General features: G+C 60.1%; 1 protein-coding gene across 3 annotated transcripts; it reads right to left on the reverse strand.

The window, feature by feature from the left end:
- Positions 1-40553: 40553 nt before the first annotated feature.
- Positions 40554-59184, reverse strand: FAM53A (family with sequence similarity 53 member A). 3 transcript variants are annotated; one of them, XM_036247733.1, is made up of 6 exons: positions 59106-59184; positions 50226-50465; positions 48444-48501; positions 45900-46546; positions 43178-43288; positions 40554-41192 (listed from the first exon to the last, which is right to left on the reverse strand). In XM_036247733.1, the coding sequence occupies exons 2-6, from the start codon at positions 50301-50303 to the stop codon at positions 40902-40904; spliced, it is 1185 nt and encodes a 394-aa protein (XP_036103626.1). In that variant the 5' UTR covers positions 50304-50465; positions 59106-59184; the 3' UTR covers positions 40554-40901. The 3 variants fall into 3 exon arrangements, with proteins under 3 accessions (XP_036103626.1, XP_036103629.1, XP_036103631.1); XM_036247736.1 differs by having other exon boundaries at positions 50226-50468; positions 59106-59183; XM_036247738.1 differs by lacking the exon at positions 43178-43288.
- Between the last annotated feature and the right edge of the window lie 1764 nt (positions 59185-60948).

Consider the following 60948-nt stretch of genomic DNA (forward strand, 5'->3'; position numbering starts at 1 on the left):
CTCAGACACTCCTAGAATCACATTTGACCAGATATCGGGTACTCGGTGGCCCAGTCAGATGGACACATAAAGTTAACCATCGTAAGAATCAAATCCTTTTTTTTTTTTTTTTTTGCATCTATTAAGACTATCATAGGATTGTTCCCCTTCTGTTCATTCCGGAAGTCAGTCCCACGGATCGATTTTCTGATGTTGAACCATCTTTGCATTCCTGGAATAAACGCATGTGCTAATGACTTTTTAAACTAGACACTCAGAGTGGTTATGTTTTATTTATGACTTTTTAACCAGAAAGACTTACAATGTCTTTTCTGATTTTGCCACAGGGTATTACTAACTCATAAAAGGAGTTAAAGACACTTTTTCTTGTTTTCTACCCTCTGAAAGAGTTTGCTTAAGAAATCATTTGCCACCCTGGATGGTTTGGCTCAGCGGTGAGAGCGTCGGCCTGCTGTCCAGAGAGACCCGGGTTCAGTTCCCACTAGGGGCACGTACCTCGGTTGCAGTTTGTCCCCAGCCCCGGTTGGGTCATGCAGGAGGCAGCTACTCGATGTGTCCCTTTCACATCGATGTTTCTCTCTCTCTCTCTCCCTCCCACTCTATCTGAACAAAAAATGAAAAAATGTCCTTGAGTGAGGATTTAAAAAAAAGAAGAAGAAGAAAGAATTTGCCTTTCGTGAGGGCTTTTAGTGAGAAATTATTTGTTTCCCATTTCAGGTTCTTTCATGGATTTGGGTCCATTTAAGTGTTTTATTTACTTGAATGTCAGTTGGGCATTTTGTATTCTTCCCACAATGTATCCATATTACCTAGGCTTTTCCAATGCATTGGTGTGTGGTGTTTCATAATTCTCTCTTATTACCTTTTCATTTATTCTCCACTTTTTGTTTGGGTTTACTTTATTTGCTTCTTCTCTGTTTCGTTATCGGTTTTGCCAGAGTCTGCCTGTTTTGTTACATGTAAAGGACCAGTTTTAGCTCTGTAAATATGTTCTGGCTTGTTAAAGATTTCTCTACTTCAGTGATTTCTGTTGTTATCTTTTTTCTTTCCATCTTGTTTTTGAGATATATTCTTTAGTTCCTTTTATAGCGTCTTGAGTTGGACACTTAGCTCATTACTTTTTAATATCTGTCTCCTGACAGATAATGTGTTTTAAACCATAACTTTTCTCTTTAGGTACAAGCGCCGTACTGTGCAAGTAATTCGATCCTGTGGTATCCTCGTGGGGTGTGTGTATTCGGTCTCAATATCTGAACCACATTTTGGGTGGGCTCTGCCTGCCTCCACAGGTGATCATAACAGAGACTACATCTGGCCTATTTTTATGAATAATAAATTGTGCACAAAATGAACCCATGTTCATTACATACACGGATGTGTGTATACCGATAAAGAGATAATAGAGATAAATTAATTTACTATGCCATTTGAATTTAAATATCTATACTTCCTTTGTATATTTAATCTATTGTTTTTATAAAAGGAGTTTGTTAAGTTTCAGCCACCATAATTTAGTCATATTTCTCCTGGTAACTTTCTCAATTGAAGTTTCCTATATCTTAAAACTGTATTACTTAATGCATCTATTTGTGACGGTTATATCTTCCTGATGTAGTGTTCCTTTGAACCAATGTCTAATATTCCTCTTTGTCCCTTATGATGTTCTTGTCTTCATTGATTTTAGAGAGAGAGGAAGGAAGAGGGAGAGAGAGAGAAACATTGATGAGAGAGAACATCGACTGGCCGCCTCCTGCATGCCCCCCCGGGGACTCGGCCCATAACCTGGGCCAGTGCCCTGACCGGGAATCGAACCTGCGACCTCTTGGTGCATGGGTGGACATCAACCACTGAGCCACACCGGCTGGGCACCCCTTATGATTTTTTACCATAATTCTATTTTTTCTGATATTAGAGTTACTGCCCCAGACTCCTCTCGGTCCGTGATGGGCTGGCGTATGTCGTCCCGTGCCTTGGTTTCACCCTGCCCGCGCCCCTCCCTTCCCAATGTTCTTCTGCAAGCGACGCAGGCTCTCGCTCTCGTCTGGTCCGTGGTCTTCTGCTCCCAGATCACCGAGTCTGACTCGTTTACGTTTATTGGACTCCCTGTTCGGTTAGAGTTATGCCATCTTGTGTGTTTTAACTTCTCTGCCCGGTTCATTTCTTTTTTCTTTTTTCCTTTTCTATATCTCCAGGGTTGCAAAGACCCTGCCCCTGTCCTTCCGTGTTGAGCAGCCTTTCAGGCACCCCGCCCCTCAGGACACGCCGTGGCCTCGGCACCCGGGATCTCCACCCACCTAGAAAGGCTACCGTCCCTGCGCTCGCCGGGAGTGGAGTCAAGAGAGTGTGTGCCCATGATGCCATTCCCACGGAGGGTGCCAACGTTGCTGCAAGGACAGGGTGGTGGTCTGTCTGCTCGCCCACCTGCACACACAGACCTCAGTCCCTATCAGGTGAGTGAGTGGGCAGGTGTGGCTCAGGGTCCACTCAGGGGCCTGGGAGCCCCTCCACATGTGGTCTGGGAGGGTCTCAGCAGCGGAAGGACCCAGAGTCCCTGGACGAGGACTTCAGCAGAGGGTGCACTGAGGCTGCCTGTGGGTCTCCCCCTTGTTCACAAGCAGGGATGCTCAGCCAAGAGCTCCTGGCCCCATGCCCACCCTGCCTGGCAGCCTGCACAGGTGCCCAGAGCCTCCTCCTGGGCACAGGGCAGAAAGCAGCGACTGACAACAGAGAGTTAATGGGGAGAGATATTTAAGCCCAGAGCTGTCAGTCGCCCCAGACCACAGGCGTGAGCCCAGCGCCATCGGCCGGATGACAAATGGGTGCTATTTTTAAAGAGAGACGCTGCCAAGATCATTTCTATTTGTTCTTATGGGGTTTCGTCTGGGCCGGGGAGCCAACGTGTTCACGCAGCTCTCTGAGGAAGACAAACGGGGACGCTGAGCCCTGGCCCCCCGATACCATCGAGCACCACAGCAAAAAAGTGCCACGTAATAATCTTGCGAAGGTTTTCTAAATTAAGACCAAACAGATGACCCGCGGTGTATCGCGGCATCAGCCCGTCGGACACAGTGCTCCCATCCATCTCCTGGACACGGGGCGAAGGCGCGGAGGCAGCTGGCAGCGAGGCCTGCCTGTCGGCCGCGTGGCCCAGGGCGCGTGCAGAGTGGGAGGGCGGCGTGCAGCACAGAGCCCCGAACTTGCTGGTAGGAGAGGGCCCGGCCGCAGGCCTCCCAGGCCAGGCAGAGCGGCCTGTCCACTCACTCAGGGCTCAGAAGTGGGTCCTTGAGGCCACGGAGGCCACTCGGGAACAGCCGGTGGTTGTGGCCCATCCCCACCGTAGCCCCTCCCCTGGGCCCCACAGGTGACCCCACTCCTCCTGCAGCCCAGCATCACCCATGGGGCCCAGCTCCCACTCCAGACCAGGCCTGGCTGCAGGACCCAGAGAGTCTGGAAGCCACAGGGTCAGGGAGCAGGGGGGCACAGCCACAAGGCATCAGAGGTACCCAGAGGGAGGAGAGACTGCCATAGAGGCACCTGAGGCTGGAGCCCCAGGACAGCGCCCCCTGCCCTCGCCAACTGAAGTCAGGGTGCTGCTCTCCAGGGGTGCTGGCCACACGGCTGTCGGGAGAGGCCCGGGAAGAGCGCCCCTGCCTGAGGGGGCAGAGTGAGGACGGAGGGCCGGTGCATCGGTGCGAGGCTGGCATCGGAGTTGGTCTCTGCCCCCAGGGGGCCCACATGTGCCCGGGAGGCAGCGGGCGTGTGCCCACTGACCCTCAGGCCTGCAGGCTGCCAAGTGGCCGGCCGCTCCCAGGACACCTGGTACCTCTCCCCTGGGGATCCCCTGGGCTCGCAGCACCCCAGGCAGCATCATGATGCGGGCGTCCGGAGCTGTGGGGCAGAAGCCAGGACAACAGCGATGATTCTTCCGCTTGCTGAGTCCCACACTGGCACCCGAACACTCCTGCTCGCTCCTTGCCGCCTGGGCCTGCCCCAGGCACCTGCCCCCCACCGGGCGGGATCCCCTCCCTGTCCTCTGAGCAGCCCCAGCACCCGGCCGTCACCTGGTTCATTCGTGTCCTCCCCAATGCAGTCCTGACGGTCTCTGGGTGCAGACTCCACAGGCTGTAGTGTACCCACGCCCCGGAGTAGGTGGCAGTGAACTGGGGAGCAGGTACCAGGTAGGGGGGCTGGTGGTGTTGGGTCTCTCACCTGGGTCAACCCCTCCCAGCCCTCACTAGGCCTCGTGGTGTCCTGGGAGCGGCCGGCCACTTGGCAGCCTGCAGGCCTGAGGGTCAGTGGGCACACCCACGCCACCCCCGGGCAGCGCCGCCTCTGTGCCCCCCTGAGTTCGCCAGGCCAGGCCCAGGGCGGGGGTGCCCACTGGCTCCCACCCGGCTCCCTGCAGGGCCCCTGAGCCCCGCCCACACCCCCGCTTGGTGCCCCTCAGGAGATCAATAGCTTTGGAAATCTGAAAAGAGCCCAAACAAAGAAGTAGGCTTGTAAGTACCCGGCTTGTATCAGCTGATAAATGGGCCCCTCTTTAAGGGACTTATCTCTTTAGGGCCCGTGGGATGAGGGATGGCATCGTTTGTCCTGCTGGCTGGTCTGGACCAGCGGAGCCGGATCTATTTAAAAGATAGTGTGATACTGTCGACAGCAATAGACAGGGTAATTGCGGAGCGACGGCCAGGGTATAAATTACACGGCTCTAAGTGGCGGAGTGGCCGCGGGAGAGGGGAGCACTCCTGACAATTTACTTGTCCCCGCGCCCCGCCGCCTGCTTATCACGGGCCAGCAGAAGAGCCGCGCTCCGGGTGAAAAAATTAAGTATTGATCAAATTAACAGTTTTTACTGATCTTTTTAAGGGAGAAAAGGAGAGGAACAATTAAATCTAGAACACAAAGGACGGGCAGGATAACTCCTGACCCCCGCGTGGCAAAGTCTGTGACTCCAACAAGCGGAGATACAGGCTCTGCCGTCCACCGAAATGTGCAGACCGGAGCGCACCCTGGAGACCGTGCTGCGTGGCGGCCCGGGGGCGGCGCCAGGGCAGAGCGCCTGGCTGCAGGGAGCGGTGCCCCGGAGGCCCCCACGCCCCCCCACAGACCAGCACCACGGGGAGCAGCCCCTCCAAGTGCCCCCAAGCCCCTTCCAGCCTGGGTTCCCTCAGGCCCTGGGTAAAAAGCTGGGCAGCTGGGGGCTCCGTGGTGGCCTGGCCCCCAGGGGCTCCCACTACAAGGCTCCAGAGGTGGGCAAACACAGGAGCTTACAACTCATGGCACAGCCTGGGGGGCTTCCTGGAGGCGGTGGTAAGGGCTGGCCTGGAGGGGCAGACGACAGACAGGGTGGGGATGAGAGAAGAAAGGGGAGACACCCAGCACATGCCCACTGAATGCAGCCCTCTGTGCCTGAGGGGCTCTGGGCACAGGGCTCACGGGGAGGACGGTGCCCATCGCAGTGCCCACCGGGCCTCATGGCACAGGGACTGGGTGGTGCTAGCTCCATCATAATTGTTGCTTTGGGTCCTTCATCTTTCTTCTTTGCAGACTTACAGGGGCGTGGATCCCTGACTTAGCCGTGAAAGGCATTTAAGATCTAGAAGTTTCTGTCTCCTTCACAAGCGAACCCGCCTTCTTCCCAGAGGCCGGGCCCCCCCTCCAGGGGCTGAAGCCAGAGGGCAGGATGGGACAGGCAGGGACCCTGGGCTCGTGGAGGGAGGGGAAGGTGCCAGCCACTGGGGGTGAGTGGGGCCTTTGCTTCCGGAGGCTGAGGAAGGGGCACACGGGCGGGGGGCACACGGGGGGCGAGCACACGGGGAGCGGGCACATGGGGGGCGGGCACACAGCCACCACGACTGTCCTGGGCCAGATGAGGGCACCGGCCAGTCACCCTGGAGTTCCCTCCACAGGACCGCTGCCCCTCCCCCAGGCCTGGTGGGTGTGTGGGCACCGTGGAACCCATGGACGTGTAGCTGGTTATCGGGATGGGGTCACAGTGGGCTCTGGGAACTGGCTGGTGCAAGTTAGAGGCGGTGGACAACAGATAATAAACGGCCCCTGAGCAGACCCCACCGGGTGCTGACCTTTCCTGACACCGCAGGCTGCCGGGGCCCTGCAGGGTCACCACACTGGGGCCAGGCCAGGCCCCGACCAAGCCAGCCAGTCGGAGTAGGAGCTGAGAGGCTTCCACGAACCCACCTGTGGTCCACCTGGGCCCTTTGTGTCCTCCTCTCCCTTGACCTGGCAAAGAAAAACCCTGTCCCAGATGCCAGGCTGCTCCTCTGGGCACCCAGATGCTGAGGGCCCCACAGGACAGGGTGTGGCTCCCATGTCAGGCCGGGTGAGCTCGATGGAGGAAGGGGAGGGGGGTGGGGAGGGGGCAGATCTTGCCTCCCCTGCACCTGTCCTACTGATATGGCCCGTGGGTCCCTGTTCCTGAGCCCGGCTAAGGGTGCACACCTTCAGGTGATGAGGGATGAGGGAGGGAGCTCACCAGTGACTCAGACACCCAGGGGCATCCTCTGGCCACACGCACGGAAGCCCCCAGAGCCACACCCCCGGGCCGAGGGCCACTTGGTGAGGGCTGGGCCTTGTGGGGCCCCTCCCGCTGGCTCATCCAGGCCACGGCCAGGCCCTGGGTGCCCCACACAGAAGGCACGGCCCTTCGCTCCCGCCGCGTGTCCCCTGGGGAGAGTGGCCGGGAAGCAGGCCAGGACGGCCGAGGGCCCACTCCGCTCGGAGGAGCTCGGGCACAGTGGTGTTGAGCCCAGTGGGTTGACCGCTGCTCGGCCTGCTCCCAGGCTTCCCGCTGTCTCTGGGAAAGGAGCCTGCGCCCCCACTCACGTGACGCTCTGGGCCCGAGGGGAGGCAGTGAGAGGGGCCCCGGAGTCGGCACCTGGGCTGCAGCGGGCCCTACCCCACAGGGGAACCAGCCCTCCCTGCGCCGGGCGAGGCGAGGGAGACCCCGCCAGGCGGCCCGCCTCACACAGCGTGGCAGGGAGGGGCCTTGGCATCACCCACATTCAAACCGGGACCCCTGTTGTCATGCCGCTTGTTGGCTTTTCTTTCACAAGAACTCGTTTTGAATTAAACTTAACCTTCAGAAAGTTATAGATTCAGATGAAGTGACAAGAAACTATACAAAGGAATCCATGTATCCTTGGCCCACTGTCCCCCCAAACTACCACATCACAACCAGGGTGCCGACGTGGTGGCCACACGGCCCCAACAGCCCCTCTCGCCACTGCTCTTCGCGCCAACAGACCTGCAGGGGCTCAGGAGGGAGGGGCCTCGGGGCCCGGTTCTGCGTGAGTCCCTGGGGAGCCACCGTGCTGCTGCCTCTTCCCTGGGGTGCGCTTCCCCACAGAGGACCTCCAGGGTGTCTCCAGCTGTCCCACCGAATTGTTCTGATGTGACACTTCTTTAAAAAGAGAGAAGGACCCGGCCGGTGTGGCTCAGTGGTTGAGCGTCGACCCTGCACCAAGAGGTCGCCGGTTCGATTCCTGGTCAGGACACGTGCCCAGGTTGTAGGTCCGATCCCCAGTGGGGGGCATGCAGGAGGCGGCCAGTCGATGTTCTCTCTCATCGATGTTTCTCTCTCTCTCTCCCTCTCCCTCTAAAATCAATAAAGAAAAAAAAATGTTAAGGAGAAACAGAGACCGGGAGAGACAGAGACAGGCTGGTGCTGGGACACACCTGGGCAGACTGGGCCCTGCCGGGGCTCCATGGAGTCCAGCAGCATGGCGGTCACCCACCCTGAGGAGGCCGACACTCCCCTGAGAGCACCCCCAGGCCGGGGGCAGAGCGGCGCCCCTGAGGCCGCAGCACCTGGACCGCCTCACCGGCCCCAGCACGGCCTGGCCACCTGGGTCCTACACGGTGGCACTGGGTCCACATCTCCCTCTGAAGGCGTCTCCCCATCACTGCCCGAGGGGGCCTCCCAACCCAAATCCAGACTCAGCCCTTTCAGCTGGGCTGACACAAGCCACCTCAGTGAGGCCAGTGTAAGCACCTGCAGGGTCCTCGGCCAGCCCCCCAGGGCCTCCCCGCCAACCTGTCTGCCTCGGACGCCAGCCCCACCACGCACCTGCCGATAGGACTGGTCTCTCCCAGGGGGACCGGCCACTGCTGACTCCAGGGCCACACACGGGCATCTGCCGCCTGGCAGGCCCCAGCCTCAGAGCTGGGCACAGGCGACGCCCTGCCTCCGCCCCTGGGCACCCTTGCAGGATGCTGCCAAGATGGCACAAACCTCTGCCGGGCCCTCTACCCTCCAGGGCCCGGGCTCCTGCACCCACCTCCCGCCGGCGGCCCTGCAGCCCCAAGCCTTCAGGACTGGGCACTGCACGGCCCGTTGTCCCCAACAAACGGTATCTCGCGAAAACGGCAGCCAAATGTTGTGGGGGCGGGTGAGGGAGCCGCAGAGCTGAACCCTCCGTCCTGAGACCGCCCCACAGAAAGATCAGAAGGTGCCCCTGAGGGTTCGGGCCACGGGACCGCAAGAGTGAAGGCAGACAGCTCCTACTTCAGCGCAGGGACAACGGGGGGCAGTGGCACCCCCAGGTCCGTGCCGGGACCATTGCTCTGCGCCCACAGGCCTCCGCAGGTTTGAGTGAGAAATCTGGAGTGGATCCCAAACCCTCCTGCCTTCCCCCACGCAGAGGGGTGCAGATGGGGGTGGGCAGCCTCTCTGGTTCCCGCCACCCGCATTTCATTTCCTCAGACCTGAGGCTGTGGGGGGGGTGATGTGACCCCCCCAAACCACGAGGGTGAAAAAGAAATCAGAAACACAGAGAAGCGCCGGCGCAGGCGACACGTCCCTGGGAGACGATTTTTAAGCGTGAAGAATTGCCGGTGCCGACCCTTCTGGAAGGCCCCCCCACGTTTGATGCCTTTTCTCTGCATAGTAATGTGTCTTTAAAAAAAAGAGAGAGAGAGAGAGCCGCTGATATATGTTACAAGAAGTGTATCTCTTTCACCGAGACAGAACATTTTAATTCCCCGACACCTTTTAGTGATTGCTTCAATTTCCGAAGATTTTGATAAAATCGCGTGGTTGAGGAGCCGCAGGCTGGAGCTCCCGGTGCGGGCAGAGCGTAATGAAATGGTCCTGTTCCAGTCTTCATGTGACACAGCCCAGCTCCAGGGCTAATAAACGCTGCGTGATAAATGTCGGAGCCACGATTGTAAAAATATACTTGTAATTGGGTTAATATGCCTTAAAATACTACCCATCAGTTATCTTTCTTTCTCCTCTCGCTGCATGCGCAGGGTGCCTGTGGGCGGGTGCCGCCGCTCCCCACCCCGTCCCGCTGCCTCCACCCCTTCCTCGCCTGGCAGGCCCTTCAGCACCCGGAGGAGGTGTTCTGCGGGGCCTAGGGGCAGAGGCAGCCTCTCCAAACCCCTCCTGGCACCCCGCCTGGCATTTGGCCAAGCAGACGCACGAAGAACCATGGAGGGGGGCTGGGCACTCTGATGACCCCAAGGACGGTTACAAGGGCCCCACTCCCTGGGGAATTGGCTGGCCCTGCGGGTGCCCTGTGGGGTCTCAGGAGAGGGCCTGGGGCAGCCTACGCCATGGGCATCTGTCCCTGAGGCGCCCCCAGGGGTGGAGAAATGAAAGCCACTGGTAACGTGAGGCAGGACGGAGATGTGGCTGTGAGCAGGGTGAACAGATGGGAGGATGCGTGGTGGGTGGGTTGTGGGTGGTGAGTGGGTGGATGGTTGGTGGGTGGGTGGGTGAGTGGGTGGATGGATGGGTAGAAGGATTGGAGGATGGATGGATGGATGATGGGTGGGAGGATGGGGGGATGGATGGATAGGTGGATGGATAATGGGTGGGTGGATGAATAAATGATGGGTGGATGGAGGATCGGTGGGTGGAGGATGGGTGGGTGGGTGGGTGGGCAGTTGGGGGAGGGAGGCTGGGAGGATGGAGGGATGCTATCCTGCAGGTGAGGAAGGGATGGAGGGAGGGATGCTATCCTGCAGGTGAGGGAGGGATGGAGGGAGGGATGCTATCCTGCAGGTGAGGGAGGGATGGAGGGAGGGGTGCTATCCTGCAGGTGAGGGAGGGATGGAGGGAGGGGTGCTATCCTGCAGGTGAGGGAGGGATGGAGGGAGGGGTGCTATCCTGCAGGTGAGGGAGGGATGGAGGGAGGGGTGCTATCCTGCAGGTGAGGGAGGGATGGAGGGAGGGTTGCTATCCTGCAGGTGAGGGAGGGATGCTATCCTGCAGGTGAGGGAGGGATGGAGGGAGGGATGCTATCCTGCAGGTGAGGGAGGGATGGAGGGAGGGGTGCTATCCTGCAGGGCTATGAAACACCTAGGGTCACCCTGGAGCAGCAGGCTGGGTTGGGAGCTACTGTGGGAGGTGGGAATGTTCCAGGGGGCCCTTGATTCAGACCAGGAGAGCTCCCCCTGCCCCCCAGGGCAGAGGCCTCTTCCCCATGGGTTCATGGGCCTTCTGGGTCTAGTTTTGCCCGGCACCCTCCCCTGCTGGGAGTCAGGCTGGGCGCCGACATCACCGACAGTTCACTGCCTCTGCACCGCTCTGGTCTTGCTCCAGCCGACCCTCGGTTCCGTTTGTGAGGTCGACAGGCAGCTTCAGGACAGTAGAGACTGGCAGGGACTGACTGGGGCACCCAAGGGTCGTCAGGGGCCCAGGGCCGACTTGTGGGGCAGGGCTCCCTGGTCAGGGGAGCAGGTGGAGAGGAGGGGCCAGCTGGACCACACAGCAGAGATGGGGTGTGAGACCGGGGGGTGCGGGGGGGGGGTGCTGGTGAGCAAAGCCAGACCTCAGCCGTCTCAGTGTGGTGCTGGGACCCACTGAGGTCCTGGAATCTTCTGGAAGCTCCGCCCCATGGGGGATAGGCCAGCCCCTCCAGAGCCTCCCCCCACCCCCCCGGGCTGGACAGAGGGATGCTGATGAGAATGTGAGCCCTGCAGACACAGCCAGAAGGGCAACTGCCTGATCTCGGCAGTGAGGACAGGGCTGGACAGGAGGCAGGCCAGCCCCAGTCCTGGACCGGGGGGCAGGGTACAGCCAAGGCCTGGGGTGCTGCCAGGGTTAGCCAGCATCAAAACATGCTTTCAATGAAAAATAATCATGCAAATGGCAGGATTTTAAAAAAAGAACTGCTCTGCCTGGCCGGTGTGGCTCAGGGGTTGAGCGTCGACCCTGCACCAAGAGGTCACAAGTTCGATTCCCGGTCAGGGCACATGCCCAGGTTGTGGGCCCGATCCCAGTGGGGAGCGTGCAGGAGGCGACCAATCAATGCTCTCTCATCGATGCTTCTATCTCTCTCTCCCTCTCCCTTCCTCTCTCACTAAAATCAATAAAGAAAAAAAAATTTTTTTAAAGGACCCCTCTGGCTTCCCATGCCCCTCCCCCCTCCCTGCCCCTTGGCAAGAACCCAGCTTGGCCCAGCCTAGAGGCTGTGCTCCCTCACCCCAAAGACAGACACGCTTGCCCACACACTACACTCCCCCTCCCTCCCCTCCTCCTTAACCAGCTGGGGGCCCCCAAGGCAGCTCACGGGCTCCCCCAGGCCCTCCTGCCCCCCCAGACATGAGCCGCAGACAGAGGTACCACCCGCCCCCACACTCTTCGGAGCAGGTCCTGGTGGGCAGGTCCACCAGGTTCGAAGATGCAGGACCTCGACCAGGCTGGCTCCACGGGCTCCTGGGAGACACTGGCCCCTCAGTGGCAGCCTGTGATGAGGCAAGTGGTCCCTGGGTCCCTGGGGGGGTCCTGGGAAGACCAGGCCACATGAGGCTGTCCAAGGACTGCAGGTACGGCCACCACCAACAGCACCCAAAACTGGGGGCAGAGCCATGTCTGCAGGTCAGCTCCCCCCACTGCAGAGGTTCTAGGGGACATATCCCAGAAAAGTCTTTCACCATCTCCCCGCCCCAGGATTGGGGGTCAGGGGCTAGGTGGCTGGGGCTAGAGGGCCAGGGGGTGGGGGGCAGGGTCAGGGGGCAAGGAGGTGAGGGGCTAGGGCTGGGGGGCCAGGGCTGGGGGGCATGGAGCCAGGAGGTGAGGGGCTAGGGCTGGGGGGCTGGGGGCCAGGAGGTGAGGGTCTGGGGCGGAGGAACCAGAAGTTGGGGTCCAGGGTCCAGGAGGTAAGGGGCTGAGGCTGGGGAGCCAGGGCTGGGGGGCCGGGGGCCAGGAGATGAGGGGCTGGGGTTGGGGGACCAGGGCTGGGGGGGTCGGGGATGGGCAGCTGGGGCTAGAGGGCCAGAGGCTAAGGGGCTGGGGTTGGGGGGCCAGGGCTGGGGGTCTGGGGCTGGGGGCACCACAGCGCAGGGCAGGCATGTAATTGGAGAATTCCATCCTAAGAAATGGCGGGGGCAGGGCCGGGCAGGCAGGGCTGGCTCCTGGAATTGCCTCTAAATGAAAGCCTGTTGGGGGGGCCAGGCTGTGGGGACCCACTGCAGGGTGACGGCCAGCTGTCATTTCCCAGTCCAGGAAGCCGGCGGCAGGCGGGCTCTGGCCACAAAGGCTGCCAGAGAGCACAGCGTTTGCCTGCTTATGTGAAGAGAGATGGAACTTTAAATGAGTCGCTGACCTCTCTGGAATGACAGGTGACCCAGCCGCATCGGAGGTGGGTGTCGAAATTGCTGCTGCCGCCCGAAAATAAACAATAAGAGACAAATGTGGTTTGAAAAATTGACTTGTTTCAACACTGGGGCAGAGAGAATTATTTCGGGGGGTGGCTCAGAGCCTGCAGCTCTGCCCCTCCCCTCGAGGGGCAGAGAGGCTGGGAGACTGGGGGGCCCAGGGCTCTGGGGAAGGAGGGGTTGGGGGAGGGGAAGCATTCAGCCCCCAGCCCTCCAGGTGACCGCCCTCCAGGTGACCATCCTCCAGGTGACTGCCCTCCAGGTGACTGCCTCCAGGTGACCGCCCTCCAGGTGACCATCCTCCAGGTGACCGCCCTCCAGGTGACCATCCTCCAGGTGACCATCCTCCAGGTGACCGCCCTCCAGGTGACCTTCCTCCAGGTGACCATCCTCCAGGTGACCATCCTCCAGGTGACCATCCTCCAGGTGACCGCCCTCCAGGTGACCGCCCTCCAGGTGACCATCCTCCAGGTGACCGCCCTCCAGGTGACCCCTCAGGTGCACCATCCTCCAGGTGAACCGCCCTCACGGTACCTATCCTCCAGGTGACCATCCTCCAGGTGACCATCCTCCAGGTTGACCACCTCCAGGTGACCGCGCCTCCAGGTGACCGCCCTCAGGTGACCATCCTCCAGGTGACCATCCTCCAGGTGACCATCCTCCAGGTGACCATCCTCCAGGTGACCATCCTCCAGGTGACCTTCCTCCAGGTGACCGCCCTCCAGGTGACCATCCTCCAGGTGACCATCCTCCAGGTGACCGCCCTCCAGGTGACCGCCCTCCAGGTGACCATCCTCCAGGTGACCATCCTCCAGGTGACCTTCCTCCAGGTGACCTTCCTCCAGGTGACCGCCCTCCAGGTGACCATCCTCTAGGTGACCATCCTCCAGGTGACCTTCCCTCCGAGTGACCGTCCATCCAGGTGACCTTCCTCCAGGTGACCTTCCTCCAGGTGACCGCCCTCCAGGTGACCGCCCTCCAGGTGACCTTCCTCCAGGTGACCTTCCTCCAGGTGACCGTCCTCCAGGTGACCTTCCTCCAGGTGACCTTCCTCCAGGTGACCTTCCTCCAGGTGACCGTCCTCCAGGTGACTGCCCTCCAGGTGGCTGCTGGCCAGACGGAGGCCTACACACCTGCAGGGTGGCCGCTAGGCCCGCCCACCCACCGGGCTGCTGGGTCAGCTGCACCACCACCTCCCAGCGCTGGGCCGGGCCAGCAGGAGCTGCTCTCTGCTCCGTTTCCTGAGCCAGCGCATGGCTGTGCCCGCAGGGGTGGGCTCTGTGGGGCTGAGCAGGAGGCTCCAGGCATCATGCCCCCTCCGCCGGGTCTGTCTCGGACCCAGACCTGCCGTTCCTGAGCACCCTCCAGCCCTGCCACAGCACCCGAAGGTGAGGACGCCCTCTGCAGGGGAGCACAGCTCCCCCGAGGCCAGGTGCCCTGCTCCCAGAGGGTGGGAGCAGGGCCAAGCTGAGGACGCCCATCATCCTGGGCTTTGCCACCTGGATGGGCCTCTGGCCACCTGGGGAGGGCCCTCGCCCGAGTGGGTAAGGTCAGGAGGGCCCAGTGGGCAGGGACAGGCCTGTGGCGCTCAGAGAAGGGGCAGGGCCCCGAGCACAGCTCAGCGTTCCTCAGCCATGGGTCCCCACTAAACTTCCTCCTCCCTGACACCCTCTAGAGCAAGCCCTGCTTCCCTGGACCACCCCAAACCCGGCCCCACAGGGGTCCAGTTCTGGGTCCCGCTGAACTGCTGCCAGGACGGGAGCCCCACCCCCCTGCTGCCCGTCAAGTGCAGGCATTTCAGGCCCCGCCCCCAGAGCCCCTCAGTCCCCTGGAGGCCGGCCCATCCCGCCCCAAGCTCCTTCTCCCCAACCCAAGGAGAAGACCCCTCCGCCCCACCCAGTGATCTGGCCCTCACCTCCACCCCCAATCTTGATGACCCCCAGCAAGAGGGCTGACACCCAACCCAGGCCTGAATGTAGGGCTTGATGTGGGGGGAGTTCCCACAGGGGCCCAGGGGATGGAGGCAACCCCCATGGCCCCTCATTCAAGCTGCTGGGACAGACAGGCAGACCCAGTGAGGGCCCCGCACGTCCCCAGGCTCAGCAGGCCCTCTGCTGGCCCACCCAGTGCCCCTCAGGGTCCTCTCCAGGGACCACCCTCCCCTGCAGAGCCAGGCCCAAGGGAAGGCCTCGCCCTGCAACCCTGCTGCCAGCCCTCCGGCTCCACCTCCCTCACGGCCGGACGCCGCCCACATCCCTGATCTGCTTTCTCAGCTGCTGTCCGCCCTCCGCCCTCCGCACCTGCCTGTCCACTGCCAGCCTCCCCCAGTCGGCAGCCTCCCAGCTGGGCCTCCCCGCATCTCCCTCTGGCCGAACCTGCTCCTCTCCTGCTGTGGGCTCAGTTCCTTTCTCTCCCGCCTCAACGGACCCTCCTCCTCTGTGTGTGCCCCGGGGCTCCACCAGCCCCTTCTTCTACACTCCCTCTCCGGTGCTCCATCACCTACTGCGGACACCCCGTCTGTCTCTTGTGCTCACAGACGAGAGAGCAGGGGTGTGGACCGGCCAGCAGCCGCCTGGCCCTGCGCACAGAGGCAGGGCCCGAGCCCAAGCAGCCGGCCCCTGTGTTCACACGTACATACATCAGCCTGTGTAGACAGCCGTCTGCGATGCGAGTCACCCACTCAAACTGCACAACTGATGGTTTTGGTGTCCGGCACACAGAAACACACAGAACTAAACAATTACCCTTGAAACCATTTCTGAGTGCCCAGCTTGGTGGCATTAGGCGCAGTCACACTGGTGTGTAGCCGTCACCAGGACTTTTCTGTCTTCCCAAGGTGACACTGTCCCCCGTAAACACTGACTCCCCTACCCCCAGTCCCTGGAAACCACCTTTCTGTCTCTGTGCTTTGACCACTTCAAGGACCTCACATGAGTGGGATCACACAATATTTGTTCTTCGTGACGGGCTATTTCACTTGGCATGTTGTCGTCAAGGTTCATCCACGTTGTAGCAGGTGTCAGGATTTCCTTCCTTTGTACGGCTGAATGGTATTCCACCGTGTGCATGGATAATGTTCTGCTTCTCCGTCATTCATAGGCGGACACCTGGGTGGCTCCCACGGTTCAGCTGTTGTGAATAGCACTGCAGTGAACATGGGTGTGCGGACACCTCTTCAAGACCCTGCTCTCACTGTTGGGGGTATATACCCAGAAGCGGAATTGCTAGATCACATGGTAGCTGTACTCTAATTTGGGGGGACCCCCATCCTGTTTCCACAGTGGCGGCACCATTGTACATTCCCACCAAGAGTGCATGAGAGTTCCCGTCCGCATCCTCACCAGCACTTGTTTCTGAGTTTGTTTGTTTTTTGGGTTTTTTTATCCTCACCCAAGGACATTTTTCCATTTTTTGTTCCGATAGTGTGGGAGGGAGAGAGAAACATCGACATGAAAGGGAAACATCGAGTGGCTGCCACCCGCACGACCAACCAGGGCCGGGGACAAACTGCAACCGAGGTACGTGCCCTTAGCGGGAACCGAACCCGGGTCTCTCTGGACCGCAGGCTGACGCTCTAACCGCTGAGCCAAACCGGCCAGGGCATGTTTCTGGGTTTTTTTAGAGTGGCCGTCTTCCTGGGGTCTCACCCCACAGTGATGTTTCACGGTGGTTTTGGTTTCCTCTCGTGGACACTATTCTGGGACCGTGAACATGTAGGAAGAGAAGATTGCCATGTCACTGTGAACCCTCTGCCGTCCACGCCCGCCACTCAGGAGCCTGGTGTCTCCATCCACCCACCCACACCTGACGGCAGAGTCCACACCTTGCACCTGTCCACGAGCATCAGGGAACATTTCTAACCAGTGAAGAGACTTCACCGCAACACACCATCCAAGGAGGAGACACCTCTATCCTGACAGAAGTGAGGTCCCATCAGAGTGGCCCATGTGATGGACACCAGCTCCGGTCACAACAGGACTGAGCGGGGCCCATGGGAGCCTCCGTTATGAGTCTCCTGATCCACGTTGCAGAGAAACCAAGTCACCCGAGCTCCCAAGCAGCACCCTCCCTGCACCAGGAGAACAAAGTCTCCCACCAGTGACCCCCCATCACACCCCGAATTGTGCAGACCTGCTGCCCCCTCCCTGGCCAAGCGACCCCTCGCCTGCTCCCTGCTCTGCCCTGCTGGTTTGTGGGCAGGGGGCTCAGTGAGTAGCCAGTGAGTCACCCCTGGAGGAGGGCCCAGTCGCAAGACCAGACGGCATGAGGTCCAGAGGCCAAAACCCAGCAGGGCCCAGAGCAGAGACAACAGGTGCTCAATAAACGCTCCAGCGTCGCCTTCAAAGGTCCAAACCTCCGAGAGCCACAGTCAGGGAGGCAACCAGTCTGCTAGGGAGAAGTCACGAGAGCTGGGGCCGTCGGGATGGACCCCGACAGGTGGACAGCTGGATGGAGAGGCTGTTAGCCTGGCCACAGTGGGACATGGTGGGAGCGGAGGCCGGCAGGGTGAGGGCCGGCAGCCAGGCCAAGAGGAAGGTTGTTCAGGTGGGTGCCGACTTCTGAGCACAGGGACCCTGCCCCCAAACTCCCTTCCCAGGTTCCCAGGAGGCAGGAGAGGCCCCTGGCCGGGTCCCGCACTCGAGGTCCCATGCCCATGTGGGGACACCTCGCACCCCCCCGCGCCTGGATCAGGGAGGCTGGACGTCCATCACCCACTGTCCTTCAGCAGCCCCCGCTCCTCGCCCGAGGGAGAGCCATTCGGACCTGCCCAAGCTGAACAATGCAATATCTCTGTGGAGCTGTGGAGTTGATTAATAATTTGGAAATGAAATCAATATGGCTCTGCTTTTCATTCCTGGACCATCCCTGGGCGCTGGGACAGGGGTGGAGGGTGGAGGCACTGGCAGCCTGGGCGGAGCTGCCCACCTGGCTCACACTCACCTTGAATTCCCTGCAGTCTGCAGACCCTGTCTCCTGACCTCTGACCCTTTACTCCCGAACGCCCTTTTCACCGTCGCCTTGGTGACAGGGAGCCTCTGCCCGTCCCCTGCCTGGGGCCCGCTCACCCCAGGAGGCAGAGCCCGGGTGCTGAGGCTCCACACCACTAGCTCCACGGGCCAGGTCCTTCGACTCTCGAGGGGCGGCCCGGCGCTGCACCCGCCTCCCTGGAAGCCTGCCCCCAGCCGGCCTGCAGGGCCCAGCCAGGGCCCACACTGCGCAAACACCGTGTGCCTAGAGCCCAGGCCAGGCACGCAGGGAGCCCAGACAGGGGCCAGCGTTTCGTCCTGGCTCAGGCAATGGCTCCCCAACTCTTCCTGCTCACCCTGGGCCAGGGTGTGGGGCCAGTGTCCTGGTCCCCAGAGACTCTCTGACTGACAGACCCCAGTCTGGGACCCCCAGTCTGGTGCCTTGATGTCAGCTGCCAGTCTGCTCCCCACCCCCACCCTGTCTGTCCCAGAGACCCGCCCTCAGCCTGGCCCCCACAGTTGCTCACAGGGTGGCCTGCGGGCCTCAGCCGGTGCAACTGCAGGGCCTCTCCCAGCTGCCCCAGGCCCCCAAGCAGACAGGTGGCATCCCTGGCCGAGCACAGTCTCGTGTGTCCCCGACAGGCAGTGCCGTGTGTGGCGGTGCAGCGGGGCCACCGTGGAGGCCTGGCCCCCACGCTCTCGCCCACCTGGCTGGTGAAAGGTCAGCAGGGGCAGTGGGAACCCGTTCACCCCAGGGCCGCCCTGGGTCTCAGCCCAGGGGGTCGCGGCAGGCTCACGAGAAGGTGACGGCTCTGGCCAAGTGGCTACAAGAGCCGCAGTTCCTTGACCCGCGCCGGGCGGGGGAGGCGGTTTTATAGGAGCCATTGACCAGAGGCATTGATCCCCGAGAATGTATCGCACAAATCATTTTGCACTAAACTGCGGGATCGATGGAGAAATCTCCCGGAAAATTTATATTAAAGTCTCTGTTTGCCTAAATGAGTTCCCGGTGCCCCATATTGAATATTTGGCTGATGAATTGAATGGGTTTAAATTTGAACATTGCAGACCCATTAAAGAATGAATTCTTAAATCAAACCCTGCCATTTATGATTGAAATGAGATTTCCTCAGCAATGGACCAGCCGCTGTATAAATCAGCTGCACGTTTTATACCGAACCATAAACAAGATATAATTCTTTTAAATACACAACAGGTGCCTTAAATCTTCTGATGCATCTTGTATTTATCTGAAGTGCAGTGTTGTATTTACACCAGGTCGCGCGAGGGCCTCCGCTGCCGCTGCCCGGTGGAGGTTAAACCCGCGTGTCCACGGTCCTGCCACGAGAACCCTCTGTGGAGCCACCAGGGCCACGTGAGGTCCAGCCACGTACCGCCAGAGCCCCACTCTGTGTGTGCTCAGCACCCCGACACTCGTGAACTGGCACACACCCACATGTTCACACACAGACCACACAAGCTCACATGCTCCCTCTCACAGCCCTTGTGCACGCACACACGCGAATGTACATGAGCACACACGTGTACACATGAGACCTGCATGTGAGCACATATTGTGCACACACCTCGCAGCTCTCCCCAGGGGTCCGAGCAGCAGAGGGGGCAGGAGTCACACCAGCCTCTCTCCACACCAGGCTCTCTCCACCCCGTCTCTCTCCACATCTCTATCCAAGGCAACTCACAAGGTAGGGGTGATGCTGATACCAAAATGAAGCACATGCAGACAGCACAAGAGACATGTACATGAGTGAGATATATGCAGGTATGTGTGTGTGTGTGTGTAGATACAGATATTTGTGTATATGTACAGAAATGTGTGTGTACAAGCATGTGTGTATGTATAGGTGTGTGTGTACAGGTGTGTATATATGTACAGATGTGTGTATGTATGTACAGGTATGAATATATGTACAGGTTTGTGTGGATACATGTGTATATGTACAGGTGTGTGTACAGGTGTGTGTATATATGTACATGTGTATATATACACAGGTTCTATATACACATGTTTGTGTGTATATGTACAGGTGTGTGTGTGTACAGGTGTGTGTATATATATACAGGTTCTATATATACATATTTGTGTGTATATGCACAGGTGTGTGTGTACAGGTGTGTATACAGGTATTTGTATATATGTACATGTGTATCTATGTACAGGTTCTATATATACATGTTTGTGTGTATATGTACAGGTGTGTGTGTACAGGCGTATGTGTACACACACGTGTACATGTATCACAGGCACAGATGCACACGTTTTTAACTTAATGCTTCTAGCTGAATCCACAGTGCTCCCTAAGTGGCACCTCGTGACCAAGCAGGCCAGGGACTCCAGGTGCACTTCAAGACGTCTGTCTCATGATTCAGCCCCATCCAGAGTCTGTAAGAGAAAAACCACGTGATTCTTTAAAAACGCAGGAAGTGCATTTGGTCAAGTTCCACCTCTCTGCGTTGTTAAACCTCTCCGAAACTAGGATTATCCGTGCGGAGAAACAGCTGCACCCGTACCCTGGGCCACACGCAGAGACCTAGAGACAGAAACATGGGGGCTCTCACAGAATCAACGAGCAGGCGACGCACACAGAGGTCGGCCAACAGGAACCAGATAAATGCAAAGCCAGACGCTCCAGCCGGTGTGACAGCGTACGGAAGGCCAGGTCCCACGCGGCTGGGCAGCCAGGCCGGCGGTCCGCGGGAGTGCAGCTCCGAGGGCCCGCCGAGGACGGAATCCCAGCGCCGCCAATGGAGTCCGGGGCCACCCAGGGGTCTGCCACCAGTGGAAGGAACGAGGGAGACGCAGCCACACGGCAGATCCGACTGCGAAGGTTCCATGGAAAGCAAGAAAGTGGAGTCCACACCACACTCAAGCTTCAAGCACGCGTCCGTTCTCGCCCCCCGGGTCGCTCTGTTCCGCCGTGTCACCACCAACACGACGGGGACACAGGTTGGTCCCCGAGCCTCTGGTCTGGTGTTTCCACCCATGGATCCTCGGGGATCCCGGGCCTGCTGTAGGAGACAGGAGGGTCGAAGGTGTTCGTTGTTCCCCTCTTTTGTGTAATTTATTTATTTTATTTATTTTTTGTTCCGATAGAGTGGGAGGGAAAGAGAGGAAGAGAGAGAGAGAAACATCGACATGACAGGGGCACATCGAGTGGCTGCCACCCGCACAACCCAACCAGGGCCGGGGACAAACTGTAACCGAGGTACGTGCCCTTAGTGGGAACTGAAGCCGGGTCTCTCTGGACCCCTGAGTTTTGGTGAGTAATATTCTCAAAGTCACTATTTTCTAAATCTCCTTTAACAGTCAGGCTTCTGTTTTCTCTTCGTTTTTTGTTGTTGTTGTGGTACGTGCCCCTAGCGGGAACCGAACCCAGGACTCTCTGGTCCGCAGGCCGACACTCAACCGCTGAGCCAAACTGGCCAGGGCTGAATCAATGGTTATTTAAGGAAGGAAGAGATTACGTGTTAAACCAGTGGTGAGGGTGCAGAGTCGCTCCAGCTGCTATTATTGATCCCAGGATTGCTACTTTGTAGACAGCATATAAACAGTGTCCCTCCCGTTTGAGGAATTTGTTGCGATTGTCTCCTGGGACCATTAGATAAATCTTTTTAATAAATGTTTCTTAAATGCTTAAAAGAGGGCCTTCTGCCTGTCGTGAACAAAGTTGGATACATGTGGATGTTTAATTATCTGAGTAATTTTATTCAAATCCTCCCCACAGACGAGAACTTTTACACACCTGACGTGCCCACGTGTTTCATCACAACTGCGTCCTGATCGTGTTTCCTTTGCTGCTACGAGAGCTTTTCTTTAAAATGCTCTGGTGCTCCGTTGTTCATCACAGAAAAGTTCATACCTCTGATCTCTCCACGGTGGGTCGTACCTCTCAGCCACATCAATGTACTTCTTCTCCATTTTAATGCTTTCTACCTGTCATTACACTCGGTCTGGGGACAGTCCCACTGACTCTCTGTTCAGGACGTGCAGCTTCATCCCCTCCCTGGTGTGGGCGGACAGGACCCGCTTCACACAGAGTAAGAGAAGTGGCGATGCGTGAACTCAGGTCACTCTGGCGCGTGGCTCCCTGCCTCTGGAGAGGCCCCCGTGGAAAGGGGCGGCCACGTGGCTGAGGCATCTGGGGAGCAGAGCCCAGCTGACAGGTAGACTGCGACCTCATGACGACCCTGAGCCGGAACCCCCACTCCACAGCTCCCACGTTCCTGACCCGCAGAAACTGTGTGGCGGTCAGTGGCCACGTGACGCTGCTCCGTGGGGTTGATTTCCTACCAGCAAAGGAGAATGAGTCCCTGACTCTGCTGTCTGCACTGCATTTCCCTTTCGGGCCCAGCATGTTCTCCCCAGAACTGCCAGGTAATTCCATGTTGGGTGGAAATGTCAGGAAATGTCAGGAAATTCCATGTTGGGTGTAAATCCCCAGGAAGCAGACAGCAACCCAAGCCTGGTGACAAGACGGGATGGGGCGACGTTTACAGGTGTGTGGACAGTGCTGGGTGAGCCAGCTGCGTCTGTGAGAGAGCACGTGGTCCCGACCACAGACACACACGGCCGTGGACACGCAGCCGTGGACACGCACAACCGTGGACACACACGGCCGTGGACACACACAACCGTGGACACGCAGCCGTGGACACACACAGACCCCTGTCGTCACAGGCTGCTCGCACTCATGGTCACGACGTCCCTTTCATGAAGCTTTCCCTGCTTCCGGAGCTCCCTGCTCTGTCACTGGTTTAAGTTATATTTCCTTTGCTGTCTTCTTATTAGTTATTTTAAAAGTGAACGTGCATCCTGTGTTTTTAAATTTATATATTGGGCCTGGCAGGTGTGGCTCAGTGGATGGAGAGCGTCCCATGGACTGAGAGGTCCTGGTTCAATTCCCATCGGAGCATCTGCCCCGGTTGCGGGCTCATCCCCAGTAGGGGGCGTGCAGGAGGCAGCCGATCAATGTTTCTCTCTCCCTCTAAAAAAGCAATAAAAACATGCTTAGAAAGCCCCGGCCGGTTTGGCTCAGCGGTTAGAGCATCAGCCCACGGACTGGAGAGTCCCGGGTTCAGTTCCCACTAAGGGCATGTACCTCGGTTGCAGTTTGTCCCCGGCCCTGGTTGGGGTCGTGTGGGTGGCAACCAGTCGATGTGTCTCTCTCACGCTGATGTTTCTCTCTTCCTCCCTCTCTCCCTCCTGCTCTATCTGAAGATAAATGCAAAAATGTCCTTGGATGAGGATAAAAAAACAAACAAAAAAAATGCTGGAAAAAAAAAACAAATGTGCACATTGGTCATATTTGCATTAAAAGTATGCACTCGAACCCAGCTCCTTTTGGGGCAGCTCTCAGGAGAACAGCAGCGGGTCACGCCTCAGGGAAGAGCGGCAGTGGGCTTCGCTGAGCCCTCGCCAACCTGAGAACGCGACCCGATGTCGGCGCACGCCAGGAAGCACCTCTAGAGACCGACCTCGTGCTTCCTCGTCGACGAAATCGCCGCGGCGCAGAAAGCCCGACGCTGCACCTGCCCTGGTGGAAAGGCCCTGGGGTGGCCCGGGGGTGCGGACCCCCGTGCACCCCATGTACCTCCTCTGCAGCGTGGGTGGGACCCGGCGACTCACTCCTGACGCACAGAACGGGGATGGGTGACACTCTGGGACTCGGCCACGAAAGGCTGTGGCTTCCATTGGGGTTTCTCTCCCTCCCGTCCCTCGCTCTGGGACCACTCAACCCCGGGGACGCAGCCACGTCGGGAGTCGCCCAGGGGAGTCTCAGTGTGGAGTTTGGAAGCAGTCCCCCCACCAGGGGAGCCCACAGCTCGACCACAGCTGAGCCACACTCAGATTGCTGACCCTCCGAAGGTATGAGGCCACAAGTACGTCGTTTTGAGCAAATAATTTTTGGGGTGACTTGCTACAGGACGTCTCCTGCATGCACCACCCCACACAGCCTGGAGCTGACACGTGGGTCCACGCGGGAACAGACACGCTCAGGACACAGAGTCCAACCCCTCGCTACGAGCTTGAAGTAAACAATCAGAAAACAAGTTTTCAAAATCTATTTAAATTAGAACCAAAAATAAAATACACGAGAATAAATTTAACAAAACGGACAAGACCCCCGCAGGGATGCCTGGGAGAACCGGACTGCTTTGAGGTTGGAAAACCCACAGTCTCCAGATCACGCGACTTCTCCCAGTTGCCAGAGATTTAACCCAAACCCAGTCAAAATCCCAACAGCCTCCCTGTAAACTCGCTGAGCTGTACGGAAATGTGGGAAGTCTAGAATGGCCTCCAATTTTGGCAAGAAAGGGGAAAACTAGACCGACCCTGTGTGATTCCAAGACTTACTGTAAATCTGCCGTAACCGAGTCAGCGGCTGGGTGGAGACAGGCCGGTGCACGGGGCCTGGGACGGAACAGGACCCGGAGAGGGGCCCGCGCTCCTGTGCGGTCAGTCACGCGGACGCCAGGGCTCAGGAGCGGGGAAAGTGTTTCCCCAAAACGGCGCTGGGACGAGCAGGATACTGTACAGGGAAGAGAGGGGCCACACCTCCCTCCGTAACACACCCCAAATTGATTCAGCTACACTGAGGAGCCAAAACTATGAATCTGCCTGAAAAAGCACACAGGTGAGCACCTTCCGACTGGGCACCGTCTGTGGCTGTGTCTGCAGCGACTGTGAGGGGTCCCTTCGTGCGTGCCTGGGGTTACATTCAGACAGAGTCCTCACGTTCACTCCCGTCCACGCTGACCGGGGTGGTGAGGTGTGCGAACCTCGTCCCCCGACGTCCGGGGCGCCACGTGTAATGTGACGGCCTTGAACACGTCCTGTACCTTTGCTGAGAATCAGACCAATTGTGCCATGATTCCCGTCACCATAACCGTCACCCAGAACGCAGGAGACCCAGGAGCGGACCCATGTTTGCCGCACCCCGCCCGCCGCACCCCGTCACCGTGTCTGTCTGTCCCTGTGCTCCAGCCCCTCCTGCCTGGGTCAGCGTCCGGCCTGGCCGGTTCTCAGGGCCGCCATGCCCTTCACCCGAGAAGGTCTCGATCGCCCTTTCATCCTGAGGATAGGACACCCAAGGCTGAGCCCTGGCCCGTGTGGCTCCGTGGTTAGTGTGTCGGCCCGTGCACCAAAGGGTCATGGGTTCGATCCCTGGTCAGGGGCATGAACTGGGGTTGCAGGTTTAATCCCCGTCCCAGTTGGGGTCGTGCAGGAAGCAACCATCGATGTTTTTCTCTCTCTCTCCCTCACTCCACTCTACCAAAAATCAATGAAAAAACATCCTTGAGTGAGGTTTAACAAAACAAACACAAACAAAAAACCCTCAAGGCTGACAGACGGCAGGACCACAGGAAGGACAGCACACGGGAGCAGTGCCCATCCAGTGTCCGGCCAGCAGCATCTCACCCAAAGGGACACACGAAACGGGTGTCCCCACGCCCACTGAGCATGCCCGTTGGCTGGCGCCCAGCAGGGCTGGTGAGGGAGGCGGTCCCACGCTGCACGACAGCGAGTCCTTGGCAGACCGTCCCGTGGGGGGGAGGCAGTCAGGTGGGGGGGAGGCAGTCAGGTGGGTGGGAGGCAGAGAGGTGGGGGGGAGGCAGTCAGGTGGGTGGGAGGCAGAGAGGTGGGGGGGAGGCAGTCAGGTGGGTGGGAGGCAGTCAGGTGGGTGGGAGGCAGAGAGGTGGGTGGGAGGCAGTCAGGTGGGTGGGAGGCAGAGAGGTGGGGGGGAGGCAGTCAGGTGGGTGGGAGGCAGTCAGGTGGGTGGGAGGCAGTCAGGTGGGGGGAGGCAGTCAGGTGAGTGGGAGGCAGAGAGGTGGGGGGGAGGCAGTCAGGTGGGTGGGAGGCAGTCAGGTGGGTGGAAGGCAGTCAGGTGGGTGGGAGGCAGTCAGGTGGGGGGGAGGCAGTCAGGTGAGTGGGAGGCAGAGAGGTGGGGGGAGGCAGTCAGGTGGGTGGGAGGCAGTCAGGTGGGTGGGAGGCAGTCAGGTGGGTGGGAGGCAGAGAGGTGGGGGGGAGGCAGTCAGGTGGGTGGGAGGCAGTCAGGTGGGGGGGAGGCAGTCAGGTGAGTGGGAGGCAGTCAGGTGGGTGGGAGGCAGTCAGGTGGGTGGGAGGCAGAGAGATGGGGGGGAGGCAGTCAGGTGGGTGGGAGGCAGTCAGGTGGGTGGGAGGCAGTCAGGTGGGTGGGAGGCAGACAGGTGGGGGGGAGGCAGTCAGGTGGGTGGGAGGCAGAGAGGTGGGTGGGAGGCAGAAAGGGGCAGAAAGGGGATGGGAAGGGCCAGGCACAGCCTCGGACTCAGGTGCAAGGGTAGAGGGCAGCTACCATTGAGCCCAGCAGCAGACGCCACTCATGGACACACCAGGGTGGCCAGGCCAGACCCCCAGGACGAAAACCCAGCTGACCGAGCCTCAACTCTGTGCCCCAAATATCCGTGGGCCGAGTGCTGTCCCCAAAATGCCCACTTTTGAGGGCCCAACACATGATCTGGGAAAGCCAGGTTAGTGCCGTCCTCCCAGCCTGCCACCACTTGGGCTGGGGCTGCACATGGCCTCGGCCTCTGCCTGGCTCCTGTGGGCAGAGCAGACGGGAGGGAAGCCTCCTTGGTGACCTTCAGGTGACTGTGACAGGCTGCTAAGTGGTCACACACACACACAGAAGGACCCTGAATCTCAGCCTCCCTATGGTCGGGGGTGGACAGGAGACTGTGGCTGTGGCTGGAATGACAAGTCCAGCCCCTAAAGTGGCCATGCAAAATCATGTGTGTTCCCTTCTGGACAACCCTGGCATGACCTTGGGAATCTCCCGTTGTTGATGGAAGGAACTGGGTCCTTGGTTCCCTGACCAGCGGCACTGTCATTGGGCCATGCTCAGAGCAAGGAACAAGCAGGATTTGAGGGACCTTAGGGCTGGGGGTTTGTCCACATCAGCCAATAGTGCCCCTGCATTTACACAATGAATAAGCAGGTGTCTGCACCCAAACATTAGACACCCAAACCTGAGCTCCTACAGGAGGGAGGAGAGGAGCCTGCAGCAGCAGGGACTGTGACCGCTGTCCCAGTGGCCAACTGCCCACATCTGGACCCTGGCAGGGCTGAGGCCCCATGACCATGGGAGGGCATGCAGTGCGGGGAGGGCATGCAGTGAGGGGAGGGCATGCAGTGAGGGGAGGGCATGCAGTGAGGGGCCTCTGCAGGGGGCTGTTTCCACATCGGGTGGGTTATTCCTGGGTCCTAACTTGGGGGGATGGTGCAGGCTGAACACACCACCAAAAACACCAAACCCAAAGCAACAACACCAAAAGCAACACGAAAAACACCAACAACAACAACAACACTACCACCAAAAACGCCAACCCAAAACACCAACCCCAAAACACCACCACCCAAAACACCACCACCCAAAACACTACCACCAAAACCACCAACCCAAAAACACCGCCACCAAAAACACTACCACCAAAAACACCAAACCAAAAACACTTCCACCAAAAACACCAAACCAAAAACACTACCACCAAAAACACCAAACCAAAAACACCGCCACCAAAAACACTTCCACCAAAAACACCAAACCAAAAACACTACCACCAAATACACCAAACCAAAAACAACAACACCGAAAACACTACCACCAAAAACACCAAACCAAAAACACCGCCACCAAAAACACTTCCACCAAAAACAAAACACCGCCACCAAAAACACTTCCACCAAAAACATCAAACCAAAAACACCAAACCAAAAACACTACCACCAAATACACCAAACCAAAAACACCAAACCAAAAACACTACCACCAAAAACACCAAACCAAAAACACCACCACCAAAAACATTACCACCAAAAACACTACCACAAAAAACACCACCATCAAAATCACCACCACCAAAAATGCCACCAACAGCACCTGAGGTAGAAGCGCATTTCCCCCTCCGAAGAGGAGTGTCGGAGGTGGGCAGACCAGGGCTGGGCTGGGTCTCCACAGTCATCAGAGACTCGGGCACCTCTTCCTGCTCCACCTACTCACACATGACTTGCTGCCTCAAGTTTGCCTCATGGTTCAAATGGCTGCCAGAGCCCCAGCCATCACACCTCTGTTCAGGAAGCAGGAAAGAAGAAATGCAAAGGACAAAAGGAGCTTTCCCCAGGTGAGTCAGCTACTTTTTTTTTTTATATGTTCCCCTAGCAGGAACTGAACCTGGGACTCTCTGGTCCACAGACCACCGCTCCAACCGCTGAGCCAAACCGGCCAGGGCAGTGAGTCAGCTACTTTTAAGGAGCCTTCTAAAAGTTCTGTCCAACACTTTTACTCACATCTCATTGGCCAGAATTGGGTCACATGTCCACACGGAGCTGCCAGGAGGACTGGGAGGCGCGGACACAAGCAAAGGCCCGGCAGCTTGGGTGGGAGCTCCGTGTGGAAACCTGTCCTCCGCCAGCAGAGAGTGGAACAGGGGCGGGGTCAGCCCCACCGGTCTTGCCCAGGACATGGGGCCAGCACCAGCCCCTCCCTGCCAGGCCTGGGCAGACCCCAGCACCCTCTCTCTCCCTGGCTGCCCATGGCCCTTCGCTGTCCAGCCTGGAGACACCAGTCCAGGTCTGCAGGACACACGAACTGGGGCCAGCACCCGGGTGGCACAGTCTCTGTCACCGTGTCCAGGGCCAGTGTCCAGCCGACATGTGGCTTGGCGCCCTTGCATCCAGCCTCAGGTCACTGTGTGATAGTCAGCTAAGACCTGGACACCAGGGCCAAAGACCGATCCAGTCTGAGTGGCCCCTTCAGTGGGGGACTCCTCGCCGGTCCCCCAGGTTCCTAGCTGGGCCCTCTGAGGGGTGGTGCCCCATCACCTCCCTGGCCCCAGCCCTGCAACCCACCCCTCTGAGCCTGTGGGGTACCCACACATCCCATCCATGGCCTCTCCCTCACCCCAGCCTGGCTCAGCTGCCAGCCCTCTGGGTGTCCACTAGCAGGCATCTCATCTCCAAGCACCCCGGGGGTTCCGTGCACCCCTGACCAGGCCTGAGGTCAGCACAAGCTGGAACGAGAGGCCCCCCATCAGAGCCAGATGGGGAAACGAAGGCACAAAGCACTGAGGTAACTCGTCATGGACACGCAGCTGGACCGCCTCCCGTGATGGCCACCAACCTGATGTCCCATCCCCATGCTGAGGTGCACGGGGTGAGGCAAGTCCCACCCTCAAAACGCAGTGACCAGGCCCTGAAAGCCCCTTGCCCAGGGACAGTGCTGTCAGGCTGGGCCATGGCCTCCGGTGACACAGGCCAGGGCAACACAGGCCAGGGGCTTGCCCTGTCCGCACTGGAGACTGTCCCATCTTGTCGGCCACCAGCCAGCCAGTTTTCAGGAGTCCACGGGGTCGCCCACCTTCCCCAGCACCAGAGGCCTGGCCGGCCCCTCCCGCGGCGGGCGCGGCTGTGCCGGTGACCTTGTGATAACCCGAGTGCCATCCGTCAGCGGCCGGCCGCCAGGCTCTGGAACACTGCGGCAGCTCATCTGAATTCAAATTACCCTGAGAGACGCGCCGCGGTGCCAGCCATAACTCAGCGCGGCGAGGGGAGCGCGGCCCGCCCGCAGATTGGACATTACCATACATTCCTGGGGCGTCGGACAGGGCTGCTAATGAAAATATCAATCAAAAACTCGGCTGACTTAATGGTCAATTTAAATTAATTAATTGGGGAGGAGAAAAAAGTCGAGGGGGCAGCGCTGACGGGCTCCGTCTCCGGCGGGCAGTGAGAAGCTCGGTGCCCAGCTGGGCGCAGCCCCGTCCTAGGAGATGAGGCGTCCACTCCCCAGGAACTCCGGGGCATGCCAGGGCTCGGGGCTGGTACCCACCTGGGAAGGGTGTGAGGCCCAGCCCTCCTGCCTTGGCAGCTCCGGCCAGCTGCGGGTGGCCCGACTGTCCAGTTGTGCCATCCGCAGTGGTCACCTCCTGTCAGGTCCCCTCCCAGCAGTGCTGAGGCTGCACGGGTGAGGGGTGGTGACGGCAGGCTGAGCTTGAGGGGGTCGCCCTCAGGTCTCCTCCTGGACGCCTGCCACCCTGCCCAGCCTCTCCTCCTCGATGAAAGGGGATGGCAGTGTCCACCACCAGGGCGCTGCAGGCCAAGGGCTCATGCAGTGACTTCGAGTGAGGACCCTCGGGAGGGTCAGTAAATTGTCTTCAAAGTGCACAGGGAGGCAGGTGCCCAGAGCCCTGGAGCTGAGTGTGCCCAGTGTCCCTTCCAGCCGTGTGGTTTGGGGAGAAGCTTCCACAGGCCGAGTGACAGGACAGCAGAGCTCACAGAGGACAAGGACGGCCCAGCCGGTGTGGCTCAGGGGTTGAGCACTGACCCTGCACCAAGAGGTCGCCGGTTCGATTCCTGGTCAGGGCACATGCCCAGGTTGTGGGCCCGACCCCCAGTGGGGGGCGTGCAGAGGTGGCCGATCGATGTTCTCTCGCATTGATGCTTCTCTCTCTCTCCCGCTCCCTTCCTCTCTCTAAGAAAAAAATCAATAAAGAAAAAGAGACCAGGCCTGGAGCCCGAGAGGCAGCAACCCGGAGCCGGATGCGCCGGGAAGGCCAGGGGCTGCCAGGAGGGGGGAGGTTGGAGCGGGGCCCCGGCAAAGCCCAGAGGTGCCTCCGGTCCTCAGAGCGGCCAGAGTCCCACCGGCCGGCCGGGTGAGGGTGGCGGCTGGCGGCACCCTGCTCCTGACCAGTGTCGGTGCAGTCAGCCCTGAGGTCATGCAGCTGCCTCACCGCAGGGCCTGGCACACGCACCGTCAGGGCTGCCTGGGCTCAGGGCAAACCGGGGAGCGTTCAGGTCCCGGGGCCCCCGCAGCAGCTCTGCAGGGCCTCTGAGCCCCGCGGAGGGCAGTCGCCTGGCTGACGGGAGCTCAGGCTCACCCGTCACGTTCAGTTCACAGACGCCTGGGCCAGAGTCTGCACCTGTGCCCGGGAAGGGCAGGCCCGCCCCCAGGCCTCCAGGCGGAAGGCCCCCCAGGGCAGGGGCTGTGGGACTGGGTGCACCCGAGAGCCTCAGACAGAGGGACAGAGGGACAGAGGGACAGAGGGACAGAGTGAGGCTGGCCTGAGGCTGCAGGGGGAGCAAGGAAGCAGGTGACAGGCCCAGGGGCACATCCTCCCCCTCCCGGCCCAAGCATTCTGGGTGGACGGCCCCCCTGGCCCGAGCATTCTGGGTGGACGGCCCCCCTGGCCCAAGCATTGTGGGTGGGGTCTGTCTTGGGCACTCTGGGCTTTGGAGCAGGTGATGGTCGTGGCTGAGGATCTGGTTCCGGTGGGACTTGGGGCCGGCACTGAGGCTGCTGTTGTGGTGGGGTGGGGGTGGCCACTGCCACTGCTGGGCCCAGGGATGGAAGACCCCTGCCCAGGGTCCAGAGAAGGGCAGGGAAGGGCATGCAAAGGCTGGTGTCCAGTGCTGGGTGGGGGTGGGGCACACCTGCCTGGACTGTTAGGCCCCAAGCTCCCAAGGGTCCCCCTACCTCAGCATTGCTGCAGGGGCCCTGGTTCCTTGCTCAGTGCCCCCCAGGAAGCCCACGCCAGCCTAACCTTGTGCCCCCACACAGCCTCCCCAGCCACCCAGATCCCTGAAGGTCACGCACTGGGGACACAGGGCCCCGCCTGGCCCAGCATGTGAAGACATAACCTCCACCCTTTGACCCTGAGGCACTGTGTCTGGTCAGACTGGCCTGACCTGGCCAAGGCCACAGGCTGGTGCTCAGCTGGTAACTGTGTGACCGCTGGACTCAGCCATGACCTGACTGTGGGCTCACCTCCCAGGACCCTGCGCAGCAGGGTCACCTCTCCAACAAGCGTGGCATCCACAGTGCCGGGGCCCAGCCCACCACCCCCAACCCAGCCACTTGGCCTCCAGCCCTGCCAACCTCCCTGGGCCAGAGCCAGCGTCCACACGGGCCCAGCGGCCTGGAGCTGCAGTGACACCCAGAGGGGTGGGAGCCAGGGAGGGAGCCCGAGGAAGGGGTCTCAGGTCCGCACTGGCACCCTCCCTCCCAGGCTCCAGTCCAGGGGCCCCCAGCCCCTCACCCCTCCACCTCTGTTCTGAGAAGCAGCCCCTCCTGAGTCTCTACACAGCAGGTGGCTCCCCAAGGGGGTGCAGCAAGCGGGCCTGGGGCTTGAACTCCAATTCCTCTGAGCCCTGAAACCCCACCCACTGCAAAGGACCCCTAGGGGGGTCCAGCTCTGCTGATGTGGCCTCAGGCAAGTCCCACATCTCTGCCAGGGTCCCTTCTGTGAACTGCAGCTTCCAGCAACACCCACAGCCACCTGGGACCACACCCACCACCTGGGCTACACCCACAGCCACCTGGGGCCACACCCACAGCCACCTGGGCCTTACCCACAGCCACCTGGGGCCACACCCACAGCCACCTGGGCCACACCCACAGCCACCTGGGGCCACACCCACCACCTGGGCCACAGCCACACCCTGGGGCCACACCCACAGCCACCTGGGCCACACCCACAGCTACCTGAGACCACACCCACAGCCACCTGGGCCTCACCCACAGCCACCTGGGGCCACACCCACAGCCACCTGGGCCACACCCACAGCCACCTGGGGCCACACCCACCACCTGGGCCACAGCCACACCCTGGGACCACACCCACAGCCACCTGGGGCCACACCCACAGCCACCTGGGACCACACCCAACCCTGGGACCACACCCACAGCTACCTGGGCCACACCCACAGCCACCTGGGACCACACCCAACCCTGGGGCCACACCCACAGCCACTTGGGCCACACCCACAGCCACCTGGGACCACACCCACAGCCACCTGGGACCACACCCAACCCTGGGGCCACACCCACAGCCACTTGGGCCACACCCACAGCCACCTGGGACCACACCCAACCCTGGGCCACACCCACAGCCACCTGGGACCACACCCACAGCCACCTGGGACCCTGGGACCACACCCACAGCTACCTGGGCCACAGCCACAGCCACCTGGGACCACACCCAACCCTGGGACCACACCCACAGCCACCTGGGACCACACCCACAGCCACCTGGGACCCTGGGACCACACCCACAGCCACCTGGGCCACACCCACAGCCACCTGGGACCACACCCAACCCTGGGACCACACCCACAGCCACCTGGGACCACACCCACAGCCACCTGGGACCCTGGGACCACACCCACAGCCACCTGGGACCCTGGGACCACACCCACAGCCACCTGGGCCACACCCACAGCCACCTGGGACCACACCCAACCCTGGGACCACACCCACAGCCACCTGAGCCACACCCATACCCTGGGACCACACCCACAGCCACCTGGGTCACACCCACAGCCACCTGGGACCACACACACACCCTGGGCCATCCCCACAGCCACCGTGGCAGAAGGCATGGGTGAAGAGCACCAGCCTGTACACACCTACCAGCAAATGCCACTCTGCCCAGGGCCACGGGGCAGCCCCCACTGCAGGGTGGGGGAATCTAGGGTCCCCCAGACCCCAACCTGAAGGAAGGGGCTGAACTCTGGAGCAACCAACATTGAGGGCAACTCCCCAACCCCAGGTGCACCCTACTCCCCACCCGGGCTCAGGACAAGGCCCCTGGATGGCTGGGCCTTCCAGCAGGGGTGTACCTTCCCTGTCCACGTCCCCCAGAAAGCCCATCACTCTTCTGGTGGCAGCACCTGGATCCCCTCAGCAGCCCCAGCCCTGGCGGGGAGTAGAAGGGGTCAGTGGAGGGCAATGGGGTGGGTGGGACAAACAGGGGGACCCCATCCCACCACCGTTGGGGCCACTCCCCAGGCTCCAGGACCACTCTGCCCCCAGCCCCTACTTCCCCAAGTGCCCACAGCCCACAAGCCTGGCCCACCGCCCGCGGGTGGACGCCTGTCACCCCAGGGGCAATCTTTGCTGCCACCCAGTGGCCACCAGGGGCAGCGCAGGTGGAGCTGTCCCCACTGAGGGCCATTTCTAGGGAATGTCCCAAATCGGCAAATCCACAGAAACAGAGCAGACTGGTGGCTGCCTCGGGTCACGATGGGGAGGGATGGACAAGCGGGAAGCTTTCAGGGCGACGGGGTGAAATGCCGAACCAGAAGGAGGCGGTGGCCACACAACCGTGTGAATCTACCAAATGCCCCTTTTTTTAATTTAAATAATTTTGTTGTTGTTGCTGCTAATCCTTACCTGAGGATATTTTTCCATTGACTTTTAGATCGAGTGGAAGGAGGGAGAGAGAAATATCCATGTGAGAGAGACGTCAATTTGTCGCCTCCCACACGATCCTGACCAGGGTTGGAGACGGAACCTGCAACCCAGGTACGTGCCCCTGACCCCTGACCAGAACCGAACCTGCAACCTCCCCCCCCACCCCCATCCAAGGGCCAATGTTCTAACCACTGAGCAAAACCGGCCAGAGCCTAAATGCTCCTTTTTTTTTTTAATCCTCACCCGAGGACATTTTTCCATTTTTTGTTCAGATAGAGTGGGAGGAAGAGAGAGAGAGCGAAACATCAACGTGAAAGGGACACATCGAGTGGCTGCCACCCGCAGACCCAACCAGGGCCGGGGACAAACTGCAACTGAGGTACCTGCCCTTAGCGGGAACCGAACCCGGGTCTCTCTGGACCGCAGGCCGACGCTCTAACCGCTGAGCCAAACTGACCACGGCCTTAAATGCTCCTTTTAAGTGGTTAATTTCATTATGTGAATTTTACTTCCAAATATATTTTTATTTCAAAAAAGACAATCAGATAGTTGGATGTATAGTAATATATAAAAGTAATACCCAGTCCATAAATCTCTTATACCCTAGCATTAGAAAGGATGTTTCCAATCAATTATAACACTTAAAAATAGTAATGGAGAGACATGGCCTCGGTCCCCTCAAGCCCAGCCCCCGCAGCCTGCTCATCTGTGCCCGCTCCAGGGCCACCTGCTGCCCAGGTGCTGGCCACGTGACACAGTGTCCACATGGCACCGATGACACGCCACCCTCTGCAGGCCCAGGACTGTGACATCATCGCTTCCTGCTCTGGCTAGACAGGGAGCTCCCAGGCGGGCCCCTGAGAAAGGCCCTCGGGGCTGCAGGGGCGTGACCACAGGGAGGGGCTCGCTGCCCAGCGTGGTGAGGGCAGCCTCTGAGGCGCCATGGCCCCCACTTCTGGAGCTGCTCCCAGTGGCCCACTCCCAGGGAACAGGGAGCGGCCGAAGGGACAGGGGTCACTGGGACTAGGTTCCGCAGAAGTGGCTTCTGTCTGGATGCTCACTGGCGGCCTGCTCCAGGGACCTGGCTGCCAAGGGTGAGCTTCCTGCAGGGAGCCAAGGGTGACCCGAGGCCACGTCTGTGATGCGATACGAGGGTAATATGTGGGGACACCAAATGGCCACTGACCACACGTACCCTGTGGGGTTGAGAAGACAAAGCTGCCCGACACCCAGCAAAACCGGGAGGGAAGTGGCCAGATGTCAGGTGGCCGTGGTCTGTCCAGGAGGAGGGAGCAGCGGAGCCAGGGAGCTCGTTGCCGTTTCTAGGGTGCCACCTACGGAGCAAAACTAGGACTTACAGGTCGCAGAGGGGAGGGAGGGCCCGGCTGAGCACAAAGCTGAAGGGGTCTGCTTACTGAGCCCCGCTCACAAGGCCACCGACAGAGGCCCACAGGACCACACAAACTCTGCACCTGGTGCCGTCCGCGCTGCTCCTGTCGTCAGGGTTGAGCCCCGCTCTGCTACAGGGACGCCTCAGAGAACTGAATTCTGGAGCGAGACGAGGCTTCCCAGCCGAGCCCGGAGCCGTGCCCACACCAGCGGGCATCCGGTGGCTGCAGGGGCTACACAGAGGACGCACGGCAGGGCCAGGGACCAGGTCGGCCACGGGTAGGAACCACCCGGTGGTCTAACGTTCGTGAAACCAGGGCCGGGGCGAGAAGGGGGCCGGAGAACATCTAACAGCCCACTGGTTGCAGAGACACCTGGGCAGCCACCACCACGCGACACAGATACAGAGAGAAATTCATCCATTCCCAGGTCGCCACCCAACTTGCTGAAAACCAAAAAGAGAGAAAATCTTCAGAGCCTCCAGGAAAAACAAACAAGACACGTTTCCAAGCCAGGAAACAGCAGTGCCACTGTGACTCCTCGGCAAAGGCCCTGCCGGAGATGCCGGAACCGTGGCTCTCACGCGAACTAGAATTCCTTATCGGGCAAAACCCTCCTTCGAATATGAGGGCGTGTTCAGAAGCCTGGAGCTGAGCCTGCAGCCCGACTGCAGCAGGAGGAGGGTGTCTTTCAGGCGGCAGCCCACGAGGACAACGGGAACTCTGAGCTCCCGGGAGGAAGAGAGGACCCCAGAACCAAGCGTGGTGACCGGACGAAAGAGGCCGCGTCCAGGTCGACACTGGACAGAGCAGAATGTAAGCAAAAGTTTTCCCTGGAGACAAACAGCGTCCATGTGTGATGGTAAAGGTTCAACTCCCCAGAAATGTGTGATAATTCTAAGCTTGGGTGCACCCACAAGCCACAAGGAGCAGACAAAGCAGGGCACAGTCCAGTGCGGGACCAGCACTTGGACCACAGGGAGCCGAACTCTCAGACGCAGGGGATCCCACGAGTGTCTTCAAGCACAGCCGGCCACGTGCTGGGCCCTGAGGCCAACAGCCCTCCCACCACAGTGCAGGCAGGTTAGATATCAGCCGCAACAGCAGAAAACTGCACGGGCACCACCTCGCACCCAGCTCCCAGAAATAAACACAAACGACCGGTGCTGGCGAGGATGTGGAGATCGGAGCCCTGGGCACTGGTGGGAAAGGGAAACGGAGCGGCCGCTGTGGAAAAGTGTGGAGGGTCCGTAGAAAGTTAAACACAGACCACCACGCAACCCGGCGGTCCTGCTTCTGGGTACCTCCCAGAGAATGGGGAGCGGGGTCTTGAGGGGGTGTCCGCGCACCCATGTTCACAGCAGCGCTACGCACAGCAGCTGAGCCGTGGGCGCCACCCAGGTGTCCGCCTACGAACAACGGAGAAGCAGAACGTGTCCATCCTCGCGGTGAATGTTCTTCAGCCTCGGCATTTAAACCAACACGGAACCTGAAGAGGCACAGGAGGCTCTAGTGCCGCAGTTCTCAACCTGTGGGTCGCGACCCCTTTGGGGGGTCAAACGACCCTTTCACAGGGGTCGCCTAAGACATGACAGTAGCACAATGACAGTTACGAAGCAGCAACGAAAATAATTTTGTGGTTGGTTGGGGGTCCCCACCACAGGAGGAGCTGTATTAAAGGGTCGCAGCATCAGGAAGGTTGAGAACCGCTGCTCTAGAGAGAAGCAAGGTGTTTGGAGGTGCAAAGCCCCTCTCCCGAATGACCCCTTGGCAAGCCCGGGGCAGCCGAGGGGCCGAGACAGGCGGCTTCGCAGCCACACAGGAGCGCTCACGTCTAGAGCCCCCACAGCACGAGTTGGCGGAGAATTCACAACCTTAAATGTTTTTATTACCGAGCCAGAGAGACTGAAAATAAATGAACTAAACATCCGACACAGGAGGGAAACAGAACAATAAAGTAAATCCAGGAGGCAGGAGGGGTGGAGATAAAGGCGAATAAATGAATCGGAAACAAGAAAAATGGGAGCACCCGCCAGCACACCCCAGAGCTGGCGCGCCGCCGGGATGGGTAGATGAAATGAGCCAGCCCCGGCGGCAGAGACGTGCCACCAGGGCCGTGCCCGGGCGTCGGGAAGACGTGGAACGTGACCAGTGAACACGCTGCATGCTTCCGATGACATGGGCGATTTCCTAAGACGATATAACTCCCCAAAATTAATGTAAAGAGCCTTTCAGACACTGTATTCATACTGCAGAAAAATAGTTAAAGGTGGTGCGTGGGGTCGGGTATGGGATCACGTCCATCCTACAGGGCGCCAGGGCAGAGCCCAGCAGCGGAAGGGTCATCCCAGCTCAGGAACGGGGCCCAGGACAGGGATCGGGGAGAGGGAGTGAGGGTCAGTGTCTATGGGCCGGTGACCTGTGAGGGGACCGGCCTTGTCCCCAGATGTCTGAGGGCTGGGGTGGAGGTTGGAGGAGCTGGACCCCGCTTGCCCAAGACCCTTCTTTGTGCAAACAGGACCCTACTGTGGGGTAAGGTGGAGAGGTGGGGCACACAGGCGGAAGGGCTCACCGGGGGGCCACTGCCCAGCCAGGCCCCACTGAGCTCCGTCCCTGTCCCCATGGTCCCCTCAGAGCCTGCAGAGGGACGAGGGACAGGAAGAGAAGGGCAGAGGCCAGCCCAGGGGCTTGTCCACACCTCCTCACAGCAGTCAGTGGACAGCCACCACAGCCTCCCTGTCCTGTCCGTCTGGCCGACGCTTTGCATTACTGCCTGTGACATCACCTGGGGACGTTCCCTCTGCAGGGAGGTGCTCACCGCTGTTTCCTTGTAGTTCACAGCTGTAGGGCCACCCCTGGGTTCCCTCTCTTCCTGAGTCAGTCTTGGTGATGTTTTTCCAGGAACGTGAACATTCCCGCTAAGTGCCCAATGCTCTCTCTTTACCTAATGACTTCTGCTGCATCTCAGGTCCTGCCCCTTCTCACCGACTGGCTGTTTCTACCCTCGCCACGGTGCTGGTTGGTGGACGACGGGGCTCTGGGGCTGTTGTCCACACCCCCACATCTGCTCCTATCTCCTCTTCCGATCTTTTTCTGGGGCTTCTCTCCCCTCATTCAGGGCTCAGCAAGTGGCCGCCACCAGCAGCGAAGGCGGCTGAGGGGTGTCATGTCCGAGGGGTGAGGTGGGAATTCCAACCAACCCCACCTCCCCGGCCCTCAAAACCCTACGTGTTTCTACCCGGCATCAGGGACCGGCTGCCCCTCTGCCTGGTTTTAAGTTGGATGCTTAGCTCATCAGGGTTATTCACTCCTCCCAGGGGCCACGTCAGACACACTGATGACCTTTAACCCTTCTCCACTGCCGCTCACATCTGAGTATTTTCTAGGTGTCTGAGTTATACAATGAGCTGCTTTTTAAAAATGTTTTAATTTTTTTTTTAGAGAGAAACATCCACGTGAGAGACACATCCGTCGGCTGCCTCCTGCTCACCCCCTACTGGGGATCAAGCCCACCACCCGGGCGTGTGCCCTGACTGGGGATCGAACCCGGACCTCTCAGTCCATGGGACACCCTCCATCCACTGAGCCACACCAGCCGGGCAACGAGCTAGTTTGAACTCCCTACTCAGGTGACCCCGGGCGGCTCTGTAACAGCCGAGCGGGGAACGTGATCGACACACCGGCGATGTCTTCAAACTCACTGCTCTTCGCTCTGGACTACTGGTCAGTGTAGACGCCTCCACGGGCACCCGTCAGTGGGACTGTCCGCAGACGGTGGCCGCTGAGCACCCCACAGCCAGCGGTATCTTCCACGCCTACTGTGTTCTTTTGGGGCGACTTGACCCTTTAGCTCCTGAGAACCACCCAGAAACACCCAGTGGGATGGCAGCTGTGTGGACTTCTTCTCCGAGGGGTCTGCAGCAGTGCATGATGTGGGGAGTCAGTTACATTTGGGAGCGGCCCTTCCACTCCCTGGAGACTCGTCTGTTTCCACGGCTACGCTTTACTCGTCCCACCACCTTATTCTGGCCAAGCCCTCCCCCCTCACTTGCCCGAGCCCCCAGACCATCTGGGCCAACCTGTGACACAGGCCTGCCATCAGACGAGCATGTCGGGAGGGCTGTCGGGTGGGCCTGACACCACCACCGTGCAGTCCTCCAAGGCTCCCACCCCATCTCCCTGATGTTGCTGCATGTGCCGCCCTGTCCCAGGGGCACCGGTGGGCTGTACCTGCAGGCCGCCCTGCAGAAGGACTCGCCCCACCCAGAGCCCAGAGCCACCGGCGGTGACCACCAACCGACTACCCAGGTACCTCCATGGGGCCATTCCCAAAATTAACCCAAAACACGACTTCCTGGTCAGGGCCCTCCTGTGCGGCCAGGTGGAGTCTGCGAAAGCAGGTGACACCTTCCGGTCTAGCATAACCCCAAAGGCCCCTTTTCAGAAGCCACCAAGGGCTCCTTCACATTTCAGGTGCCCCGTCGGCTCCTGCCCCACTCAAGACACCACTTGAGTGGTTGGCCACTCATGACAGGACATCACGTCATGACAATGGGCCTGAGGACAAAGGTGACTCCCCTGTTCCTGGTCCCCGGGGCCTTTTTGTCATCTTTCACCTTCAGTGAAACCCACTGTCTGACACCTGGATGGGCCCAGGAGCTGGAGCAGCTCCAGAAAGGAGGCAGGGGCTCCCCGGCACCTGGGGGCCCTGACCGTCCACGCGCACTGCCCGGGCCGCCCCGCACAGCCCTGCGAACACCGGCCCTCAGCACGGCCCCTCCAGGACGGAAACACTGCGGCCACTTCCGCTCCAGGGCGGCCAGCCCGGCGAGGTGCTGCTGCAGGTCGCCCTGCAGCACAGGTGGAGGACCTGAGGGGGGCCTGAGGGGGGCCTGAGGGAGGACCTGAGCGAGGGCCGGGTGGGCAGGGGCTCAGCCTCCGGAAGCCGGTCCCGGCAGCCACCACCTCCTGCCTCCGCCCACCTCGGACCCGCAGTCCCAGCCAATCGAGGACACGGCTGCCATGCTGACTGACCTACTCAGACTTTCTTGGGGAAAAAAGAAAATTTCCCCGAAGACCATGTTCCCTTCGCTGTCACAAACTCCCTCCTCGCACCCGAAGCCCGGGGTTTGGGCAGAGCTCCATGACTGCGCCACACCGGGAGGAACGGGCCCTGCCGCCAGGTCAGCGGGTCCACGGCTCCTGGACATGAACATCAACAAGCTGAAGGCCCACGTGCAAAGCAACTGTCTTTTATTGAAGTCACAGGCCAGGCGCTGCCACAAGCGTGTCCCCGCGCCGGGCCGGGAGCCCAGCCAGCGCCCCACAGGGAGCAGTGGGCCTGCTCGATCCGCAGGTGGGCAGCGGGCGGCGGGGCACACAGGCCTCGGGCCGGGCTCCGCAGCTCAGCGACGCACAGCGCCCTTCACCACGGGTTCGCGGAGGAGCCAGCCCACCCTGGGGTCCGCGCCCCCAGGTCGTCGAACGCCCTTTGAAAATTCATTTCAAAATAGAGGTGCTTTCTCTAGAACTGTAAACGCCATAAAAATGCAAAATACTCCTTTAGGAAAGAATCAAAATGACACTCAATGTTCCAGACAACACGTGGCCTGGTCTCTGCCTAGACCCCAGAGCAGATGGGGGACAGCCCGCCCCGGGGCCTCCCTCCCGCTGGCTCAGTTGTTCTCAATCTGCTCCAGGTCCAGCTCGCCGTGGCCCAGGGGGAGGGCGTCCCCCTCCCCCGCGCTGTCCCCGTCACTCGGGTCCCCACTGCTCGTGCCCCCACCGGCCACTGGCTCCCGGGAGGCCCACAGGCGGGGGCTGGCAGGGCGGGGCCTGGCACCAGGGCTGAGGAGGCCCGAGAGGCCCCGCGGGCCGCAGGGGGAGGGCCCGGCTGTCTCCGCTCCGGTGGCGCCATCCTCGCCTTCACAGTCCAGGGAGCCAAGACTTTTTGAATTTTTTAACGTCTGCAACAGAAAAGACACGTATTAAAGGCACTTCCGGGAGGGTTCATGGGGGCACCCCGCCGACCCTGACTGAAGTCCCCAAGTCACAGAGAGCGTCCTCGGTCCCATGCGCCTCAGATACACACCCTCCCTCGGGCGGCCGGGCCCTGGCCTTCATCAGGGGGACGAGGCCTGCGCCCGCCTCGGCGAGAGCCGGGGGACCGTGTCCCCACCCACCCCGAGCAGCACAGCAGGACGGGGGCCCCTGAAGCCCAGACGCCCAGGGACTCGGGTGCAGCTGTGTCGACCCACCTCACACTCGGGGAGACCTGGGGTCCCCACACCCAGCTGCCTCACCAGCTCCCGCTCTCCTCGGCCCTCCTCCCAACAGTTGCTCCTCCTCGACTGTGAATCTTGCCCCTTTCTCATCTTCACACACTTGACATCACAGGCCCCTCTCCGGGGACCCGGCTCTGCAGATGGGCCGCTGCCCTGAGCCCACAGCCAGCCTCTCCCGTCGGTTAAGGACGGCTCCCAGGGCTCAGCCCTGCTCCCCAGACGAGCGCCTTCCCTGAGCTCTCCCCCAGCCAAAGACAGAACCCAGCTCTCAGGTGGACCCCCCTTGGCTGTTCGATGGGGGCTAAGACCCAGAAGACTACCCCATCCCGTATTTGGGGGCCCTGATCCCTGCCCACACAGCAGGAGCAGGCCCCTCGGCACAACCAGGGCCGTTTCCCCGACACCACCCCAGCCCTCGCCCCGACCTCCTGATCCTCAGTCGGCATGCTGCCGCCCACGGTACACCCCCCCCATGTGCCCACACCTCTGCTGCTCCCCAGCTCCACCCACCCGGGTGTCACTGCAGGACTCCTCTCCTGGGCCACGCCCACCTGCCCCCAGCCACTGTCACCAGGTGGCTGGACCTTCTAGGTGGCGCTGGGCGAACTCGGGGTGTGGAGACAGATATGTCAACACTGCCACAGGCACACAGCCGGCCAGCGCCCCAGGCTCGAAGTTGGTATCAAGCAAAGAGACTCCACACCCAGAAGTCCCCCAAACCACTCCTCCAGGCCAAGACACCTCACAACAAAAGCCGGGCTGCAGGTGGACAGCCCCTGGACAGTGTGGCCATGAACGCAGTCGGGGGCACGCGCTCTCCAGAGGTGGAGCTTCTCTTGGAAATGCAGCTTCTAGGGCCCTGCTGCAGCCTTCCTCCTGCCGCCTCTGTGACCAGCGGCCGCTGGTGGAGAACGTTCCAGAGAATCTACACTCCGAGGTCACTAGTCCCCATGTCTCTGACCAGCGGTCGCTGATAGAGAAGGTTCCAGAGAATCTACACTCCGAGGCCACTAGTCCCCACGTCTCTGTGACCAGCGGTCGCTGATAGAGAACGTTCCAGAGAATCTACACTCCGAGGCCACTAGTCCCCACGTCTCTGTGACCAGCGGTCGCTGGTGGAGAACGTTCCAGAGAATCTACACTCCGAGGTCACTAGTCCCCACGTCTCTGACCAGCAGTCGCTGATAGAGAAGGTTCCAGAGAATCTACACTCCAAAGTCACTAGTCCCCACGTCTCTGTGACCAGCGGTCGCTGATAGAGAAGGTTCCAGAGAATCTACTCTCAGGTCACTGAGCCACATGCTTGTCACAAAGTGAGGATTCACAAGATTTCTTCGTGTTCAAACCCAGGTGAAACATGCACCCGCTCAAGGACAGGGCTGTGTCCACGGCCCCACTGGGCGGGCACAGGCAGAGCGCGGCCCCTCCGCCCTGCTCCTGCGCTGGTTCTGGCCACTGCCCAGGCCCTGTGGGCAGCGCCGACGCCGGAGCCTTTGGGCCCAGCTCTGCACAGACACGGTGAATGCCCTTCCTAACTGTCCACCATGAGGTGTTCTTCTGATTCACAGAAGTCGAACCTCCTGACCCGACAGCAGGAGACACCACACTGGTAACAGGAAGTGCACGCACGCAGCCGCCATCCGCAAGCGGCCAGACAGGGCACCCACCTGCTGCATCCCACCACACAGAGCCACGACGGCCGGCCTGGGGTAATCTGACACGATGGCCTTCGTCACCGACTGCCCTGCTCTGACCACTATCTCTGGTTTGATGCTGACCTGCATATAAGCAGATGAACGTAAAATATTTTTTGCAAAATCAGAGGTCAAGACTTGGAGTTCTGAATTGTAGAGGATCCTTCAAGTTGTGCACAGAGGTAGGTCTGTGGGTGCTGGGGAGCGCCCCACTCAGTCTCTGTCCCCAGAGGCCCAGGTGACCCAGCTGTGTCTCAGTCAGGAGATTCTGAACAAAAACGAAAAGGCTCCCCTAAGCCACCTGAATCCCCTCAATGCCAGGGGCTGGCCGGCCCATCCACATCTGTGTCAAAAACGTGACCTTGGCCCTGGCTGGTGTGGCTCAGCGCTCAGAACATCAGCACATGGACCAAAGGGCCATGAGTTCAATTCCTGGTCAAGGGTATGTGCCTGGGTTGCAGGTTCAATCCCCGGCTCTGATCAGTCGTGTGGGAGGCAACAATCGATATGTCTCTCACATTGATGTTTCTCTCTCTCCCCCTCTTTAAAAATCAATGGAAAACTATCCTCAGGTGAGGATTTAAAAAAATATGTGACCGTGGCCATGCAGGGTGAACCCGGAGCCCCAATCAGTGAGCCCCACATCTCCAATCACCACGACGGCCAGAATGGGTGGACTGGCTCCCTCGCGCCCATTTCCCACTTAGCCGGCCTGGGGTCCCTCAGCCCCTCAGCAAGCCTGACCAAGAAGTCACCTGCCACCTGAAGGACCTCCTTGGGGCTTCCTGCCACCCCAGCGTCCCCCACGGTCACCAAGGCCCAGGGCAGGGGCGCAGCTACCTCCTCACCGTGCCCCGCCCTGTGCTGGCCACCTGCACTGCCTGACCCCGCACACGGGTGCAGTGATGAGCAGGATGAAGTCCCCCCATCCCGTGTGCCACGACTCCGCCCACCCCATCCAGGTGCCCCGAAAAGGCCAAGACCACCACAACCTGTCTGATCCAGCTCGTCCCACCCTCTCAGCAGCCCACGTCTTCCTTCACGTCACACTGTCTATTCGACACCCACAGAGGACGTGGGGACATGCACCCGCTGTGGGGACGTGAGTGCACCGTCCTCACGGACCCTCCCTCTGCGAAGGGTGGGCTGGCCTGCGGAGTCTCAGCACTGCCCGGGACAGAGCAAGGGCACCACCACGTCACACAACGAGCTGAGAGAGACCCAGTGGGCCGACGGCCGTGCTCCAGCCCCTCCAGGTGGTCAGACAGGGCAGCTCTGGGCGGCTGAAGGGCGGTCCACCGAGACCACCGTCCCCCGGACAGAGGCTGAGCTGGGCTGTCCACTGACGTCCCAGCACACTGGAGGCAGCGAGGCCTCCTCCGAGGGGTGGACGCTGCAAACCCATGGCCGCGCAGAGCCTCGGCCGACCTCGCGGCTCCTGATGACGGTTCCGCTCTGTCTTCAAAGCAGCTTCACCGACAGCTTCACCTCGAGACAGAGTCCTAAGTCTTCCCTGCGGGAACCTTCCCTTCCTCGGGCGAGGACTCGGAGGCCGCAGCGTCCACACCCTGCTGCCCAAGCCGCCCGCCGGGTCCCCACGGTGCTCCCCCGCCCACAGTGGCGGCCCCACCTCCAAGCCTCTGCACTCCCTGGCTCCAGGTCGGGGCGCGCGGAGCACACAGTCACGGCAGCCCTTGCACGTGAGGGGAGCCACACGGACACTCAGCCAGCGGCGGCTCCCCGTGCCGGCTGTACTGACGCAGAGATCCTGCTCCCGGATGGCGGGCTCACTGGGAAACGCCAGCCCGCCCCTTCTCTGCACAGGCTCGGCGGGTGCGGGAGCCCAGCTCTGAGAGGGGTCCTCAGAGGCCCAGCGCCAGGGGCACGAGGTGGCAGTGGCGTCGGGGCCCCACGGCCCTGCGGAGGACCTGGGGTCCATCTCTGTGCTGATGAGGGGACGCAACACCCCACACGGCCCTGCGGAGGACCTGGGGCCATCTCTGTGCTGATGAGGGGACGCAACACCCCACACGGCCCTGCGGAGGACCTGGGGTCCATCTCTGTGCTGATGAGGGGACACAATAACCCACACGGCCCTGCGGAGGACCTGGGGTCCATCTCAGTGCTGATGAGGGGACAGAACACCCCACACGGCCCTGTTCCCGACTCTCTCTCCCACAGACAGTCTGGAGTTAATGAGACCGTCCCACCCGGTTATATTCCAGCTCCCCAGCTGCTGACCCTCCAGAGACAGAGGCCCAGCCTCCAGTCTGTCCTTCTGGTCACTGTCTGAACCGGGGCCTGTGAGCAGAGCACAGGGGGAGGTGGGCGGTGCCAGCCCCAGAACTCGGTCTCGAGCGGGTCCACAGCACAGCACTGCAAACACCCTTCCCCCAGAGAGGCGTCAGGGAGGGACGTGGTGAAGACCCCGAGGAGAGGCCGGGCCGCCTCGGACACCCAGGGACAGATCCTCACCTCCCAGATCCCGTCACCCCAAGGGGCAGGTGAGGCTCCCATCCCGGAGGAGCGGAGGGCAGGCAGTGCGGCCGTGGTGCTTGCTGGCCTCTGCCTCGGACCCGCCGGGCGCAGGGCACAGCTCCACACAGCCACAGCCCCCTGCGCGCCACCTCCCAGAACCCCAGAGCGAAGGCAGGACACCAGAGGGTGGCTGCCTGGACACAGGGGGAAGGCTCACCCGTGTCATCTTCAGAAAGTCCAAGGATGGGCGTGGCCACCGGGTGCCCTCCTCCCTCGGGCGCTTCAGCCGGCTCTTCCTCCCCACGAGCACACAGGGCTGCGAGCGGCTCCGGGGCAGGCCCAGCCGCCAGCCCAGCTCGGGCGTGGACAAGGGGCAGTCTGCGTCCACCAGGTGCTCCTGCGACAGGGACAGGCGGCGCCGGGAGGACAGGGCGCAAGGCCCCGGAGGACACCCTGGTGGGCCTGCGCCGCCCCCGCTGTCCACAAAGCCGCTGTGGGCTGAGGTCGGCTGGGGTGCCAGGGCTGAGCTGGGACCAGCCGCCAGAAAGGCGCCCCCCGGTAGGCTGGCGCTACCGCCACTGTGGCATCGCCTTTTGGAGACAGCAGTCCAGACCCTGGAGCCACCGGGGCGCCATGGGGACCGGCAGCGGGCCAGCTGGTCCGGCTCCGACAGGGAGCGACAGTGTCGTTTGCTGGGCGGGGCCAAGGGCGGCCCCGAGCTCTCCCTGAGGTCCACCGCGCTGACCGCGCCCAGGCCCGCACTCACACCGCAGGGGCCTGCTGGGAAGGAGGGTGCAGGGCCCTGGGCTGCCTGGCTTCTGATGGGCCCTCCTCCATTCAAGGCCTTCCAGGGGCGGCTGTCTTCTGAGAAGAGAAGGAGGAGAAAGGTGAGCAGGACGCACCTGCCAGCCTCCGGGTGAGGCCACGCTGCCCCCTGACATGAAGCCGGGGCCTCGGCACGGAGGGCCACACGCTGGGCAGTGGCCCCCGCAGCAGGTGTAGACATCAGTGCTGGCCCCCTCTGCCCCCCCGGCGGGTCAGCCCTGGCACCACCCGCCCTCCTCTGGGGGTGCAGAGAGGACAGCAGAGCAGAGGCCGTGGTTCCTGCCGGAAGCCCGAGCGACTATGAGCGAGGACGGTCCCCAAGCGCAGGACGGACTCCAGGGGGGACGCGGCAGTAAAGGTCAGGGGCGGTCTGCACCTGTTTCCACCTGTCACCACAGCGCCTGCTACACCACCTCCACCTGAGCAGCGTGCAGTGCTGCCTGGGACAGAAGCCCCATGGCCGTGGTCGCCAGACGGGCTGGGTCTGCCCCTTGAAAGGCTTACCAGGAGCACATGGGCCAGCAAGCTGCTCAACTCACCATCAGAGCTCACACGCACATACACTCGGGCACATGTGTTCACACACGTCCACTCGGGCACACTTGCTCTTACACACGTGCACTCAGGCACACTTGCTCCCACACTCACATGCACTCAGGCACACTTGTTCACACACGTGCACTCAGGCACACTTGCTCTCACACTCACATGCACTCAGGCACACTTGTTCACACACGTCCACTCAGGTGCACGTGTTCACACTCACGTGCACTCAGCACACGTGTTCACACATGTCCACTCAGGCACACTTGCTCTTACACACATGCACTCGGGCACACTTGCTCCCACACTCACATGCACTCGGGCACACTTGTTCACACACAGCAACTCAGGCACACTTGCTCACACACACTCACGTGCACCCAGGCACACTTGCTCACACATGTCCACTCAGGTACACTTGCTCCCACACTCACGTGTACTCAGGCACACTTGCTCTCACACGCACGTGCACTCGGGCACACTTGTTCACACATGTCCACTCCGGCACACGTGTTCACACTCACATGCACTCAGGCACACGTGTTCACACACGTCCACTCAGGCACACTTGCTCTCACACGCACGTGCACTCAGGCACACTTGTTCACACACGTGCACTCAGGCACACTTGCCCTCACACGGCACTCAGGCACACTTGCTCACACACACTCCTGTGCACTCAGGCACACTTGCTCACACACACTCCCGTGCACTCAGGCACACTTGCTCACACTCACCTGCACGCAGGCACACTTGCTCACACTCACGTGCACTCAGGTACACTTGTTCACACTCACGTGCACACAGGCACACTTGTTCACACACACTCACATCCACTCAGGCACACCTGTTCTTACACACACTCACATGCACTCGGGCACACGTGTTCACACACACTCATGTGCACTCACTTTCCCACATGTATCCTCATGCTCACTCTCACACTCACACTTGGGGTGAGACCACAGGGCACATGTGTGGGGTTGTGCCTTGGAGGACAAGGGAGCCACTGACCCTGGCACTCCAGGGCACAGCTGCCCTCACCTCCACATGCACACTGCTGGCCCAGCGTGTGCCAACCAACCACTCCAGAGCTGCAGGGTGTGCACCACTGCCCTGCCCTGCCCTGTCCTTCCAGTAGTGGCCACAGGGGGCAGACCTCTCCAGGAAGGGCGAGCCAGCCCCAGGCCCCGCCCACATCTGCCAGGAGGGAGGGGCTGGCTCCTGCTGACCACCCACCCACAAGGTAAGACTGGCTGTTCGCTGTTCCTGGGCGTTTACTCCACAAGTCAGTCTCCCACCATCTCGCTGCCCACCAGGAGCACGCCCAGTCACAGCTGGGGCGGCAGCAGAGCCCTGGAGCTCTGGACCTGCCCGGCTCTTAGACACTTACCGCTGGCCTCGAAAGGAAACAGATGGACACTTCTGCTGCTCGGCCTCTCTGCAGGACACTGGGGTGATGAGAAAGAGAGGTTCACAGAAGACGTCAGACACGTGCTGAGTCAAGGCGCCCTGCCTTTATCGCTGCCACAAACTCTTTCCCCAACACTGTCTCTCTTGGTGACGAAGGAGAAAAACACTGCCCCCTGGAATACCTCTCTTCCCCTTTCTGTAGGTTTCATTTTTCAATCACAGTTGACATTCAGTATTAGCTTGCGTTAGTTTCTGGTGAATGCACAGTGGTTAGGCAGTCATATACTTTACGAGCGGTTCCCCCGGTATGTCCGGGACCCACCTGGCACCACCCCTAGTACGTTATCGACTGTATTCCCTGTGCGGCACTTTATATCCTGTGACTTCTGTCACTACCAATTTGTACTTAATCCTTCCCCTTTTCACCCATCCCTCCTTCTTTCTTTTTTTTTTTTTCTTCCTTGACATGGTTCCCTCCTTCTTTCTTAATCAAGATTCTTAAAAGCCACCCTGGTCAGTTTTCTCAGTGGTTAGAGCGGCAGCCCATGAACCAAGGAGTCCTGGGTTTGATTCCAGCCAAGGGCATATACCTTGGTTGTGGTTTGTTCCTGGCCCCCACTGGGGTCATGCAGGAGGCAACCAATCGATGTTTCTCTCTCTGCCTCCCTCCCTCCCACTCTGTCTGAAGATAAATGTAAGAAAAAAAGAAGACTCTTAAAAGCCTAATGACACCCAGTTGAAGGAACAAGAAGCCAAGGGCGTGTCCACTCCTGCTCCTGAAGCTGGGTGTCCCCTTCTGAGCTACCAGTGTCCCCACAAATCTTGCCTCTCAGGTCCTCGTCAGCAAGCCCTTCCCACCACAACAGCCCCCACAGACCCAGCCCCCAAGCCAGGCTCCCCAGGGTGCCCCGGTCTGAAGGGGGCGAGGCAGCCCCATCCCATCCTGCACTGAGACACCACAGCCCAGCACCCACTCACAACCATACCCACCCACCCAGCCATCCCATTCCACAGAAAGGAACACCTGCAGGGGACCCCAGGGCCCCCCAAACCATCTGCTGTGACATCAGGCCCCATGCCTGGCATGAAGGCCCAGAATCCCCAGCCACCTTCTCATCACCGTAAGGAGCAACAGGCCACAAACAGACCAGGGTCCAGGAGGTATAGAGGGGGCAGCTCCAGCGGCCCCACCCTGGCCAGACCGCCCAGCCTCTCAGCCACAGGGCCGGGCAGCCACCTCCTCTGGATAGCAATCCAGCCAGGCAGGTAGTGTCCTAGGACTCACGCTGACACAATGCAGAAAATGGCTCCGCAGACTTGAGGTTCAAACCCAGGGGAAGCTAATCTCTGCAACAGACCGAGACGGAGGCTGGGGGTGGGGGCGGCAGCACGCTGTACTCGGGGGGCTGGTTGCCAGTTGGGGGTATTTTGCCCTGGCCAAGTGGCTCAGTTGATAAAGTGTTGTCCTGTACACTGAAAGGTTGTGGGTTAAATTCCCAGTTGGGGTACATATGAGAGGCAACCAATGTTTCCCTGTCCCTCTCCCTTCCTGTCTCTAAAAAAATTATATATATATATATCCTTGGACAAGAGTTTTTTTAAAGGTGAGTTTTTTTTAAATGATGCTGAAAACCCACCATCGTGACACTGACAGGCTCTGGGGACATGTGTCCTGGGACACTGCTCCCCCACTGCCCACATCCCTCAGACCTTGACCCACACCCTCCACCCAGCTGGACAGTGCCCCCGGCCTCTGGCTTACCGGGTCAGCATCATAGCTCTTGTGGACAAGGTCGTCCAGGCTCTGGTTCTGCAGCTTCTCAGTGATGAGTGTGACCATGGTCGGGGGCCCGCCAGGCTCTCCGTCCGCCGTGACGGGCGCTGGAGTTCCGGAACATCGGGCCCAGCAGGCCCAAGCACTGTGGGGTCTAGCTAGCGCTCACGGCTGCATTTCTGTTTCACAGGTACGCGGTCCATTGCCAGTGGCTCCACAGCTCCGTGTCTGCTGGGCAGTAGAGAGAATTGCCGCCGTGACTATGTGCACCACCCACCACGCCTCTGTTCGGTGCTGAGCCGACTCTGTAACACGCTCCTGCTGTCTGCCGACAGAGCCCTCCCGCTCCAAACGGCACCCGCCCCTCCCGGACAGGTGATGAAGCAGGGTGCTGGCTGAAGGGTGGCGGGCTGCACACACCCCGACAGCCAGCTCCTCCCCAGCCCCCACTGAAGCAGCAAGGACCCCCATCCCTCTGCTCCAGAAGGACAGAAAACAGGGCAGGACGCACGACAACACGCTGGGAAGCTGGAAGGCGCTGAAGAGAGGAGTCAGCCAGCAGTGGAGAAACCCAAAAACAACCTGCCTGTGAACTGCTGGACGCCCCCTCACCACTGACCGCACCCCAAAGGAGTTAGACGCCCTTCTGCTACTCCATCCACTGGGTGAGAGCCCGCCCCCCAACTGAAGCTGGAGTGGGTGCAGCGTGCCCCAGGCCCAGCAGGGGGCGCAGGAGGCACCGGGTCGCACTGAGCCCGCCAGCCCTGGAGTGGGCCCTCAGATCAAGCTACAAACGGAGGCGGAGGGAGCAAGCCGAGCCCGGTCCTGTGGACACCGACTGAGAGGGCCTGAGCCTGCAGCCGCCACCCTGCCTGGTGGCCTGCTCTGACTCTGAGCACCTGACAGGAAGACGCCGCACCCTGGAGAAAACACGGCGGGAGAGGATGAAACCCGAGCAGCCGCCAACCTGCCCTCAGCGGGAGAAGGCACCACATCCACACAGAGGTCGGGACACCCTTAACGAGGAGCAGTCTGGGAAGTGATACAGCAGCAGTGACGGACCTCCAGCACCTCTGGAGTCAGGGCTCCTACTGCCACCGGCCTCGGGCTCCCCCTTCCTGGAGGTCTCCTGGGGCCCATGGGCGGTCCTCCGGGCCATGAGGGCGTCACTCAGGCCCCACCTCAAACAACTGAGTTACTGTCGCCCTCTGGGGCAGCATCACTTGGGTCCTCCAGACACCCACATGTCTGAGCAGCATCACCCACACGAGGGCGGTGGGGGTGTCCACAAAGCACAGCAGAGCCAGGAACACAAGCAGCTCACCTCCACAACCCGGTTAGCAAATGTATCCGCAAGTCCAAGGAGAAAGCAGAGAACACCTCCGAGCCACGAAGCCCAGCACCCACCTTCTGCACTCGCCACGCGACGTCCATAAAGCCCAGCACCCACCTTCCACACACGCCACGCAACGTCCACAAAGCCTAGCACCCACCTTCTGCACATGCCACGTGACATCCACGAAGCCCAGCCCCCACCTTCTGCACTCGCCACACGACGTCCACAAAGCCCAGCACCCACCTTCCACACACGCCACGCGACGTCCACAAAGCCCAGCCCCCACCTTCCGCACACACCACGTCCACGAAGCCCAGCACCACCTACCCTCACACACATGCAGGAATCAACTGACCCTCGAGGTGACGCTAACCCCCAGGCTCAGAGCCAGCTTCTCAGAGGGGACGGAGGTGCCACCATCACCCGGCCCTTGCACACACGTCCACCACAGGAGCACGTGGACAGGGCTCACAGCCAAGGGAACGGGGTGGGCGGGCGTGTCGTGAGCTGCTCTCAGGAGAGGCGTGTGCTGTCTGTGTTGACTCCCCTACATCTTAGGCCCACCCACTCCATCTTGGCCTTGGTGGCTGGGCACCGACAGCGCTCCTGGGCTCCCACCAGCCTAGGCAGCGGTGGCCACCTTGCACCACAGCTTGATCACACATGCTAGACCCTATTATAAAGTCACACTCACAGATCCTATGGTCAGGACGTGAGTCTAGCTTTCCAGGGGACACAATTCAATCCACAATGCCAAGCAGGTCCCCTTTAAGAAACCGAACAGTCGGTCATGGTCAGAGTGCCCCCTCCAAGGCCAGGGGGATAGACCTGGGCACAGCAGCCCAGGGCAGGTCTGGCCGATGAGCAGGCACTCTCCTTAGCCCAGCCGGGCGGCTCGGACAGTTGGAGCACCATCCCATACCCTAAAAGGTTGTGGGTTTGAGCCCCAGTCAGGACACACACCTAGGTTGTGGGTTTGATGCCACGTTGGAGCATGAACGGGGACAGCCAATGGATGTGTCGCTCTCACACTGATGTCTCTGTCTCTCTCCCCACTACCACCACCATCTCCAAAAACCAATGAAAAAAATCCTCGGGCGAGAATTAAAAAATAATCATCATCACGATGAAGTACTGGGGGGGAGGGGGGCGGTGAGCAGGACTCCATCAGCAGCAGGCTGGCCAGTTTGGGGGGCGCCCAGAGAAACACCTCTGAGGGGTGACTGGTGGCTGAGGCAGATCGGAGGCAGGTGTGGGCAGGGAGACGGGACTCCCCAGCTGGCCGGGAGGTGAGGGGCCGAAGGGGGCTGCACACTGCACAGGACCGGAGTGCACTTGGGCTCGGAGCACCCATGGAAGCTGGGCAACTGCAGCCTCCCCCACGGCTCTGGCTCTGCAATGGTCCTTCGTGACCCCTCAAGCACATACCAGGGCATCCTCTGAGCCCAGGGGACACCTTCTTCTGCTTGTCAGTGAACCCACCGTGTAGAAGTCCCATGATGACCCACCTCCACTCTCCCCACAATGAGAAATTCAAACCCACCGGCCCTGCCTCCACACCAAACTGGGGACCTGGCCAAGTCTCACCCCGTCCGTCCCTCCACCACTGCGAACCTAGGCACCCCCAACAGAGCTCAAACCACAGAACACCTCTGTCTCCCCAGATCACTCTCCCCGTGTCTTCATCCAAAATCCCCTCCACAAGAACACCCGTCATTCTGGGTGAGGGGCACCCCTACTCTAGTACGAACGCATCTTAGCTAATTACACCTGCAACGACCCTGTGTCAAGGTCACATTCTGAGCACTAGGGTTAGGACTTCAACTTGGGAGTTTTCGGGGACAAGATTCAGCCTCTAACAAGCCGTGTGCATTTCCCATGGCAATGCACACGCCGCTCCGCCAGTCCCTCCCCGTGGGCACCTCAGGCCTTGGTTCTGCTCAGGCGTGTGGTGGATGTTTCACACGGGCACGCACAGCAGCCCACCGCCTGGTCCACTTCACGTCCCCCCGACCTTGAGGAACACTCCTCCTCCACCTCCACACCTCCCAGCGGGCTGGAGGAACCTTGTTACGTCATCAGGACTCCATTACATCACTGTAAGGTGCTCCCAGCTAAGCCACACAGCAGCTGTTCCCCCCAAAAAGTTAATCATTCCCTCCTTTTTCTCATGTGTAACTTTCTGCCCAATATAAACTTTTCCCCCCAAACCTTCCACATTACAAACCTGACAAACCACCTTCACTTGGTCAGAGACATCGGACGCCCATCAGCCTCTGGTCCTGGGTCCCCAGCCTCTGTCAGGCTGAGGTGCAGCTGTCCGCTGGGCCCTGGTACTCGCCTTCACCCTCATCTCGAAGCCTTCTGAGCAGGGTGCCCTGGGTGGGTGGTGGGTGACAGCCACGTCCCTTCTCCCTGCCCGTGTTGGAAAACATGCACAGGGCCTGGGACAGTCTTCCTAACCCGGAAGCCCAGCCACTGGGGCCTCGTCACTGCTGAGTCCTTCCGTCCCTTCCCGGTCTGTTTCCGACCCTGCACTCGGCTGGCCCGACCTCGCTCTCCGCCACTGTTTCCGTGGCTGCTGATTTGCTCCCAGGCCCGCCTCCACTTCATCTTCCGGCTCCATGTGCATGACCGCCAAGCACCCCCGCGCCGCCCTGGATGCTCCAGTGACAGCTTCTCTGAGGCCGTGCAGCCTCCCGCACGGCTTTGTTTGCTGATGTCTCTTCAGCCCTTCACGGAGTGGACTCAGCTCCCTCGGCCTCCTCTGGGCTCCATGCGTGTCATCTCGGCTCTCCATTCCGACTCAGAAGGGGGAACCTACCGTCCAAGCTGCTTCATGGCCACACATCACTCCTGCATCCCCACCAGTGGGGTCCCGGACATGCGGGAGAAGCCAGCAAGGACGTGCAGAATAGACGAATTCACCTGGAAAACCAGGCTCGGCCTAGGGTGGATAAGCACCTGGAGGGGGCAGCCGCCCCACCTCCTGAGTCCCGGGCAGGGGCCCACCCAGCACTCAACCCAGACCCTTCATTGGCTACAGATGAGGCGTCATGTTAGAATCTGGACCCAGGACCAACTGCTCATGCCCATCCATGCTGGTTTCTGAAGCATGAAATGGGGACAACTTCTGAGCTCCTGCTTAGTGTGCTGTACCCAGACCTGACAGGCAGCACATGGCCCACAAGCGTCTCTCAGGAACAGGGATCGGAAGGCTGGTGCCGGCAGGCTTGCCAGCACAAGGGCCCTGGGGTCCCGGGGTTTTCCCAGCAGACGACCGTGGAGCCCCCTGCACGCTGGACAGAGTCCATCCACACCCAAAGACAGTCAAGCAGAGCCCAGCACGCGGCCAACACAGTGGCACCAGGCTCCAGGTCCTCGGACATTCTTTCTCTCCAGTTTTCTCTCCAACAGCACTTGACAGTAACTCATCTTCAGACTGGACATCAGTTATTAACTGTCGATCTGAGTGTGGTGGGCTTAGCGTGTGATTTCAGATCCTCTGGCTCTGCTCCCACGAAGAGGCGGGGTCAGCTGCCCCTCAAACATGACAGAGGCCGGGGCCTTCCCAGACTGGAGTAGAACAGGTGCACGGCCACCTGGCTCTCTTCTGGGACACACCCAAAGCCCTCAGGCTGAGAGACCAGGTGGGGCGACCAGAGCCCGAGAGGATGCAGCCCTGCGGTCCAAGCCTTCCCACCCAGGTACCAGGCACGGAGTGAAGGTGCCTGAGAGGGGATGTTCCAGTCCAGCCCCCACTGATCAGCCTGCACGAGACCCCTAAGCAAGGACTTCCCACCGAGCTGCCCCAAAACTCTGGGCCCCCGAAACCACAAGCAATAATAAAGGATTAACGTGGTCTGAAGCCACATATTTTGGAGATAACTTGTTATGCTGCCATAGCAACCAAAGCAGTGACACTTAAATGGAGCCGAGGCCCCTCTCTGGCTGTGGGAGCCAGTGATTATGACCACTCCTGCGTCACTCGAGCTGGGAAGGAAAGGTGAACCTACCGCAGACCAAAACCACCTGACTGTTTCCATTGGGCAAGGCCCGGAATGCCACTTGTTCCCGAGGCTCGGCCGTTCTTTAACAGGGCACGTGTGAGGCCCCGCGCAGTGACTCCTAGGAAAGTCGAAGGCAAAGCCCTATGTTGATGCCACAAAGTTGGCACCACTGATAAACGAAGCAAGACTCCCCAAGTCTTTCTCGAGACTTCAACACAGGAGACAGAAATCACTGTCCTGACCGGCCCGCGTCGTGGTAACACTAACACCCACAACCAGGAGGTTGGGACAGCAGCACAGCTGGTTTAAAACGCGCACAGGAACCACGTTTGAAGTGCAGGCTTTGCAAGTCAACAAAGGAGAGGAAAGTCGCATCATACAATGGAGACTATCGTTGTTACCGCTCTAGGGGTGCGGGCAGACGGCCACACCGAAGAAGACAAACCGAGCAAGTAACGTCACTGAAAGGACGGGCGGTGGGGTCCAATCAGCTGGACAGAATCCGCGGGTCCTCGCCCTGCCTGGCCTGCTCACTGGCTGGGTTCTCCCGAGCCTCTGCTTCCTTGACTGAAAACAGGAAAGAACCACCCACGACACGAGGCCACAAGGAATCAAATAAAATAACACGCATGAAAATGCCCGGGTTCCTGGCACACACATTTAAATTAGGACCATGAATAACGGATGCTTAAAAGACTGTTAAAGTCAACTCTCCTTTAAGAAATATTGGTGCAGCCCTGGCCGGTTTGGCTCAGCGGTTAGAGCGTCAGCCTGCGGTCCAGAGAGACCCGGGTTCGGTTCCCGCTAAGGGCGCGTACCTCGGTTGCAGTTTGTCCCCGGCCCTGGTTGGCCGTGCGGGTGGCAGCCACTCAATGTGTTCCTTTCACGTCGATGTTTCTCTCTCTCTCTCTCTGTTCCTCTCTCTCCCTCCCTCCCACTCTACCTGAACAAAAAATGGAAAAGTGTCCTCGGGTGAGGATAAAAAAAAAAAAAAAAAAAAAAGAAATATTGGTGCAGAAAAAGCTGAACATTTTTCTATAAAAAAAAAATTTTTTTTTAAGTTTTTTTCAAATGATTGCAATGCACCTGTGAAAAATACCGAAGAGTTCCCCTGGCTTCTTTGTCTACCAGTCAGAGCAGATGAGTCTTTATGTGCCTGCTCCCTGTGCCCATAAGTGCAGAGGAGCAAACATCTCCACAACCAGGGAGGGGCCCAATGCATCCACTTAAGAAAAGACAGTAATGCAAGCATTTCTGCATTACAAATTTCCAGTAGCAACAAGGACTGTTCCCCCTTCTGCGGCCCCCAAACCCAATGTAAGTCAAAAAACATAAAGATCACCCTGGCCAGTCTGGCTCAGCAGTTAGAGCGTCAGCCCTTGGACCCAAGGGTCGTGGGTTTGATTCCTGGACAAGGGCATGAGCCTAGATTGCAGGTTCAATCCTGGGCCCCCGCCTGGTTGAGATCATCAGGATGGCAACCGATCCGTGTCGCTCTCACATCAATGTTTCTCTTCTCCCTCTCTCTCTCCCTCCCTCCCTTGCACTCTCTCAAAAAAAAAAAAATCAAAAAAAAAAATCAATGGAAAAATATCCTTGGATGCCCAGCCAGTGTGGATCAGTGGGTTGAGTGTCGCTCCATGCACCAAAAGGTTGCTGGTTCAATTCCCGGTCAGGGCACATGCCCAGGTTGCAGGCTCAATCCCCAGTAATGGGGCATGCAGGAGGAAGCCAATCAATGTTTCTCTCTCAATGATGATTCTATCTTTCTTCCCTTTTCTCCTCATCTCTATCTAAAATATGTGTGTGTGTGTGTGTGTGTGTGTGTGTATATTCCTCACCTGAGAATATTTTTCCATTTATCTTCAGCTAGAGCAGGAGGGAGGGAGGAAGGGAGAGAGAGAGAAACATCGATGTGAGAGGAACACATCAATTGGCTGCCACCCGCACAACCCCAATAGGGGCTGGGGACTAACCGCAACCGAGGTTAAGTGCCCTTGGCCGAAAATGAACTCAGGACTCCCTGGTCCACAGGCCGAAGCTCTAACCATTGAGCAAAATTGGCCAGGGCAAAAATATATCAAGAAAAAGAAAGAAGAATATCCCAGGATGAAGATTAACCAAAAAAAAGAGAGACAGAGAAAGAGAGAGATGGACCTGGCCAGTGTTGCTCAGTAGTTAGAGCATCAGCCTATGCACCAAAGGATCGTGGGTTTGATTCCTGGTCAAGGGCACATGCCTGGGTTGCAGGTTTGATCCCTGACCCGATGGGGATTGTGCAGAAGGCAACTGACTGATATTTCTCTCTCACCTCGATGTTTCTTCCCCCCCCCTCCACTCTCTCTAAATCAATGGAAGAAATATCCTCAGGTGAAGATTAAAAACAAAACAAAACATTAAGGACCCAGGCAGAGTGCAGAACCGTTACAATGGCTCCCATTCACATCACACATGGCCACTCCGTAGTGACCCTCCAAGTGGCATCACAGACTACCAAGTTCTAAGTCCATGGACATGGAGGGGAGCGAGAGGGATCATCTACTTGAGCCTGGGGGGATGGGGGGGACCAGGCCTGCCACCGCCACTGCCCACAGCGCAAAGGGCAAACGGGCCAAACCTGGGAAATTCGACGAAGACTTGAACCGGAAGAACCCCCTGCAAGAACCCCGGTGTGGAACTCCTGCCCTAACCCTACCCAAGGTAAACACAAGTCACTGTCTCTAAACAATTCCGATTTCAAAGTTATGTTCAAGGACTTCACAACGATCCGGACAAAGTGTCAGAGCGAGGGCCGCTTGTCCCCGGGACCTGCTGTGACCGGGGGACACCCAACCACAGCGCCAGGTGACCGCGGACCGGTCCGAAGAGGCGGAAGCCGTGCGCTCCAGCTCCAGCTCCCGCTCCTAGGCGCGGAGGCCGCGCACACCTGGACGAGCCGGCCGAGCGCGCAGGGCTGGCGACCACCGCAAACGTGCGCATCCAGGCAGAGGAGCCCCGTGGCCACAGGCAGGTGCGCGCATCTGCCCGAGGACCCACAAAAAGGGGAAATGGAAGTGAAGCTCGACGCACCGCGCACCAGGCGCCGCCGGCGCAGGAAGTCCGGGGCTCCCGCCCAGGCGCGTGCGGTCGCCGAGCGCAGGTCGCTGGGCGGGCCCGGCCGCCCCCCGTCGTCCGCGGCCACCTTGGAGGCTCCCTTAACGCACAGTGTGTCACGTCCACTTCCTGCTTCTCTCTGACTACAACATGACCAGCACGGGAGCCGCAGGAACCACGGCAGCTCGAAGAGGCGACACCCAAGGCGGTTCAACAAGTGGCGGCGTGACCCAGGCGCGGCCCCTGACAGCCAGAGCGTGCGCGCAGGGCGCGGGGTCCCGGGGCGCACGTGGGGTCCCGCGGCCGGTCCGAGGAGTCTTGCGTGCGGCGGTAGTCCCAGCCCCGGTCTCAAGCCCCGGGGCCCCCGCGCCCTCAGAGACCCGCCCGCCGCGCTCTCGGGGTCCAGCGGCGAAAACGCTCGGCACTCACACGGGTGGCAAAGCATCGGGCCGCGCGGGCCGGGCTCTGCGCGTTGACAGCAGCTGGACAGTCCGGCCCAAGTTCACGCGCGGCCCCGCGCAGGCGCGCGCACGCACGGCCCCGAGGGGCGCGCACGCACGGGCGGGGACACGCACCCGGCCGCCGCCTCGCGGGCCGACGCCGGGCCGGTACCTGAGCGCGGCCGAGCGGCGGCGGCCACGGCCGGCCGGGCGGAGCGACTGAGTCGCCGGCCCTGCAGGCTGTGCTCCTCCCGCAACGGCCGACGCGCCTCCGCCGCGGGGAAGCACACCACGCGCCCCGCCCCCTCCGGCCGCGCTCATTGGCCGCCCGGCCGCGGCCACCGCCCGCTCGCTCCGCCACCCTCCGCCCCTCAGCGCGCCGCGCGCACGAGGACTGGGCTGCGTCCGGGTGGGCGGGGCCTGAGACGGCAGGGGCGGGCCAGCGCTGACGGAGGGGCGGAGCTGCGTCCGAGTGGGCGGGCCCTGAGACGGCAGGGGCGGGCCAACGCTGGCGGAGGGGCGGGGCTGCGTCCGAGTGGGCGGGCCCTGAGACGGCAGGGGCGGGCCAGCGCCGACGGAGAGGACGGGGCTGCGTCCGGGTGGGCGGGGCCTGAAACGGCAGGGGAGGGACAGCGCCGACGGAGAGGACGGGGCTGCGTCCGGGTGGGCGGGGCCTGAGACGGAGGAGGCGGGCCAGTGCGGGCGGAGGGGCGGGGCTGCGTCCGAGTGGGCGGGACCTGAGGGGCAGGGGGCGGTGCTGCGCCAGTGGAGGGGCAGGGGTACGCCGACGTGGGCGTGCGCTGCGGCTCTGGAAGGCGGGCGGTGGGGCGACCCGAGGCGGCGGAGGCGATGGTGGCAGGGAAGGCCGGTGGCTCTGGCTGGCGCTAAGGATTTGGCCCCGGCGGCAGCCCGGCCGTTCGAGGACATCCACTGCGACCCCGCGGTCCCCACTTTCCGGGGCGTGCCCGCCCTGCTGGTGACCACAGTGTGACCTTGAGCTGGCGTCTTTGAGAACCTGCCGTAGGCCATCGGCAATACCAGACGAGAAACAAGGACGAGTTGTGAGGCCTGGAAAGAAAGAACTGAAACTGCCATTATGTATTATTCCCAGCGTGGTTGTCTGCAAAGAAATCCCGAAGGAAGATGCGCGCATAGGTGGTGCAACACGGAGCCCCAGGGGCACCGCGGGGACGCCCCGGGAGTGAGCGTGCGCTTTGCGGACCTTCACGGGAAAGGTTGCAGGACATGACTGAGTGTGAACGGAGAAACGGCCACCCCCACACACACACACCGTGGACAGGAAGGCTGCCTAGAGCCACGGAGGTTCTCGCCCAACAAACCTGAAAGTCTCTTCATGCCCCTCTGCTCTTTTTCTAATAGGATTTGTTACTTGCTGTTGGTTTTGAGAGTTCTGTATGTATTCTAGGTACAAGTCCGTTGGCCCCTATGCGGTTGGCAAAGATTTTCTCTCCTGCAGAAAAAGTTTCTCCTTCGACAAGGCCCAGTTTCAGTTTTTCCTTTTATGGATTGTGCTTTTGGTGTCAAGTCTAAGACGTCTGCCTAGCCCTAAATCCAATCGATTTTCAAGTGTGATACTTTCACTTTTCATGTAAGTCTGTGGGATGAAGTGTGAGATTTGGGTTGGGGTTCAGGGCTGTGCATGTCCAATCACTGGGCGTCAAGGGCCCCTGAAGAAGGCCGACTTTCGAGCACAGCTCCAACAGTGCCCTCCTAGGAGTCCACTCTGTGTCATCCCTTCTCCTTGAGGGTGGGCTGCCCACTTTCTAACCAAAGAAGTGAGAGGCTGTCGCTTCCGGTATCAGTTATACAAA

This window comes from Molossus molossus, unplaced genomic scaffold (assembly GCF_014108415.1).
Source record: "Molossus molossus isolate mMolMol1 unplaced genomic scaffold, mMolMol1.p scaffold_m16_p_1, whole genome shotgun sequence".
In the NCBI taxonomy this organism is placed as follows: Eukaryota; Metazoa; Chordata; class Mammalia; order Chiroptera; family Molossidae; genus Molossus; species Molossus molossus.

Excerpts from the sequence above, each read along its gene's own strand:
- FAM53A (XM_036247733.1), bottom strand. The coding sequence starts at position 50,303 with ATGGTCACACTCATCACTGAGAAGCTGCAGAACCAGAGCCTGGACGAC. Across the intron at positions 48,502-50,225 it reads AGAGCTATGATGCTGACCCG|TGTCCTGCAGAGAGGCCGAG; the intron begins GTAAGCCAGAGG and ends TCATCACCCCAG. Across the intron at positions 43,289-45,899 it reads ACTTTCTGAAGATGACACGG|GTCAGCATCAAACCAGAGAT; the intron begins GTGAGCCTTCCC and ends GCTTATATGCAG.